The 72,089-nt window shown below is 40.0% G+C and overlaps 2 protein-coding genes and 3 long non-coding RNA genes across 7 annotated transcripts; 3 read left to right on the forward strand and 2 right to left on the reverse strand.

The window, feature by feature from the left end:
* Positions 1–17,216: 17,216 nt before the first annotated feature.
* On the reverse strand, positions 17,217–37,390 carry LOC124278158 (protein PF14_0175-like). Of its 2 annotated transcripts, none has more exons than XM_046713893.1 (4): positions 37,331–37,390; positions 34,462–34,530; positions 24,017–24,149; positions 17,217–20,974 (listed from the first exon to the last, which is right to left on the reverse strand). In XM_046713893.1, the coding sequence occupies exons 2-4, from the start codon at positions 34,516–34,518 to the stop codon at positions 17,604–17,606; spliced, it is 3,561 nt and encodes a 1,186-aa protein (XP_046569849.1). In that variant the 5' UTR covers positions 34,519–34,530; positions 37,331–37,390; the 3' UTR covers positions 17,217–17,603. The 2 variants fall into 2 exon arrangements, with proteins under 2 accessions (XP_046569849.1, XP_046569848.1); XM_046713892.1 differs by having other exon boundaries at positions 24,017–24,148; positions 34,458–34,530; positions 37,331–37,387.
* Positions 29,087–31,598, forward strand: LOC124278159. Of its 2 annotated transcripts, XR_006899007.1 has the most exons (3): positions 29,087–29,170; positions 31,091–31,183; positions 31,503–31,598. It is a non-coding gene; the product is annotated as an uncharacterized LOC124278159 (long non-coding RNA). The 2 variants fall into 2 exon arrangements; XR_006899006.1 differs by lacking the exon at positions 29,087–29,170 and having other exon boundaries at positions 31,011–31,183.
* Positions 37,391–38,315: 925 nt separating the features above from the next.
* Positions 38,316–44,341, reverse strand: LOC124278143. Its single transcript, XR_006898998.1, has 4 exons — positions 44,218–44,341; positions 41,477–41,599; positions 40,056–40,184; positions 38,316–38,529 (listed from the first exon to the last, which is right to left on the reverse strand). It is a non-coding gene; the product is annotated as an uncharacterized LOC124278143 (long non-coding RNA).
* LOC124278142 (latent-transforming growth factor beta-binding protein 1-like) lies at positions 43,521–47,421 on the forward strand. The gene is made up of 4 exons (XM_046713880.1): positions 43,521–43,625; positions 44,225–44,350; positions 46,392–46,520; positions 47,022–47,421. The coding sequence occupies exons 1-4, from the start codon at positions 43,553–43,555 to the stop codon at positions 47,099–47,101; spliced, it is 408 nt and encodes a 135-aa protein (XP_046569836.1). The 5' UTR covers positions 43,521–43,552; the 3' UTR covers positions 47,102–47,421.
* Positions 47,422–51,067: 3,646 nt separating this feature from the next.
* Positions 51,068–58,504, forward strand: LOC124278144. The gene is made up of 3 exons (XR_006898999.1): positions 51,068–51,155; positions 53,055–53,059; positions 58,494–58,504. It is a non-coding gene; the product is annotated as an uncharacterized LOC124278144 (long non-coding RNA).
* The last annotated feature ends 13,585 nt before the right edge of the window (positions 58,505–72,089 follow it).

Consider the following 72,089-nt stretch of genomic DNA (forward strand, 5'->3'; position numbering starts at 1 on the left):
CATTGTGAACACTGACCTGGAACCAACCACAGTTACACACAGTCTGCCACTGTGAACACTGACCTGGAACCAACCACAGTTACAGTTACACTCAGTCTGTCACTGTGAACACTGACCTGGAACCAACCACAGTTACACACAGTCTGCCATTGTGAACACTGACCTGGAACCAACCACAGTTACACACAGTCTGCCACTTGTGAGTTACACTGACCTGAACCAACCAACCACAGTTACACAGTCTGTCATTGTGAACACTGACCTAAAACCAACCACAGTTACACACAGTCTGTGTGAACACTGACCTCAAACCAAACACAGTTACACAGTCTGTCACTGTGAATACTGACCTGAACCAACCACACTGACCTGGAAACCAACCACAGTTACATACAGTCTGCCACTGTGAACACTGACCTCGAACCAACCACGGATACACCCAGTCTGCCACTGTGAACACTGACCTCAAACCAACCACAGTTACACACAGTCTGTCATTGTGAAGACTGACCTGGAACCAACCACAGTTACAACACAGTCTGCCATTGTGAACACTGACCTCGAACAAACCACAGTTTCACACAGTCTGCCATTGTGAACACTGACCTGGAACCAACCACAGTTACACACAGTCTGCCATTGTGAACACTGACCTCAAAACCAACCACAGTTACACACAGTCTGCCACTGTCAACACTGACCTGGAACCAACCACAGTTACACACAGTCTGTCACTGTGAACACTGACCTGGAACCAACCACAGTTACACACAGTCTGCCACTGTGAACACTGACCTGGAACCAACCACAGTTACACACAGTCTGCCACTGTGAACACTGACCTGGAAACCAACCACAGTTACACACAGTCTGCCATTGTGAACACTGACCTCAAACCAACCACAGTTACACACAGTCTGCCATTGTGAACACTGACCTGGAACCAACCAAACAGTTACAGTTACATACAGTCTGCCACTGTGAACACTGACCTGGAACCAACCACAGTTACACACAGTCTGCCATTGTGAACACTGACCTCAAACCAACCACAGTTACACACAGTCTGTCACTGTGAACACTGACCTCAAACCAACCATTACAACCACAGTTACATACAGTCTGCACACTGTGAATACTGACCTGGAACCAACCACAGTTACATACAGTCTGCCACTGTGAACACTGACCTCGAACCAACCACAGTTACACACAGTCTGCCACTGTGAACACTGACCTCAAACCAACCACAGTTACACACAGTCTGTCATTGTGAACACTGACCTGGAACCAACCACAGTTACGTACAGTCTGCCGTTGTGCAAACTGACCTGGAACCAACCACAGTTACACACAGTCTGCCATTGTGAACACTGACCTCAAACCAACCACAGTTACACACAGTCTATCACTGTCAACACTGACCTGGAACCAACCACAGTTACACACAGTCTGCCATTGTGAACACTGACCTGGAACCAACCACAGTTACACAGTCTGCCATTGTGAACACTGACCTGGAACCAACCACAGTTACACAGTCTGTGCCATGTGTGAACACTGACCTGCCAAAACCAACCACAGTTACACACAGTATGTCACTGTGAACACTGACCTCAAACCAAACACAGTTACATACAGTCTGCAACTGTGAATACTGACCTCAAACCAAACACAGTTACATACAGTCTGCCACTGTGAACACTGACATCGAACCAACCACGGATACAGTGTGCCACTGTGAACACTGACCTCAAACCAACCACAGTTACACACAGTCTGTCATTGTGAAGACTGACCTGGAACCAACCACAGTTACAAACAGTCTGCCATTGTGAACACTGACCTCGAACCAACCACAGTTACACACAGTCTGCCATTGTGAACACTGAACTGGAACCAACCACAGTTACACACATTCTGCCATTGAGAACACTGACCTCAAACCAACCACAGTTACACTCAGTCTGTCACTGTCAACACTGACCTGGAACCAACCACAGTTACACTCAGTCTGTCACTGTCAACACTGACCTGGAAGCAATCGCTTTACACACACTCTGCCACTGTGAACACTGACCTGGAACCAACCACAGTTACACACAGTCTGCCGTTGTGCAAACTGACCTGGAACGAACCACAGTTATACACAGTCTCCCATTGTGAACACTGACCTCAAACCAACCACAGTTACACACAGTCTGTCACTGTGAACACTGACCTCAAAAACCAACCACAGTTACATACTGTCTGCAACTGTGAATACTGACTGACCTGGAACCAACCACAGTTACATACAGTCTGCCACTGTGAACACTGACCTCGAACCAACCACGGATACACCCAGTCTGTCACTGTGAACAATGACCTAAAAACCAACCACAGTTACAAACAGTCTGTCACTGTGAACACTGACCTCAAACCAACCACAGTTAACCAACCAACACTTACACACAGTCTGCCATTGTGAACACTGCCCTCAAACCAACCACAGTTGTCAACACTGACCTGGAACCAACCACAGTTACACAGTCTGTTCAGTCTGTGTGTCAACACTGACCTGGAACCAACCACAGTTACACACAGTCTGCCATTGTGAACACTGACCTCTAACCAACAACAGTTACACACAGTCTGCCATTGTGAACACTGACCTCAAACCAACCACAGTTACACACAGTCTGCCACTGTGAACACTGACCTGGAACCAACCACAGTTACACACAGTCTGCCATTGTGAACACTGACCTCGAACCAACCACAGTTACACACCAGTCTGCCACTGTGAACACTGACCTCAAACCAACCACAGTTACACACAGTCTGAACCATTGTGAACACTGACCTGGAACCAACCACAGTTACAGTTACAGTCTGCCGTTGTGCAAAATGACCTGGAACGAACCACAGTTACACACAGTCTGCCATTGTGAACACTGACCTCAAACCAACAACAGTTACACTCAGTCTATCACTGTCAACACTGACCTGGAACCAACCACAGTTACACACAGTCTGCCATTGTGAACACTGACCTGGAACGAACCACAGTTACACACAGTCTGCCATTGTGAACACTGACCTGGAACCAACCACAGTTACACAGTCTGTCACTGTGAACAATGACCTACAAACCAACCACAGTTACAAACAGTCTGTCACTGTGAACACTGACCTCAAACCAAACACAGTTACACACAGTCTGCAACTGTGAATACTGACCTGGAACCAACCACAGTTACATACAGTCTGCCACTGTGAACACTGACCTCGAACCAACCACGGATACACCCAGTATGCCACTGTGAACACTGACCTCAAACCAACCACAGTTACACACAGTCTGTCATTGTGAAGACTGACCTGGAACCAACCACAGTTACAATCGGTCTGCCATTAAGAACACTGACCTCGAACAAACCACAGTTTCACACAGTCTGCCATTGTGAACACTGAACTGGAACCAACCACAGTTACACACATTCTGCCATTGAGAACACTGACCTCAAACCAACCACAGTTACACTCAGTCTGTCACTGTCAACACTGACCTGGAACCAACCACAGTTACACTCAGTCTGTCACTGTCAACACTGACCTGGAAGCAATCGCTTTTACACACAGTCTGCCACTGTGAACACTGACCTGGAACCAACCACAGTTACACACAGTCTGCCGTTGTGCAAACTGACCTGGAACGAACCACAGTTATACCCAGTCTCCCATTGTGAACACTGACCTCAAACCAACCACAGTTACACACAGTCTGTCACTGTGAACACTGACCTCAAAAACCAACCACAGTTACATACTGTCTGCAACTGTGAATACTGACCTCAAACCAACCACAGTTACACACAGTCTGCCACTGTGAACACTGACCTCGAACCAACCACGGATACACCCAGTCTGTCACTGTGAACAATGACCTAAAAACCAACCACAGTTACAAACAGTCTGTCACTGTGAACACTGACCTCAAACCAACCACAGTTACACACAGTCTGCCATTGTTAACACTGACCTGGAACCAACCATAGTTACATTCAGTCTGTCACTGTCAACACTGACCTGGAACCAACCACAGTTAGACACAGTCTGCCATTGTGAACACTGACCTCAAACCAACCACAGTTACACACAGTCTGTCACTGTGAACACTGACCTCAAACCAAACACAGTTACACACAGTCTGCAACTGTGAATACTGACCTGGAACCAACCACAGTTACATACAGTCTGCCACTGTGAACACTGACCTCGAACCAACCACGGATACACCCAGTGTGCCACTGTGAACACTGACCTCAAACCAACCACAGTTACACACAGTCTGTCATTGTGAAGACTGACCTGGAACCAACCACAGTTACGTACAGTCTGCCGTTGTGCAAAATGACCTGGAACGAACCACAGTTACACACAGTCTGCCATTGTGAACACTGACCTCAAACCAACAACAGTTACACTCAGTCTATCACTGTCAACACTGACCTGGAACCAACCACAGTTACACACAGTCTGCCATTGTGAACACTGACCTGGAACGAACCACAGTTACACACAGTCTGCCATTGTGAACACTGACCTGGAACCAACCACAGTTACACAGTCTGTCACTGTGAACAATGACCTAAAAACCAACCACAGTTACAAACAGTCTGTCACTGTGAACACTGACCTCAAACCAAACACAGTTACACACAGTCTGCCACTGTGAATACTGACCTGGAACCAACCACAGTTACATACAGTCTGCCACTGTGAACACTGACCTCGAACCAACCACGGATACACCCAGTGTGCCACTGTGAACACTGACCTCAAACCAACCACAGTTACACACAGTCTGTCATTGTGAAGACTGACCTGGAACCAACCACAGTTACAAACAGTCTGCCATTAAGAACACTGACCTCGAACAAACCACAGTTTCACACAGTCTGCCATTGTGAACACTGAACTGGAACCAACCACAGTTACACACATTCTGCCATTGTGAACACTGACCTCAAACCAACCACAGTTACACTCAGTCTGTCACTGTCAACACTGACCTGGAACCAACCACAGTTACACTCAGTCTGTCACTGTCAACACTGACCTGGAAGCAATCGCTTTTACACACAGTCTGCCACTGTGAACACTGACCTGGAACCAACCACAGTTACACACAGTCTGCCGTTGTGCAAACTGACCTGGAACGAACCACAGTTACACACAGTCTGCCATTGTGAACACTGACCTCAAACCAACCACAGTTACACACAGTCTGTCACTGTGAACACTGACCTCAAAACCAACCACAGTTACACACAGTCTGTCACTGTGAACACTGACCTCAAACCAACCACAGTTACACACAGTCTGCCACTGTGAACACTGACCTCGAACCAACCACAGTTACACACAGTCTGCCACTGTGAACACTGACCTGGAACCAACCACAGTTACAAACAGTCTGTCACTGTGAACACTGACCTCAAACCAACCACAGTTACACACAGTCTGCCATTGTGAACACTGACCTGGAACCAACCACAGTTACACACAGTCTGCCACTGTGAACACTGACCTGGAACCAACCACAGTTACACACAGTCTGCCATTGTGAACACTGACCTCAAACCAACCACAGTTACACACAGTCTGTCACTGTGAACACTGACCTCAAACCAAACACAGTTACATACAGTCTGCAACTGTGAATACTGACCTGGAACCAACCACAGTTACATACAGTCTGCCACTGTGAACACTGACCTCGAACCAACCACGGATACACCCAGTCTGCCACTGTGAACACTGACCTCAAACCAACCACAGTTACACACAGTCTGTCATTGTGAACACTGACCTGGAACCAACCACAGTTACACACAGTCTGCCATTGTGAACACTGACCTGGAACCAACCACAGTTACACACAGTCTGCCATTGTGAACACTGACCTGGAACCAACCACAGTTACACACAGTCTGCCATTGTGAACACTGACCTGGAACCAACCACAGTTACACACAGTCTGCCATTGTGAACACTGACCTGGAACCAACCACAGTTACACACAGTCTGTCATTGTGAACACTGACCTGGAACCAACCACAGTTACACACAGTCTGCCACTGTGAACACTGACCTGGAACCAACCACAGTTACACACAGTCTGCCACTGTGAACACTGACCTGGAACCAACCACAGTTACACACAGTCTGCCATTGTGAACACTGACCTCAAACCAACCACAGTTACACACAGTCTGCCATTGTGAACACTGACCTGGAACCAACCACAGTTACACACAGTCTGCCACTGTGAACACTGACCTGGAACCAACCACAGTTACACACAGTCTGTCTGCCATTGTGAACACTGACCTCAAACCAACCACAGTTACACACAGTCTGTCACTGTGAACACTGACCTCAAACCAACCACAGTTACACACAGTCTGTCACTGTGAACACTGACCTCAAACCAACCACAGTTACACACAGTCTGCCACTGTGAACACTGACCTGGAACGAACCACAGTTACACACAGTCTGCCATTGTGAACACTGACCTCAAACCAACCACAGTTACACACAGTCTGCCATTGTGAACACTGACCTGGAACCAACCACAGTTACACACAGTCTGCCATTGTGAACACTGACCTGGAACCAACCACAGTTACACACAGTCTGCCACTGTGAACACTGACCTGGAACGAACCACAGTTACACACAGTCTGCCATTGTGAACACTGACCTCAAACCAACCACAGTTACACACAGTCTGCCATTGTGAACACTGACCTGGAACCAACCACAGTTACACACAGTCTGCCATTGTGAACACTGACCTAGAACCAACCACAGTTACACAGTCTGTCATTGTGAACACTGACCTGGAACTAACCCCAGTTACACACAGTCTGCCACTGTGAACACTGACCTGGAACCAACCACAGTTACACACAATCTGCCATTGTGAACACTGAACTGGAACCAACCACAGTTACACACAGTCTTCCATTGTTAACAATGACCTCGAACCAACCACAGTTACACACAGTCTGCCATTGTGAACACTGACCTGGAACGAACCACAGTTACACACAGTCTGCCAGTGTGAACACTGACATCGAACCAACCACAGTTACACACAGTCTGCCACTGTGAACACTGACCTCGAACCAACCATAGTTACACACACAGTATGCCACTGTGAACTCTGAACACAGAACCAGCACTAACACCATTTACTCAAAGACATGGGCTCCATGCTGACTTTGCTGACTCAGTGTGGTGGTGAGAAGAAGAAAATTGCCTCCATTAGCTCTTTAGCATCGGAAATGTGTGGCTTTATGTCTTTTTCTGAATTCTTCTTCACAAGGCTCCGACGCTACTATTCGCCGCTATGACAACCATAATATAGGAATCCGTTAACTTAGTCAATCAATCAACTTAGCCAGGAATGCGTCACGCATGGCACAAATGTTTCTCTAATATTGCAAGAGAAAAGTTCTCAGGTACACGTGTGTAAAGACCAGAACTGTGTCAAATATCATGGAGAACTTGTTAGTATGGGAGTTTCATTGTGCGTGTGCATGTGCATGTGATTAGCTCCTAGTTTGCGATATTTTGATACAGTATTTTATGGAGAACTGATGTTTCACGGGCAACCTTCTCAAGTTTAAACGGAAGTACTTAACAGCACGTAACGTCTTACGTCCGGAGTGCAAACTTGTAAACCCGGGGGTTTCCAATGAGTTCTCCCATTGGCTACTCCTCAGCAGAGTAGATGTTATCTACCCATGAATGACAGGACTGTAACGGCTATGGGTGCCTGGCAAGAGCCTGGAAATGTCAAATGTTAACCCTTGGAATTTACTACTAGAATAAACATGTGCCTGATAGAAATTGTCCAACAACCCTTTCACAACGTATTTTGATGACTAAAGATAGATTCATTTGATTAATATATATGAAATTTCAAATTTTAGGTATTTTCGTAAAATAACATCTTCAGCATGCTTATGTCAGAATCAAATAAGCGTACACCCCTAACTCTGAATAACAGGTGGTCAGGGGAGGTGGTAGGGGGTTCATTTTCACTGCCTGCCTATGAAGAGAGTGAAATATGAAACCCTGAATGAAACTTGCTCCACAAGCAGATTTGTTCCTCTGGTCACCTGGAAATCTGGATTTCAAAAAGAGAAATGTATTTTCAAAATGTATGATTTGTAGACTGTCTGCATCAATACTTTTTGCAGTGTGTATTCATAACATGCGTAAAAATTAATAGTTCAAATGATAGTTTCTTAAAAACATTAATAAATAACAGACTGGGGTCTGTACTGTTCGCTTATCTAGACTTGCCTCTTCGAAGAATAGATTTACTTTTCAGCCATGGGCTCAGCATTCAGTACAGCCATGAAGCAAGGCTAGTATTCAGATTGCAAGTGTTTTTAAAACTTGTGTGATCTTTTTTGACGTGTATATATCAAGACTCATCACAGAAATAGTGACACTCCTTGTGAAACATTATTTTCTTGTACAGGTATTGTTTATTGTACTCTTTAAGATGTCACGCGGCCCGCAATGCGTCGTAAGTCGCAAGTCACGATGCGGAGGCCGTTGGTTCGAGAGATATACTACTCTTCTTGCAACAGGACACGGAGACATGACATATCATTAAAAGAAATACATAGTGTGTGTACTTAATGCGGGGTGTTATGAAACAATGGGAATCATTTTGAGTCAGTGAATGTGTCATTTGCATTATGTTTGTTTTATCAGAAGAAAGGGGTTAATTGTAGTTTGGTTTCAGAAAATTACTTATATTTACTGAAATGGACGTTGGTCTTTTTACTCTGGCAAGTTTTGCAGTTTTGAGTGACGCTGATTTTTTTCGAACAATTCCTGAAAATATATACAATAAGATTTTGACACATTCATTTTGACTTGCACTGATATTGTTCTAAACCAAAATTGCATGCGTTGAAACGATTAACTATATATCCAAATACTCACTCACACATCTAATAACTTCCTGAACGATTTCGAAAAAGTTTGTTTAATGGCATTAGACACTAGGAACAGTTTGCTTGTGTGTTAGATTTGTTTCTACAAGCACAAGTGTTAGGATCAATTATATTCACAGATATGAAAAGCTGACACAATACGACTACTGGACAATCATAAGAAAAATATCTGTTAGGATAATTTGTATGACAGGTTTTCGGTTAACTTTGATAACAGTAGTGGACCCAAAATGATATACTTATTCCTTTACCGATTAACACCTGACTCTACGGATAGTAGTATTAAAACTGTAACGCAACAACACCAACAACGTAAATGTCTGAGTTATACTAACATAAACATCTACCCTCTGTCTGGGGGTCTGCGGACATGTCTGGTTGAAGAAATTGTCAGTCATGAACATACCAGCTGCAAAGGAAAGCTCCATATGCCACAGATCCCATAGACATGTAGGCACTATGCAGATTTAGTATGTTATTTATGGGTTAGTGAAATTCATGGGACACATCATTGGCGTCGTTTCCTATTTTGATAGCCACAAATAGTTAAAACATTTCATTTTAAATATTCTCATAGTCCGGCTAACTATTGTTGTTTCATGGAACTGAAAGAGAGAGAGAGAGAGAGAGTAAAATGCTATGGTACAGAAATATTTGGTCAAGAAGACCACACAATGTATAATGTTTCTTTAAAGGACTCCAAATTGAAACTGAATCTAACTATAGATATATTGGTGCCCAATTATTTTTAGCGGCACTAGATAATAAAGCATTAATGTCAATCAACAATATCATCAACGATTTGGATATATGTCCACCCCTGGCATGTTATAAGTCACTCAATGATCACTCCTGTGATTGGAGAGATGCACGTGAAGTTCTACATTATTGTAGCCCACCAAACATACTAATAACACGACGGAACTAGGGGAATGTGGTAGAGATACAATCCAGTACAACTACATGTCCAATGCTATCGCATATTACTCCAGAGTTATTCTCATGGTTAAAGAGACTCCCGTGCTCACTGCATGCTTAAGTCCCTTGGTGACAAAACAACATGAGTATCACATATCAGAATGATGCTGTTTCAGTATGGTTTCCGTTTTGAGTCAAGGCATAAGTGACACCAAACATTTTCCTTTTCAGTTTAAACAGAGATTTTATTAATCAAACTTGGCACACCTCGCTGCTTACTGGGGGTGACTATTGATGGGGAAACAACTATTGCGATAGCGATAGTCTATTGAGACTAACTATTGCAATACTCCCTTGTTTCCTTGAATGATTTCATGCATGATTTGAACTTGTTCAGATTCCCCAGCAGCCCAGATTTGTGACAACCGTTCCATTCTCCCTAGTCTTGCTCTTTAATGTTGTTTGGATATGGACCACAAACTATCCTGTCTATAATGAGTTCATTTTTCAGTGTTCATTAATTACACACCTTACCTATCAATTTCATGTTGGTGAAAAACCTTTTCTGTAGTTTCTGCCAGAGAGAAGAAACATCTTATAATGTTATAATGAACACAAGTTAACAATGTAGTCTGTAATATGTAAAACTAGGCAAAACCATTACCTTTAAACTATTTACTCAGCATCAAAAGCATATGTACCATCCACCCAAAAAAGTAGGGGATATTGGATTTACAAGATTGATAAAATGCAAATGATGAAGCCAAGGAGGAAACTGATGATGAAGAGAAATTAAGGGAAAATGTGACAATTTATTCCAATGTGACAAAATGTTTCAACTGTATGGATATAGTTTACTTTTTCTCATATGCATTGGCATCGGCTAGGTATGCTCGCAAAATGGAATATCCCCTACTTTTTTTTAATCGTAATAGTTAGTTCAACACAGGTTTCGAAATGCAAATAGATAATAACATATAAACGTGTTATGTTAATGATAAACTGATGTTCTTGTAGTATACACGCCCATAGCCACACTTTCACTATGAGTGTTGTCGACATTATATTTTCTTGTCCGGCGCTTATTATTTACGGGACCTCGCGATACATTTTAATATTTAGAACACTGAAAGACACACCTACCTCTCTTACAATGAAATAGTTCTGTTTTATGTTTGCGGCGTTGCTTGGTGTTAATTATGATAACAATTATTCATTACACATAACACTGTTGACATATGCAGGAAAGTGTGTCGTGATGTTACCTTCAGGTTTTTGCCAGTAAAGATGTAGACGGCAATCAAACTGACAGAATATGACAAGTACTCCGTGTATCAGGAAACCAGGTCAAGATGGGCTACATATTTGGCCTTAAGAGCTTAACGTGCCCTCTCACAAAAGGAATATTATGCGTGAAGTCAGCGTCCATCTAGGTAAAATGGGGTTTTCTGGCCGTAAACATCACACTTGAATACTACTACCACTACTACTACTACTACTACTACTACTACTACTACTACTACTACTACTACTACTACTACTACTATTACTATTACTATTACTACTACTACCACTGCTGCTGCTGCTCCTTCTGCTATGAGTACTAATACAGGTTATATGACATGGGTATGACATTTGACCTCGACAAAAGCAATATTCTTCATTTGAATCGAAGCAGTTAATGAATGATGGTTGGGTCAAATTTCAAAGTGGAAGAGTTATTTATTCTTCATAAATATTATTATTTATAAAGAGGCAGCTTTCTTGGAATGCAAGTTGCTGTCAAACCGCAGAATGTCCAAATACAAGACAAACTTGGGGCCATTTATAAATTTCGCTTACAGAAAATCTGGCGCTCAGAGTTAAATGCCCCAAACAAGGTCAAAAACCAGTCCTTTCCTCTTCCTTTGGAGTAGCTGATTGGACAAAGCAAGACATCCAGTCTTGTCCGCCTGGCTACAAGGATCATGTCTGATAACAGAGCTCACAACCCCTGTTCCTCTCTTAATCGTTTATATATGCCAATCAATTCTGGAGGTCTAACGTGAACACTCTTCATGATATATATGTACATATGTATGTATCTTATGATCCTCTGGTGATGCATGTCAAGATTTGCGATGAAAGCAGGTGATTCCACAGCTATCAAAAGCGCGCCAAGGTTGTTGGACATAATATCAAAGTTAAGTTTGTTGATGGCGATGCCTTGCTTAGGAGTAAAGCATGTGAAGTCATTCACCAAATTTTCCCACAGTCGGCCAGAGAGGCTTTTTGGGAAGCCAGTGCATCGTGTATATAGTCAGTCGTCATGATCAAAAAGTGATTCTTAAAGGAATTGTTAACATGACATGTGAAGTATGCACTGAATTCACTGAGACTGACCAATATGCCCAGACTGATATGGCACCTAGTTAGGTTGCCACTCATCTCTGTATCATCCAGCAGTACTGAACCATCAACAAAGTCAACATTGACGTTGAGATTGGGTCCAGTATCCTCACATCTTTGCTGCATTTATCTGTTTAAATCTATTATATATGTTGTTTTAGTCACGATATGGCTGAAATATTGCCAAAGTGACTTTACATTTTAACTCACTCACTCACTCACTGTTTAAATCTATTAAAATCTAACATAATAATAACGCCAATGGGGCATCCATGCAAATAGCTTATATACAGACTATGTGTATGTGCAGAAATACAACTCCACTGCGACCATTTGTTTCATTTTGTTTGTTTCTTACACACATATGCAGTCTCTAAATAATCAAATCTGGTTCAGGGAATCCATTGACCGGGATCAGTCTACACAACTGGTATATAGTGGCATCGGCCAAGTCAGCGAGACTGACCGCCGATCCCAATCCTGTCAGTTACCTCTGACAACAAGCATGGAGAGGAAGAACTGAAAAAACTGAAATGTTAATTTTAATTTTTAACTGTTTCATGAATGTCCTTTATACACACACGTACGCACCCATACCTTCACATGACGATACTGCTAGCGGTTTGTAGTGCAGAGCTCTCAGCCTTGAAGTAACCGCGTCTTCCAATAGTCCAGTACGTGTATATGTATCAGGTTATTTGTCAAGTCAGCTGAACACACTTGTCAAGTCAGCTCGTTCACCACCGTATTGTTAGAAATGTAATCGTATGTCTCCAAAACGTTGTTCTAATCGTTTTTAGTTAATCTGTGTGTAATAAAGACTTTACAAGCACACTGATGTCTGTCAGTAAACGGCCGGCAGTGGCACTCCATGCATCAAGAATATATTTTACTCGAGTAAGTTGTCACATTTTACTACCGCTTCGATTTACTGAATGTCGATGGCCAGAACGGGTGCAGGAGGTACATCATATTGGTTCAGATCACACTATTGAGAACACGATTGCGCACATTTGGGGACGCTGCATTAGTCATATTCCAACGTTTTGATAACAGCAAGTTACAGGTAGAACACTGACCATGCAAACCAATGATCAATATCTTTGTTATCCTTGGGTTGAGGCACGATGACACTCAGCCAGGTCGCACACACTCGTCCTCGACAGTCGGCTACTATCTTGTGTTCCCTGGTATCTCCTGAGGACCGCGTCGAGAGGGTCGGGGTCTCCAATGTTCAGAATCTTCTTAGAACCATTCATGCAGGGTAGGAATCAGCGTGTACCCAATTTTTTCAGACATGATGTATGTGTCAGTAATACTGATAAATCAATATCTTATACTTCTATCTGAATAATAGTAACAGTTATCCAAGTAGTTTCTCCATTTATCGGATGCATAAGGTTGTTCTGACTTGCTCGATTGACAAGTGAGACGTCATGTCCGCTTACAAAGTATAAGCCAAATATAAGCCACTGTTTGCTTGAAGAAGAGACTACAAAGTAACGTGGTAGGCCTCAGTGACGTGGTTCATTGCTTTGTTACACATTCCATTTTCTGGGATCAATGCTTATCATATCAATCACCAAATTGTCTGGTCCAGTTTCGAATATTTACGCTGACATTTCGCCGAGACCGGCAACACAACGCAAACACACGAACGTACTCTGGCACGCATATATATACACGTATAGTCTGGAAAGTCTAATGAATGGCACATGAACAAATTGTAGCGTGTGAGACCTGATCAACATTGGTTTGGGTCAAAATGCCGTTAGTGTGGTTGACGTTTACCGTAGAATGTTCTGACATCATATATCAGTGTTCCACCTGACGAATATGTGAAACGTGTGGCATCTGAATGTGTGGGAAGCGTCCGACAAATACACACACCTATCCAATGTGTGAGTTCTTTCACACTCACTGTGATATGTTAAAGGGCATGTAAAGCATGCCTTTGACGATTGTCAGTATGTTGAAATCAAAAAGCAAGCATGCGAGGATGTACTTTATGAAACGAATGCTTGAATGAGAGAATATTTAATTATGTAATAAGTTTCGCGCATATAACGTCAAGACATATCACAACGCGCTTCACACATTGTCACTGTGAGGGGAATCGAATACAGATCGTAAGCGTGGCGTATTAAAAAGATGACCTAAGGTTGAGCCACACCATATCTTCCATGTGTTGGTTGTGTTGTGTTGTGTTGTGTTGTGTTGTGTAAGGAAATGGGTAGTTGTTGTGCATCGATGTGATAACGTCGCGCAGAATGATCACTCGTACATACTGACAAAAAATAATTCGACATGGTACATGTTTTAGATCTGTTGTCTCTATCCAAACCTCTTCTACAAAGGTTGCAAGATCAAAATACTAAGAATGGCATTATAGGCATTTGGGCATGTGATACCATAAATGAAACGGCAAACACCATATTATAATAACAAGAAATACCTGCTACAGTGTCTATTGAACGGTTCCGTCCGAAAGGGAACGGATAGCATAAGCAACTGTTTATGAATCAGTATCAAGTAGGTGTTCAGGGTGTTGAGAAAGGTTGAGGACCCGTCACAAATCCTTATACATTCAGATGAAGTGTTCATCTGAATACACCTTAGACAACATGTTACAAATACAAAATGGATAGCAGGAGATATCATATTTGTCACCTTCTGAAATGTCCTCCACATCGCCAGCTTTCCATTGATTTAATAAGCCTTGAATGTAATGATTCTGACCAAACGAACTTGGCCCTAATTGACACGATTGTACTTAAACAACTGTGAAATATGGGCACAAAAGACTGGAGCTGTTGGCATATTGCCCGACATGAAGAGAAAACTGACCATTGTTTTAAGGCAAAGGCACAAACTATATTGTACTTATATATGTTCAAATAAGGCCATCAAGTTAAAAAAATAATATTTTGATCTTTCATCACGGGAGACAGATATGGTAAATTGTAATAATAACTGCGACAAATAATAATAAACTGTAATAACTGCGGTAAATTGTATTAACAAAATCTCTCAATACGTCATATTCCATAAAAATTCGAAGCCCAATGTTTTCTCAACTTTAACATGTGAAGAGTAGCAATAAGAGTAATTTCTTTCATTACATTCTAAAAGGCAGGTGCTACATGTTTTTGTTGTTTTGGGTTTTTATAAAACGAGCCGAAATGTCTAGGGAATTTTACTGTGAGGTGATCACATTTCCGACAAAACTACTGGCGTACATATACATGAAAAGGTAAAATAATAGTTCAACGACATTTGGTGACAAAAAACAAACAAACAAACAAAACAAAGAACAATGTTTGTTACAGATGTCTTTATTTAAGGTCAATTTGCATAATTGGGTTAATTTTCTTTCAACAAACATGTCGTAATTGTTCTGTATACAATGTATATCGTACGATGATGTGTTGTAAACATTTATTTCATAATGAATGGACGGGTAAACAAACCAATGGTTTGTCGTAACGCCGCTCCACTACAAAGACAAACTGTATTATCTATGTACCAAATACAGACTTCATAAGTCTGTCTGTCTGTCTGTCTGTCTGTCTGTCTGTCTATCTATCCGTTCCACTTTTCATCTTTTAGTCTTTTATAGGTATTTTTTGTATGAATAATTGATATTTTGAGACTTACATAGGTTTGTCTTGAATTTATTCTTAATTAATCTTGTAGTGGTTTCCCCACTTTGAGATCATTTCTAACTCACAATTTAGAGATGCTGCTACATTAATAGGGCCATCAATTATTACGAATAATAACATACAAAGCAATATATAGTATGAACAAGATCATTTATGTATGCGAGACGTAGATGTTCATTATATTGATCACTGGATTATCTGGTCCAGACTCGATTAACTACAGAACGCCACCATATAGCTGGAATAATGCTGAATGCGGCACAATTGGGATCCGATGACATGTGTCAACCACGTTGACCACCTGATCCCGTTAGTCGCCTCTTACGACAAGCATGGGTTACAGAAGACTCTAGATTCTAACCCGGATAAACATGTGCCAACATTTTAACCAGCTAAATTGACGTAATGAAGTAGGGTAGTTTAACAATGTCGACATGTGCAAATAATATACAATTCTGTTTGCTGTTGAATATTGTTTGTGTCCATTAAAATTTCGATAATGCAGAAGTTTGCTTTGCTGTTAATAGTAGGATAATCGCCAATCATAGTAGAATGTCACAGAAAGTGTATAGATGCTGTGGTGATATAGCTCATCACAAGGACTGTATCTATGTAGTGAACAAAGATATCATATAGCCTATAATTCAGTTTGGTTAGTGTAGTGAGTGCATGGTCTCTAACATGCTATACAAACCCTATGTGAGTGATCAATTTAATAATGATTTACGTTTACTTTTTCTGATAATTGCACTTTATGAATCTGTTTACCGCACAGAGCATGTCGATATGAATGTTGAACGAACAAAACTATTCCTTTTTTCTGTCTTTTAATAGGAGGGTAATTGGAACTAACCAGGATGAAGATGAACAATCATTGATTGAATCGGCAAAAATGAGATTTGTTGCAGTTTTATTGTAAAGCATGTTTCAATGTTTTCGGAGTTTTTGACTTCCCAAAAGGCATATTGGCTTATCTTAACTTCATGTATACGTCCTTGTACACTAGCAAGTTAAAAGTATTTACTACATTTTACCGAGTTTTTGCAATTTATGCAATTTTTATCTTCATAATTATGTTGAGTTCTTCGACTACTTTGTGACCCTCTTACTATTTTACGTGGTAGCAGGCATCACTCAGGAAGAGGTTTCATCTTTTGATCAGACAAACCTTTGAAACCCACACAAATACACAACAAATACAAAATGACACTTCTTCATAGACATTATTTTATATAAAAAACAAGTATACATGAGAAGTGCATCTATACAACAAGGCTGCATCAAGCTCGTGTCTCACTAGTAGCAAGCGGACCTAGTGCCCCTTGTCATCCGTAATATGAACAGGATACAGGACATAGAATGTCGCAAGTCACCGATTTTGTCGCGAGTTAAGACTTCCTGTCATCACAAATGACCAGTCCGTGCTGGGTTGCACGGTTGCTGACAAAACCATTTCGTTCACAGTTTATTTCGTCACGTGATGTGTATCCGTATTACTTTACTTTGCGCCGAGTACAGGCACAAGTATCAATCAGACAGTTGTTTCGCGAGAAACATTAAGGTAACAGTGTCACTTTGAGGAGAGGTATCCGCGCCTAAATTATATGGTCAGTTGGTTCAATTCCATTCTGTCCATTGGTGTGAGATTCGGTTCATTCATAATAACATTTCTGATGAATGCATCTCGCTGAAAATCTGGAGCATCCATCATATCGGCCATATTGAGATTTTCTCTCCAAGACAACCTGTTGTCTGGGGTCCATCCAGATATCACCATTGGTGCACCGATGGGCTGTCCATGAAGCATGGGAGGTTGGTGAGGAGATGGGAGGTTGAGTGGGGGCTGGTGGAGAGGTGGGAGGCTCAGTTGAGGGTGGTTCAGAGGCTGGCTCGCTGGTTGGGAATTCATTGGCTGAGGGTACATTGTCGCCTGGTTCCTGGGATCAGTGTTCATAGGTAGTGAGTTCATTTGTACATAGTTCATCTGTTGTGAGTTCACAGGATTTTGGTTAACACTTTGTAAGTTCATTTGTTGATGGTTCATGGAATGTGAGTTCATGGAATTTTGGGTTTTTGGGTACGAGTGCATTGAGGACTGGTGGTTAGGTAGTAAGTTCATGTGTGGTGGATTTATAGATTGTGAATTAATGGTTTGTTTGTTCCCTGAATGAGAGTTCAGGAAATCTTGGTTTATTGGAAATGAAGTCATTGGTGAATTCATGTTAGGTAGAAAATTCATATGTCTTGGATTCATTGATTGAGAAATAATGGTTTGTTGGTTCGCTGATTGTGAACTTACAGAATTTTGGTTTATTGGAAATGAGTTCATTGGTATGTTGTTGTTAGTCTGTGAATTCATATTTAGTTTGTTAACCGATAGTGAGTTGTGGGATTGTTGGTTCCCTGATTGTGCGTTCATGGCATTTTGATTTCTTGGATATGTGTTTATTGGGGGTTGGTTGTTAGGTAGTAAATTTACATGTGGTGGATTCATAGATTGTGAATTAATGGGTTGTTGGTTAGCTGATTGTGGGCTGATGGGATTTTGATTCATTGGAAATGAGACCATTGGTAAATTGTTGTTAGGTAGTAAATTCATATGTGTTGGATTCATAGATTGTGAATTTATGGGTTGCTGGTTCCCAGATTGTACGTTCAAAGAGTTGTGCTGTATTGAAAATGAGCGCACTGTTGATTGGTTTTTAGGTTGTGAGTTCATATTGGGTTGATTCACGGGTAGTGAGTTTATCTGTGGTTGGTGAAATGATTGGGAATTACTGGATGGTTGATTAATCTGATATACGTTTGTTGCTGATTTGTGACCAAGTTGTGAATTCATTGGTGAAAGGTCAACAGGTTGTGAGTTCGTTTGTTGTTGATTCATAGGTTGTGGGTTTATCTGTGGTTGATTGAACGGTTGTGAATTACTGGATGGTTGATTACTCTGATAAACATTCATTGATTCTTTGCCACTAAGTTGTGAATTCATTGGTGAAAGGTCAACAGGTTGTGAGTTCGTTTGCTGTTGATTCATAGGTTGTGGGTTTATCTGTGGTTGATTGAACGGTTGTGAATTACTGGATGGTTGATTACTCTGATAAACATTCATTGATTCTTTGCCACTAAGTTGTGAATTCATTGGTGAAAGGTCAGCAGGTTGTGAGTTCGTTTGTTGTTGATTCACGGGTAGTGAGTTTATCTGTGGTTGGTGAAATGATTGTGAATTACTGGATGGTTGATTAATCTGATATACGTTCGTTGCTGATTTGTGACCAAGTTGTGAATTCATTGGTGAAAGGTCAACAGGTTGTGAGTTCGTTTGTTGTTGATTCACGGGTAGTGAGTTTATCTGTGGTTGGTGAAATGATTGTGAATTACTGGATGGTTGATTAATCTGATATACGTTCGTTGCTGATTTGTGACTAAGTTTTGAATTCATTGGTGAAAGGTCAACAGGTTGTGAGTTCGTTTGTTGTTGATTCACAGATAGTGAGTTTATCTGTGGTTGACTAAATGATTGTGAATTACTGGATGGTTGATTACTCTGATAAACATTCATTGATTCTTTGCCACTAAGTTGTGAATTCATTGGTGAAAGGTCAACAGGTTGTGAGTTCGTTTGTTGTTGATTCACGGGTAGTGAGTTTATCTGTGGTTGGTGAAATGGTTGTGAATTACTGGATGGTCGATTAATCTGATATACGTTCGTTGCTGATTTGTGACCAAGTTGTGAATTCATTTGTGAAAGGTCAACAGGTTGTGAGTTCGTTTGTTGTTGATTCACGGGTAGTGAGTTTATCTGTGGTTGGTGAAATGATTGTGAATTACTGGATGGTTGATTAGTCTGATATACGTTCGTTGCTGATTTGTGACCAAGTTGTGAATTCATTGGTGAAAGGTCAACAGGTTGTGAGTTCGTTTGTTGTTGCTGATTCACAGGTTGTGTGTTTATCCGTGGTTGGTGAAATGATGGTTGATTAACCAGATGTTCGTTCAATGACGTTTTGTCAATGACTTGTGAATTCAATGGGGATGGGTCCATAGTTTGTGAGTTCGTTGGTGGTTGATTCACAGGTAGTGTGTTTATCTGTGGTTGATTAAACTGTTGGGTGGATGGTTGGTTAATTTGATATACATTCGCTGGGGTTTTGTCAATGGGTTGTGCGTTCATATCTGGTTGGTTAACATATTGTGCAGTGATGAGTTTTTGGTTTGTGGATTGGGGGTTTACATGTGATTGGATACGAGTTTGTGTTTCTGTAGACGATTGTGACTGTTTCTTTGTGTATGTGTTCACGGGTGCACGGGTCATAGGTTGTGAATTTAGTCCTTGTTGTTTCATAAGATACGGGGACACGCGTAGAGGTTCCGACTTTGAATCTCCTAGTGTAGTCCTAAAAAGGTGTTGATGGAATGCAGTGTGCATTGGATCACCTTGAGGATTTTGATTACGTGTCTGATAACTCGGCTGACCAGAGGTTTGAGGCACTGGTCTGACATTAGCTGTTTGTTCTACTTTACGCAACGGATTCGAGTCATGTGTAGTTGATGCATGCCCATGGCTTTGGGCTATGAATTTAGATAGGGCAGTCATCATGTTCATTGATTTTCTTGATTCTGCTGAAATATGGCTATGTGAACTGACTGTATCAGTACGAGGGACATTCCTACCAGCTATGTTCATTGTAGGGTTTGTTTCAATGGTATGCCATGTGCCGGGTGCACTATTACTAGCGTGTTGATTATATGAGTTGGGGGTCCCAGGTGCTACTTGACCCCCTTGATACCCCTGTCCTCCACCTCCTTGAGTTCCTTGAACGCCTTGATTCACCTCAATTACGTGACCTACTTGAGCGTTTTGACTCCCTCCACCGTGCATTGTCTGACTGTTACGGCCTCCGTAGCCTCCTTGACTTGCCCTACTTGCATGACCACTCACACGTGGTACAACTACTTTTGGGGAAGTTCCGTCTGAAAAGATAAAAATGGAGGTGAGATGTAGGTACGTTTTGTTTACAGACAGCTGCATCATTTATCTCACAAGTGACTTTCATTACTAGTGGATTGTACACCTCAGCCAGACCATCATTAAGATATTCATTACACTGTGGGAGAGCTGGTGTCATCTCAGCCATCTATTCCAGTGAACTGACCTCCCGTGGGGTAATTTATAGGAATTTTAGTGAACTTTCCATTCCATTAAACATCAGGTCCAATCATATACTATATAGTATAATAAATAAATAGGAATATTCAATAATAAGGCGCAGGCTCGATGACCTGGTCGACTCATGTCATCGTATCCCAATTGCGTAGATCGATGCTGATGTTGATCACTGGATTGTCTGGTCCAGACTCGATTATTTACAGACCGCCGCCATATAGTTGGAATATTGCTCAGTGCGGTGTTAAACAACCAACCAACCAACCAGGAGCCACAACTGTTGACATTTTGTATCTCTAATGAGATAAATAGTGCAACAGCGTAACAGAGACACCTGACTGAGATTTGCATTAGTCGTTGAACGTTAGATGACCATAGATTGTGTTTGATCACGTGTTTTTTTGCAATGATGTCAAAGCGGCACTTGTGCTCGTTTCCAACTGAAATCACATGAATCCTATGATTCACCACAATATTTGTAGTATTAAATGCAGATGATACAGTGTTATTAGCCACAAGTGCTAATTATCTACAGCTGATGGTATACTCATTTCATTCCTATTGTATACATTCGATAATGAAATATGTTGATGATTAGAAGAACAATTAAAAAATGGTCGTAGTGTTCTGAAAAGTTGATTCCTGCAAATACCTTGGTCGAGCCATTCCATAAACGAAGCAAAAATGGACAGAAGCAATGAATGCTATGTTATACCAAGGACGGAAATGAAGGTGATCACTTGAACACAGATGGACCTTTTGGAGAGTAGGATTATTGTCAGTCCTACTTCATAATTGTGTGTTCATAGAAAGCTCCAGTTAAAGGCACCACAAGGAGGATATTAACAAGGACGTCAAGTCACGATCGTAGATTATTATTGCCTTTTGTACTCTCCATCACATGGCGCATTTCACCACCGTAGATCAGCCAGGGGCGATGTTTGACAACGACATAATTTTAAGCCATGTGATTGACAGATTAATGCTTCGTTGTTGTGGCCAGTACACCAATTAGATTAGCTTCATGCACGATGCAATCGGTCAGGTGTTCTCTGTAATATTGTTTTTGTATGTATCAACATATTACTATCTTGATAAATGGAAGAAAATGATAAATGGCCAATATATAACAAAAACAATCTGTAGTCTATGAAATAAAACATGGCACAAAAACTGAGTGCTATGGTCGTATGATGTTAACAAGGGCGGTCATTGTCAAGGTTCTGGCATACAATCCTGCAGAAATCACATAAATGAATAACCGAGCACAATGTCACTAACTGGCGTAACTTCCGCCAAGTGCAATAACATCCCTGACACTCCTCCTCATTGAATGTATCAGACGTTGAATTGGACTCGGAGGTATTGCGTTCCATTCTTGATGGAATTGAAATCTGGACTCAGGACTACGGCCGAAGGTAGTGTTGTTACCGCCTCTTGAAGTAAGAAATCACAAACGGCATGTGCACGATGTGGCTAAGCATTGTTGTCCATGCAGACTGGCCATGTGTTCAGAGGATGGTCATCGAGATGTGGTACAACCCTGTCTAGGATGTCAGTGATGTACCGTCGCCCAGTCAGATTTTGTCTGATCGTCACAAGGTGAAGTTTACAGTTATGCGAGAGGTGCCCCCTCACAATCAATGCCCCCCGCCAAATGATACTTGCTCCAAGATATTTCGTCGTACATGTGTAGTGTTTCTGCGGTGCGAAACACGTGCTTGGCCATCTGTCATGAACAAAGAATTCAAATTTCCGACCAGTGAAATCTTCCTCGTGCCCTCCAGTTCCAGTGACGGCGAGCTTGACACTAAGATCCTCGTGCTGCGTTGCTCCGTTGCTCCAGGGAAGTCGGACGTATGCTGGGTCGTCTGGCTCTATTCCCGAGTTGGTATCGGTCTGTTTGACAAACGACAATGTGGAAGCCACTTGACATGAATGAAGGGCTGTATCCTGCTTCGGAGTTGTCACTCACGGAGTTGTCACTTGACTTGAACGCCGATGTCTTCTGATAGTCATGACAGCCAGCATCTCTTGCAATAGCCCTTAATAACATGCCAGCATTCAATATACCAATAAACCGCCTCCGTGGTGTAGTGGTTAGAGCGTCCGCCCGGAGAGCGGAAGGTCGCAGGTTCGATCCCCGACCGCGTCATACCAAAAGACGTTAAAATATGGTACTTGTTGGTCCCTGCCTGGCGCTCGGCATTAATGGGTACAACAAGGACTGGTCGGCTCGGAGTCAGTATAATGTGTCTGAGTGGGCTATTCATGCTTCACTGCGGCATGGTATCTCAGTGGGCTAGCACTATAAACCCAGCTTCAGTCTGGGCTAGTACAAGCAGCCGCACATACACATGCACACGCATGCACGTCGTCATATGAGCGAAATATTCTCAAGCACGACGTAAAACCCAATTTCACCTCACCTCACCGTATACCAATAACTTGCCATCTTCGAGTAGTTGTCCGTTGAGGAGGTCTTTTATTTGCTTATCAACAAGGAAATTCTTTTTCCAATTTATTATTGCGTTGTAAGAACAGTTCACTGAAATATGCTGATACTTGATATATCACCGGTACACGTATTGCACGTGATTCTTGCTTGTACATGCATATCTAAAACCAATATATGGCACGCCCGCAGGGTACAAAAAATCATTCACACAAACTTAATAATGGTATGAATTTAAGCGGCTCAATGGCGGTTAACTCATGTGTTGCGATACTTTTGTCTGTGTGTATATATACACATGGTACTACTAGGTACAGACACATACACACAGACACACACAGACTCACGCACACACACACACAGACATATGTATATAACTCTATGAAACACTTACGGTCACAGGTGCACTTCGACTGATGATATACTGTTCCGGGGGCACATTTCCTTGTCATCAATTTTCCATGGACTTTCTCAAAATACATGTTTGGCCTTTGCAGGTTCGGTGACAGGTTTGGACAGATCTGACCTGAAACATGACAAGTAACACTCATGATCATGATACTGGCAGTTGGTGTACACGGCTGAGGCAACTGTTTACCCCAGTGGTATATCTGATTAAGTCGTGTGGTTATGATGTATGGGAAGGGTAACTGAACAAATATCCACATCTATTCTGGAAAACCAAAGTCGATAGGTCTAAACATGTCTACACCAAACCTACACGTTTCGCTCTTACAGCTGCTGGGAAGTATCTGAAAAAACAGAAACACCAGGCCCTGATTTCTCGAAACAAACTTAAGGTTTTACTCAAATTTCAAACTGAGTTTGACAATTTGAAACAACTGAATTTTTAACTCAACTGCATTTTTAAAATAAAAAAGCCCAAACAACTTAAGTATTCTATCCAGTAAAATCAAATTGCCTAATATGTTTGAGTTTAATGTCGATTTCAGTTCTTTCTGGGAAATGCATTTTCCTGCCTTTTCTCAAATTTGAGTAAAAACTCTAACTTAAGTCAAAACTCAGACTTAAGTTTGTTTCGAGAAATCGGGGCCTGATGGTTGGATACCGGAAAACACCCTATACTGTTTTTATATTACAATAGTTCTGACTATATTAGGTATGTGTCATATGTTCTGTATTGCTTGTTTTCTCACTTATTGAGTGTCAGTGTGATAATCTCTAATGTTTTGGTGATAAAGTAGCTTTTCTTCAAGTATTTAAAATGTACAATTAAATAGGTATTTTCTGTCATGGAATAGCTCATTGAGAAAAGGTTCAAGGTTTGGGATTACACAGAGAATTAGTCCAAAATTATTTCTCTTTAATCTCCACCCAATTCCACCCTAAGCAACTGTAACATATCAGACTTGGAGCCGACTTATTGTAACTAAGGGTAAATGGAGGCAGGTGGTTATGAGTAGCTATCACTATACATGTATCTTAATATGTCATAGAAGATGAATTTCAGTGTGTCATAATCTGTTGCTATTATGGGAAGCATTGTGAATACTACTAACCGAAAATTAATGGTCAGTATTCAGATCAGAATACGTTTCAAGTGTTATTTAAAAAGCAAAGTTTTGCTGAAAATTTGCAAAAGCTAAGCTAAAAGACTGAAAAGTAAACGTAGGTTTACCATGCTGTATGAACGTTTGGTGTGTACATAGGCCACTTGACATGTTGACAAAAGCCCAGGTAAATATCTAACACGTTGAAACCAAATGAAACCACTTCCAAATTATCAAATCGTTATTAACGTCAAAACCTCTGCTGCTGGAATACAGAATAAACTATTGTAGGATATAAACGTATTACACATACTGACGAAGTAATGCCATTTTACACATATGACACATATTCCTCGGTCCGATAGTTGAAATCAGTCACTCCCTGGTCATAGTGTACCTAGCAAAGCACATGGCATTTCATTCTGTACGATATCATGAGTTGACTACCACGCTTTGTATTTCCATAATAGATCTCTCTCTCTGACTTCAATCGGTCACACCCACCCAGGGTGGTGTTTTCTCCTCTTATAGAAAGAAGAATACACACGAACAGTTGTCGTATGTAGATAAACGATTATGTACCACGTTCATTAATATCAAGTAGTATCAATTATAGCATATGAAATACAGAATCTAGTTACCAATAAGCTAGTCAACAGTTTAACGTCACATGATGTTACGTTACCATACGGAATGTGAACTGACGGAATCACAACATATGTCATTTTAAGCAAGTTCTTTTCAAGGAAAATAAGTCTTGGGACTTCACCAATTCATACTCACAAAATATGTCCATGTGTCGTTATCGAGGTGGACCCGATTTCATTAACGTCTTTGTAAGACAATGCATGTAAATGCCACTCATTTATTAAATATCCATCATGACAAAATATCTTCTCTTATCATAACATCTCTGCTATATGGTGAGTTCATTATACAATTCCGACTGTAATATAATATAAACTAGCGATTTTACATGGTGTTTGCTAAACCTGACCCAAAACCCCCATATACATAAAAAGGCAACTCAAGAATTCCTAAGAACAAAGTAAGAGTTATATGTCAAATTTGGAATTGTGTCACTCAAAACGTGTCGTTCATAAACTTCTAAAAGCTTCGATGAGGTCTTGAATGCTCTGAAGCTGATGAAACAATATTTTAGCAAGAGACTTATGGTGGTCTCTGAAACCGTGAAATACAACATACGCTCGACTGAATCTAAGGCCTAATATGGAGAGTTGAACTCATCCCTCTTGTCATTCAGGTTTGTGGCCTTGTTTTATCTCTCAGAATATCCATGCCTCTATGCATCAACATTTAACACGGAGTAGGAGGTTTAACAAGTCTCCTTCATTTCTGGTGGGACAAAGTCATTGAAACTGATTGATGTACCCTAACAAATTCTCATTTTTTTACTTTGCCAATGCCAAAGGGAATTTCAATTTCCAAATACAAAAACACAGATAAGCCATTGGTGGAGCCTTCGGCTTTATATTCCACAAAACATTGCAGAGAACATTCAATCATGCAAATGCAAAACACTTGGTTCGACACGGAAACCATACTGATATATTGTTTTGTGTTACCCATATGTTCACGAAGCACGTGGAGAAACATGTGTTTCTCTTTGTGACAGATTCGTGTAAATCCGTCTATCTGAAGCACAAAAGCCAGAGAAGGTATTTTATGAACTTAGTATTTATCAAAGTAATAGTTTTTCTCTTGTCAGACACGCATTACTGCAATTAATCGCTAACATGTCAAATACATTTCCCCTGACAGTGTTAACAATAGGCTGGAGACAGTGATGAATGTATGACGAATGTATTGTGTAAATCCATCAGATTGTGAGATGCAGATCTTCCTTTGTGTTGATGCACTACTTCCTGATATGTGTCATGTCAATTAGTATTATGTCATATTTCAAGGAAAATAGAAAAGTTGAAGTTATATGTGCTGGACATACAATTCGAGTTTCTGTTGTTGTACGCTCTAACGACTAGATACTCGGACACATAATGTTGATAGATTGATTAAGACCTACACAGCGCTTCCAACCCCAAGAGTGAGAGAAAAACATGGGATGCCGGGGTCCAAGGGCTGCCCTCAACCACCGGGTCTCGAAGCCCCCTGAAGAAAAAGCATAACTGTAAATTCTGTTCCCAGTTTGGCGTGAAAATTTATCAGTTTTGCGATGAAAGTAATAAACGCGTGAGTATGTATGAGAGTTGGCAGGTATGTCTATATGGAAGCAGATATTGAAACAAGCGGAACTCCACCAGTATTTTGGGGGGAATATAAACCGTTAAACATGACTGGTGACTTTACTTATGATACATGCACATGTCACAGAGGATGTAACCACGTTACAGGTTAATCCTTGCGTAATGCCCTTCTTTATCCTACCCAACTCTTCCGTCAAAGGTTGCAACACATTAAAGTCTTGGGTATTTACAAAATTAAAAAACCCAGTTAACACAAAACATTTTCGAAACATTTTCATAAGGTTTCAAAATAGTTTTTCAAAAACATTTTCGTCAAAATGTTTTTGGAATGTTATAAAAATGTTTCACAACAAATCATAATGTTATTGAAATGTTTTTGGAATGTTATTAAAAAACGTCATGCTATAACATGAGTGAAACTATTTCATAACATGCCATTGAAACATTTTTAAAACGTTGCAGAAATGTTGTGCACGAACATGTTTGATGAAATATTGTCATCACGTTTTAAAAACATTGTGCACACATTTATGCCATATCATACAAATAATGTCTAAATCTCTCAAAAATACTGAAAATGTTTTTGAAATGTTTTCAAAATGTTGTTCAAAAACGTCATGCTATAACGTGTTTGAAACTATTTCACAACATATAAGTGAGATGTTTTTAAAACGCTACAGGAATGTTATGCAAGAACATGTTTAATGAAATATTGTCATCACGTTTTAAAAACATTGTGCACACATTTATGCCATATCATACAAATAATGTCTAAGTCTCTCAAAAATACTGAAAATGTTTTTGAAATGTTTTCAAAATGTTGTTCAAAAACGTCATGCTATAACGTGTTTGAAACTATTTCACAACATATAAGTGAGATGTTTTTAAAACGCTACAGGAATGTTATGCAAGAACATGTTTAATGAAATATTGTCATCACGTTTTAAAAACATTGTGCACACATTTATGCCATATCATACAAACAGTGTGCGAAATAGCCACTGGCCCGGTAGCCCATGGCTAGTTAAAATCCAGTCGGGCCAGTAAATCTCCACAGTCACTAGCCCGACTGGCAAGTGAATTTTCATGGGATCATTTTGTAAATATATCACTCTCTCCGACTTGTTAATTTATAATACACTTTTAAATCATGCAAGATTATGGCCTGATGAAAATGTTCATCATATTATCAGCTTAATAATGAAAGCCGTGCCATATCATACAAATAATTTGTAAATCTCTCAAGAATACTGAAAATGTTTTTGAAATGTTTTCAAAATGTTGTTCAGAAACGTCATGCTGTAACATGGGTGAAACTATTTTATAACATATGATTGAAATGTTTTTAAAACATTGCAGAAATGTTGTGCAAGAACATGTTTAATGAAATATTGTCATCACGTTTTAAAACACTGTTTATGTTGTAACGCTGGTGTGACATAAACAGTACATACACTGCAATCACAAACCATATCTCACTCAGCCACGTTCTAATGTATGACTTGTCATTAAAGTGCCTTAAACGTTCCTGAAATGTTTTAGCCGGATCTGTCATCACATTTAAAATGTGTTTTTTTATTATGACTTGTTCTTAAAATGTTTTTAAAATGATATCACACCTACACGTTTTGATAACATTTTTAAAATGTTGCGACTCAATGCCTTATTGTTACTGCGGGGAATGACGTCACCCTTCACGTCATAATTTTGCACCCGCCATCTTAGTGGAAGTTTATTCAGGACCCTACGACCTTGTCATTCGACTCATGGTGCAAAAACTGGAACTGGATCATCGTCGTGACCTCGGTTGCGGTGAGTTAATTTTACAGTCACTATTTTCATGTTTATGTACATTTTGATATTCACTCGATTAAAATACTGTGTTACTCAAAAGTAGCGATGTTTTGAGAAACGTGATTCAGTGTTATTAGGCTTCCAACAGAGAATCCCGGTGACAGGGTTTTTTCGACGATGTAAGACAAAAACGTAATTTTATTTTACTAACCTTGAGTGAAAAGGGATATATTCATTTATTTCACACAAAAAATATCAAGCGTTTCCTACAAAAGTAGCGTTGGTGATATCATATCGGCGAAACTGTTGCTGATCTCCACATCTGGGATTTGTATACTTTTCGCTCCGCCATGCAAGTGGCGTTCACGTGGCTTCCTGTTTATATCTGGTATGTTGCTTGTCACCAGCAGACGACAGATCTTACAGATTTTTTGCTAAATTTGTTATATAGGCAATTGATTTGCATCTGAAGTGGTATTAACGATCTCGGATAAATAATATTGATAGTTTTTGCATCCGCCCTACCAGTGAAACTGTTTATGCACTCCGATCGCGCACGTAATCCCCCGATATAGCGCGAGCAATGTAATCGTCGAAATCACCACAACATCGAATTCAGCTCGCTTTGGATATATATTATATCGTTGTGAAGAATGTCTAAGAGAGTTTGCACCTAATTAATTTTATGTTACATAAAAGGATAATTAGGCTATCAAGAGCGAGCAATATGTGTTCAAGCAGAGTTCAGTAAGGCGGTTAATGCCGCTATTACGTTCGGTTTTCGATCGTAAACGTATGCACAAGCCAGTGGCCCTTATCGTTGTTAATTTTTTTCCATGTTATTTCTGAAAGATATTTTTTTAATTTAACATTGCAGCTAATTTTCATTTTTTTAAACTATGACAATTTTGCTCGTTTAAGTCGTTGGAAAGTTGCATCGATTTTATACCACGAAAATGGGGAATCGAAATAATTTCGAAATTAGTTTCTGATCCACATGACTGTGGGATAGTTACTGGCTGTCATAGTGTGTGTATGTTATAAAAACTATTTCTTAAAAGAAATGACAGACGCATTCTTGTTAATTAACACTGACTAAACTAATTGTTAAATGACCATCTGCTGGGTTGTCGGATTGTTGTTTGTCCACTATTACCGCATGTTTTCAAGTGCTATACTGAAGCAGAGACGATATAATAAATAATATTTAGTGTGTTTAATAAATAATATTTATTATATGGTCTCTTATTAAAGGTACTGTGTTTACACTGTGTATTCTTAAATTTTCCCCAGACAAATTAATTAATCGGTTTTGGATAGATGTATTTCCCTTCTAGACAAGAGCCAGAAATAAACGTGTGGCCCACGCTATAACGGGGCGTTGGCGATGACTAGTCCTCGGCTATGAGTTGGCACTGTATGGCCACTTGCTATACCACAGTGTATGGCCACAGTCTATCACAATATATTGTCAGTGAGGTGATCAATGATTGGTGATGATTTACATAAAAATATTGATCTAATTGCTTTTGCAGGAAGAAGATATAAACAATGTCGAGGTATGACACCAAGATATAAGTGACATCGTTTGAAACCGTGTTGATTAGGGTTTTTCATTATTTTTCATGATACAGTATTCCATAGTGAAAATGGCGTGGTCTCAGTTTAGTAAATGTTGGACCAAATAAAGTTGTTACAATTCTTGGTGAAATGATGTTTCGGTGAAACCGAAAACATCGTGATCGAAAACTGAAGAATCTGGTTACAATGTTCGCAACGAAATCGTACTGCAGCTGCAACTGTTCCGCGAGTAAGGCTTGAATCATGTAGCTAGTTACAAAAGATGTGTAGACTAACTAGATCTACTTTATATGCTTTATGGAAAACGGTTTAATTTATAACTTGTGATAATGCGGAACATTGTTATTTTCATTGCAGAAAGGGCGAAAATGAGACAAGCATTCCAGGATATACAAACACATGATGGATTTATGGAGGAATACATCAAATAATCCAGGAGCTGTGAATTATGTAAGTGCAGCTGTTAAATACCATTGTCTATAAACATGTTGATATATTTTGGGCTTTTTATTGCAAGATTTGATTTGTACCTGTACCCAGCCTCTGACCAGTAAGTGAGATTCTGTGCTTGCTACATCTTTGGTATTCAGCATGATTCTGGACATTACCATATCAATCATTACATTCCAATAGTGTGTCCATGTCCACCAAACACGTGTCTGTACAAACGTGGTAGAAGACTTAGTCTCCTGGTTAGTGTCACTTGGCTTGAGTAAATATCACATTTCAAGTACCTGCTTAAGATTATTGAAAGTTTTGTATATTTCAGAAATATGGATGACTGCAAAAGCAAAGAAGAAGATAATGAAACAAACTGAAAAAGTGTACACGTTTCCTGAATTATTAATAAAATTGTTCATTACAAGTCTGCCATTCTTTTATCTGTTTTGGTGTCCTTGTAAAGATTAACTATCTATGTCCATAGGGACCTGTGTCGCTTAGAAACAGCGTTAGAAAGACATATAGGTGTATAGACCCAACCCTATTATATAGTAAAAGGGTTGAGTCTAGACATCTATATGTCTTTCCAACGCTGTTTCTAAGTGAGACACGCCCCTATGTATATGTCTAACTATTTGCCACGGACATATTCTGTACATTGTTAACTGTTAGTGTTCTACGTTTTGTTCCAGTGGTTTACGTTTTAAACAAAACACCACCTAATTGTTATCAGGGCTATTCTATATGTTTGAAAAGTTAAAACTATATGTCTAAAGGAAATGTTAATAAAACGTTTCCAGAACCATACAAAATCACATCTATAAAACGTTTTCAGAAAACTTTTATGGATAATATTCACTAAATGTTGGAGAAAACATTGCTGAAACGTTTCTGGAACCATACAAAATCACGTGAATAAAACATTTTTTTAAAACATTTCCAAAACATCTCGAAAAAACATTTCAGGAAAACATTTCTTATAGTTAAACGTTTTTTGAAAAAAAAACATTTCTGGAACCATACAAAATCACGTGAAAACATTTCCAAAACACTCGAAAAACATTTCAGGAAAACATAAAACCTTATAGGTAAACGTTTTTGAAAATGTTTCTAAAACATTTCTGGAACCATACAAAATCACGTGAATAAAACATTTTTTAAAACATTTTCAAAACATCTCGAAAAAACATTTCAGGAAAACATTTTAAAAACCTTATAGTTAAACGTTTTTGAAAATGTTTCTAAAACATTTCTGGAACCATACAAAATCACGTGAATAAAACATTTTTTAAAACATTTCCAAAACATCTCGAAAAAACATTTCAGGAAAACATTTTAAAAACCTCAAAGTTAAACGTTTTTGAAAATGTTTCTAAAACATTTCTGGAACCATACAAAATCACGTGAATAAAACATTTTAAAAAATGTTTCTGGAACATTTGACGAAATGTTTGGGGATATTTTTAAAACATTTTCGTGTTAGCTGGGAAGTCGCATTCATTCGTAAATACAAAACAAGTAAAGATGTTAAAAAGGATTTTTGTTTTGTTTTGTAAAAACACTTAAAAGTGTGACAATAATATTAAGTGGCACAATTCAACAAATTTTCGGCCAATAGGAGAAAACGTTTCTCTATTACAAGGGGGTGTTTCCCTGTGACGATTACCCTGGCAAGCTAACGTTTATAATTAAAATATAAAAGTGAAACATTTTACGTGTACTCCTTGCCCTTACCCTCGACACTGGAGACAAGTCATGCAGGAATTCTGGCTGTTTCCCGATACATTTCACTGATTAATGCATATACTAAAATATTGCTGTGACAGCACATTTGTGTTTCTTGTTGTAGTTCCCATTTACAAAAGATACGTTCTTACATAGTTGAATCTAGCAAAGCCGAATATCTATGTGGAAAGTGTGGTTGTGCAAAGGAGCCTTGACATTCCCCAATGTGATTCATTTAAATTGTGTTCAGATGATACCGGGCGAGAATATGCACAAAAATTAGGGGAAATAACACACACGGGAAAGGGTTGGGTGAGGGTTCAATCCACCAAAGAAACACATCTATGATGATGCTTCTGTCACGAGTTGCAACAGATATTGCTCTTCAAATCATAAACGCTACATAAGCGCAACACACACACACACACACACACACACACACTCTCTCTCTCTCTCTCTCTCTCTCTCTCTCACACACACACACACACACACAGTGAGTGAGTGTGGTTTTACGCCACTTTGGCAATATTCCAGCAATATCACGGCGGAGGACACCAGAAATGGGCTTCACACATTGTACCCATGTGGGGAGTGGAACTCGGGTCGCCGGCGTCACTAAGAGAGAGAGAGAGAACGCACAGAAAGAGAGGCACACAAACAGACAGACACACACACGCATACGGAGACATATGTACATTGTTCCAATGATTTATTTCCTCATACAGAGATTTCAGTTGAATTACACAATAAATGCCACAATTTGATAAAATATATACGCGAAAGTACAGGATGCGTGCAAAAACATAATTATACTAAGAAGGAAAGAGGACGAGGAGGTATAAATAGTAGAAATAGCTCGATAGGTCCCGACAATCGAGGATGGCATCCAACACATACTTGCATCAAGATATATGGCATAGGAAACAATAGTTCCGCCATTGCCTTGTGATTAACAGACATGCCACTTTAAGCGCGGTGGAGTATGATTATTGAAAGGGGTTATATATAGTTGTTGACGAAAACGGACGGAAAGTTATATATCAACTGTTACATTACATGACATATACTTAATGTAGGTGATGACCGCTAGTAGAACACACATGTTATTGCCCTGTTTATATATTATACGACTCATCTTGTTACAGGTTTTCGTTTATGTAACTTAACTGCACTGGGCCTAGCAGATGGGTTAACCAGGGTATAAACAGTGCTTAATATATGTCTATGAAAACAATGCTAGGTTTGAGGTAAAATGTCCAAATATAGAGGATGCATAACGTGGTCAATTTGCTTCATTTGAATAAATACGCCAGGCCGCTGTATATTTCTAAATCTACAGAACAGCGGAAATGCTTAGTGATAGGTGTTCACCCTGTCTATGTCTTTTCATAACGATAATGTCAGACATCTCGTCATATGACTTTTAACAAACTTCACACTGATGAATTGCTGTCACCATAAATACGTTAGTCACGTACAAAGCAATGTGACCATAAGAACCGTTTCATATCATTCAGCAAATGTCCCTACTCACACGAATTGAACCAGCGGTACTCACCAGCAGCGACGGTGAACAGAAACACCGACAGGCATGTTCCTATAAGACCTGGCTGCGCCATTGCTCCTCTCACCTGTTAGAACATTTTAAATATACATCATTAGATTCACCCACATCGACCTTTGTTACATTTCTGTGATTTATCAGTGTGTCGGTAAAGCAGCATTTCATGCTGTTGTTGTTTGTAATATTGGTCTGTGGACAGGAACAATCAGTTTGAGTGTCAGTAGTTTTGAGTGTTTGCCTCTTGGCTTTGACCACAGTCAGAATTGTTCTAGCTATATCATGTCTAGCTGCTAAAGTTCGAATCTGATATAGAGAAACCAAGTTGTGTCTGTCATGAGCAACTCCGCCGTGTCGGTCCAACCAATGCAAAGCACTTGCTTCTGAAAACAAGGTTAGTCAAAATCTATTGTAAACCGGCTCCTCACACAGTAACATACGTGTATATTCCTTTAATACAATGCTGTTCTGACGCAAAGCCAGGAGTTCGGCTATACTTTTTAAGACTTGTTTGGGATATTTTCATTCTTACATGGATTTATGTGCTGGTCACCAAATTGAAAGAGACCGTGCGATGACATACGTGTGTTCACTATGTACTGAAATTAATGTGACAGAAAAGCTTTGTTTAAGTATTCCAGTGTGACAGCTTATACGATATAAATGTATGGTGTTCATTTATATGTAAAGTTGTATAGCTGATGACTTAAATGGGGTAGATGATGTAGTCCTTGTTTAATTTACAACCTTTGACATCTCGCTTAAATCTTTGACTATGTTGTCAGTTTGTGTAAATGCTGCACGAATTTGTGATTGTCATTTACGCAAACGGATGTGGTTTTGATGAGCTCATAGACAAAGGAAGTCGTCTCGGTGACAGGTGCGATAAGATAATTACAGAGTCAGAGAACATAACATCAGTCCGAGTTCTCGACATATCCCGTTCCAGACTGCCCAAAGAAACGTAGTCAAAGTGAAGAAATTAAGAACGACAAGGAAGTGTCGTCTCCTGTCATCCTGTAAACTCAGAAATGTTTTCTCTGTGTAAAAATAACCTGTCACAAGGTCCTATAAATACGAGACGTCATCCCCTTTTTTTCCTTGTGTAAGTATGCAGGATACATTGTTCATGTCACAATGCCCATTAAATAAGTACGTGATCACTGTTTTCTCCTTGTCTAAACGTGTGCATAAATCTGCCCTCATGTGCTCATGTTTAAGTCCTTCTGCAAATGTGCAAACATCTACATATGTCCTTCCACAATATGGTAAAAATACGTACGTGATCATGTTTTCTCCTTGTGTGAATGTGCAGATACATGAAAATGCCTTGTGCCAATGTCCTTTACATAATGGCGCTATAGCGTTTTCTCCTTGTGTTAATGTACCAAAGTCCTCTATTTTATTGCGGGATCATGATTTATCCTTGTGTAAATGTACCAAAGTCCTTTATTTAATTGCGGGATCATGTTTTCTGCTTGAATGTACCAAAGTCCTATATAATGGCGTTATGATGTTCCCTCTTTGTTTGATTGTGCCAATGTCCATTATGCAATGGCTGGATGATATTTTCTCTTTGTGTAAGTGTGCTAATGTCCTTTATGTAATAGCGGGATAAGATTTTCTCCTTGTGTGAATACGCATATCCGATATGTCCTGTCATAATGTCTTATTAATGAGTAAGTGATCACTGTTTTCAAAGCAGGTTCCGTGAGTCATGATTGATGAGTGACATACATCACATGATCAAGCGTGTACATGGTCAGGAAGAGAGGGTTAAACTGTCCCAACTGTGATGATCCAGACCATATAATTGCAATACGCAACAACTGTGACTCTAGCATGTGACAGTGATGCATGGACAAATACATCAAACATCCTTTGTTGTTTCATCTGATTGCGATGAGGAACCAACGCCTCTCTTTTGAATGCTTGTAATAAGTACTCACAAGAAGCAGCTAATACGGTGACATGTCTCCTTAATAACAAATATTTTTTCTTAGAAATAATGGAAGAAATTGAATTCAACGAGGCAACTAAGTCAAGACAAAGTTCTAAAATGTTCCCAGACATTATTGTATGTACCAGAAATGACATTTATGTTTTAAGACAACATACTAGTTAGTGTCGGTACGGGACATAAACCATCTCCACTTTTTTATCTTGACAAAACATGAAAAACATTTTTACATTTGAAAAAATGTTTGACAGACAGATCAATCAGAACTTTTTACTTTTTACACTATGTCTTTTCATTGTGTGAGTCTCGAGTGTAATGTCCTCAGTCTCTGGTACACGTCTACCAAGCTAATCTGTGATCTTTTCAAAGCTTGTCACAGGCTGTTTACACTTTCACGGGTTCTTTATCTATCGCGTGTTGGTTTTGAGATCATGAGTTACATGGAATGACGAGTACTTGACAAGGACATACGGTACCGTGAACTTCGTCATGGGCAATAGTTTTATGTTTCTTAATATTGAATATTTCATTCCAATTTCTCAAGATGAGTGTTTCATCTTCTACCATTCTATCATGAGTAGGAGGTAGCCGACGTAAACTAAATCATACGAAGCGGGTTCGAGTCCCGTAGGAGACACATTTTTTTCTGGGTAATATCGGAAAAAAATCTTAATCTTTCAAAACATTAAATAGTTTCGTCATGAGTACATTAATAGAAATTTGGATTCACAGAATGTAAACGTGAGGATCGTGCGAAAAATCGAATGACGTAAAGAAATGTTTTAACAATAGGGAATGTAATGGAGCATTAAAATGTTGATATTTTTAACTTTGATGCCTAAATATCATGGAATCATATACTTGATCACATATATGTTTAAGATAATGAAACAAACTCGCTCATTCTTACCACTCTGTGATGCTGATGCTCCCCTCACCAACAAGTCCAGGAACTAACGAATGTTCTCGCCAGCCCCTGCCTTTATCGCTTCAGGGGTAACCATTGCAGACTGACGTCACACCTCGACTTGTCAATCTTATTGTTTCCTACATTTTATGGCATGTACATGAGAGGATCTTATCAGTGCTTTTTTATTTGGTTAACATTTTATAGAAGTAAGCCCTAGAAAGTTTTAGAAAAAAATATATTGGCTTTGATTTCCAGTGCATGATATTCTAGTACGAGGCATCAATCAGCGCAGTTAAACCATGACGACGACGTCGTGTTGTTGTTACAATCGTGTCTAATCTTGAAATTCAAAGGGATATGTGAACATCCATTTTAACAAGTACTACTGGCTCAATGAAAGGTCAGTTTGCATACAAAAGACTATGTTATCCGTCATTGAAATATTCTGTCCCGATTGACATTCCACTCCCACGATAGCACGTGCACTGTTTCCTTTTCATCATGTTTTTAGTTAGATATACTAGCATAATTTTACTTTGCTTAATATAAGCAAACTAGCGCGGATGAATTGTACACATCCAATGAAAGCTGTTTATTGTGAACCAATCGAACTCGATAATTCGCCCAGGGCAGTAATACGTTATGGCCGCTACGAGACTATGGGGAGTCATTGGATATGTGTATCTATGGTGAACGCTACCTGCAAACCAACGGGTCACGTAGATTTGTGAGGCGATAAAACACTAGCATGATAAATTGTGATAAGTAGGTTCTCTGTTTCGTTGTAATCACGACTTTGCGCTGGAATACCTCTCTTGGACTGTTTAGTTTGTTGCACGTTTTTTTTGTTGAAAATAACAAAAATGCCATTGTGTAGAGTGATACTTTATAAAAGTAATTGAAATATATTCCCTGCACATACACACCTGGTTCCGATGCAACCGGTTTGGAGCCGATTTCCAGGGGAAAAAAAAAACATGATGAATTCTCTCCTGGATTTGTTGAAACAGAACTGAAACTCATTTCTGCTTGGGTTTTATTATTTTGATAGATGTGTGGCATGATTCACGTGCCCAACAGTGGATATTATCAGCTTCAGTTCACCAATTCATTAAATGAAAGGTATTGCAAAAGAGTCGTGAGAGAGCTGGGCTGTTGCTGTTGTCCCTGTTGTTGTTGTCGTTGTTGTTTTGTTGGATCTGAAACAAATTGTAACACAAACTGTATAATCATTGCATCTATAATTAAACACTGCGGCCCATACAGTGCTAGTCATCACGTAATAGAAAAAGGCTGAGTGACAGTAATGTATTCAAATAGAGTAGCGTTGAAAGATGAAACGGCGAGGATCAGCAGAATCCTACCGTTCCTGCCTAAGTACTGTCAGCAGCTGCCGGGTCATGGGATACCAAGGATGTGAGTAGTTCACAGAAACCGCTCTTATGTCCATGTGATTCCAAGGTATGGGCAGCATGTAGTAGGGGTGCAATGTCATTCAGACAAGTTGGTGCCAATCAGTAAGGAGATTAACATGCGGTGAGGTGAAATGAGATTTAATGGTGCACTAAAACACTGTATGGCACAGTGTCAGTGTGAGTGTGCGCGCTCGTGTGTGTACGTGTGTGCGTGGTTGCATTCACTAGTCCGAACGCTAGTACACTCGGTTTCCAGGCCGCAACTAAATATCAATACCCAACTACCTGACTCGTACCAGCCCTAAGTTTATCCCTTTGATATCGTGCGAAAGATTTTGGAAGGACGCTGTGACAGAATGCACCAACGACCCTGCGCAGTTTTATTCATTAAGGAGTGTGTTAACATGAGATAAATGATATTTACTCACAATAAAAGGTCCTGGTACAAGGTAATTTATTTAGGCACGTTCAGACTCTTACTTAGATTGTATAATTGATCTTAGTTGACAGAGTGACTTCCAGATTTCTATAAATATATTTCAAAGTAAGTGTGTCATATGTTATCTACAATACAATATTATAAGTTCGAACAGCAGTATTTCCAACCAACAACAGAAACAACAACCTCAATGAACAGCCAACCAGTTACTCAGTATGTTGCCTCCTGTCACGAAATAATAACTTGTATCACCACCAGGATGTTTTCATTATGCATGGTCGGTATAATCCACTTATGTTATTAGTTGTACTTTCATTCAGTATTTGAAGATATTTTCAGCACTGTAGGAGGTGCTGGTAATGTTTGTTATCAATCACATGCTGTTGTCAATGTTAATCTTCTGTGTGAGAAATACGCATCATGTCGGAAAGCGCACGTAAACTCTCCAAATCATGATCATAGATTTGTTTGTTGTTCAACGACGCGTTCAGCAATATTCCAGCTGTAAATAATCGGGTCTGGGCCAGACAATCCTGTTATCAACAGCATGAGCAGCGATCGACGCATTTGGGATACGTTGACAGGTGTCAGCCAAGTCAGCCAGGTTGACCACCCGATCAGAAAGGATAGGTTGCTGAAGACCAATTCTAACCGTGATCTTCATCGGTTGTAGTCATTATAGCTCGATAAGGGTGTACGGGTGTAAATAAGAAGTTATTATCCATAAAATTGTATGCTTCGTTAATCGGTGCCAGATACACAATAACTATTCTTTTGTACGGACAGCATTTCTTCGGGATGACAAGTCGTGATTTTATGGAGGAGGAATGCTCACTTCTGCCCAAATGATACATATATTAAATACACTTACAGTCGCAGACTGTGTTGTTGAAACGAGGGACGTATCCAGGGTAACACTGACAGCTGAAGCTGCCCGGCTGATTGACACAACGGCCTTGGTTACAGATGGTCCCGTAGGCAATCTTGCACTCGTCAAAATCTGTAAAGGGTTATTAATTTGCCAGCATTTCACAATATTTCATTTATGAATGTTATGTCATTGTAAATTAACTGTGTCCATTGGTCAGCTGACCCATATCTGAATGCCTTGGTTCTGATGAATGTATTTAACTGGAAGGTGTCGTTAAATTACATCACATCTATACATTGCGACATATCACACAGATACATTTCAGCTAGTGCAGCGTAGTTAACTCAAAAGCGTGAACACGAAGGTGAGTCAGTCGATAGTTACAGGACATAAACACATGAATACCACCTCAACGCTTTAAATAATATACATTTATAGACTAGTGATGAGGTCAATACCTGTTTTTATGGACCCGCGAAAAGCAATATTGACCGAGGACGAAATCAATATGACGGAGTCAATATGGCTTTTGGTCGGACCTGGGTGGGAGTTAATATGCTTTTATGTCGACGGTCACGTGACTGCCTCTAGACCAATCAGGTAGCCGGAAAAATATGCTTACATAATGATATGTTATTACTCTCCCGTTGAAGATACTTCAGTTTATAGCTAAAACACATGGAATTATCATGAAACGGCCCTCCTATTATCAGAAATTTGCGGGCCGCTGCAAATGATATTTGACCGCTCAACCTTAACGACGGGCCACTATCAGTTCTGTTGTCAAGTGACGTCATAGTGGGTGCGTCGGTTCATTCGACATTGGCTTTGGACTGGCAGATATTCTGGGTCAAACAAGTCAAAGCAACACGAATTCCCGCTTTAAACAGCGGTAATATTGGCTTTCTTGCTGGTGCGAACCTTAACGATTGCACTATTAACGTTGTTGTTGGACCAAAACCGAACACTGACATAGTTTGACATGTTGCAGGCTATGGTCTTGTCAAAGGCCAAGGTCGAATATCGTCACTTATTGTTGTGACGTCACTTGATTTGTTCGATGACGTAATTGCATTCGGGCAGTCAACCCCGTCAGAAGTTGGTTTTGAGTAAGCTTACAGTCAAATTCCTTCATTGTTTCCTTTTTCTTTTCAACACAAATTCCATGTATTTTAGCAATAATAACGGTAATGCTATTCTTCCATTAACTGGTTTACAGATATGACGTGACAATGCTGATACTTCTGTCACAATGGTATTAGGCCTTGCTTGACTCACGCTGTAGCCAGTTTCTGTCGATTTATGTTGGAGAGTAATAAACAGAATAGTAAACTCGCTTCCGTGAAATATCAAATCATGAACTCGTTTAATACAAATGGTATTACAAGGAAGGTCGTTTAGTATTCCTCTATAAATCTCACCTTCACAGATATTTGCATCCAGTGTGGAATATGTAAATCCAGGGTTACACAGACACACCGGAGTGGCGAGAAAGGGGGGTCCCAGACACACGCCGTTCTGGCAGCCCGTAACTGTACACAGAGCTGAAATATAAAGACGGTAGCAGTGATTGTTGAAGAAGCAAATGAAGACAGATACAAGTGTACAGATACATACCTTGACCTTGGATATACTGAACTATTCCAAAGAAGCCTAAAGTACACAGCACATTAGCTACAGGAGATTTCATAGTAGCTTCCACAAAAGTAACGATACGTGCGTTTTAGCAAGGGCTGTTTCCGCACACGTCTAGTGGATAACAGCCGCTTATATACGTGACGTGTTATTTCTTATTGCCATTGTTGAAATCTATCGAATGACCGACATGTGACCACGCATGACCTCTCATAGACATACGTGGATAACGTCCTATTGTTTGTGTGCGTTTATATACAGTTTATGCGTACACTACCACAGCTCCATCGTTAAATGTGATATAATGCATGCATAAAAGTTATAATGAAGAGTGAGAAAATCTAGAATGCTAGAATGCTAGAATGAATGAAAGAATGAATGAATGAATGAGATACACCCGAAGATCATGCTAAGGATAAAAACTGTATAAAACACATTATGTACAAGACGTATTGAAGCTGTAAGTAACATGCCATTTGTCATCGTTTGTTTGAGGAACAGTTAAGTGTACACCAAAGAGGATCCTATGTTCCAGATAAAGAAGCAAAATAACATTATATATTCAAATATAATATAGTCAATAGCATCAGAAGAGTCAGGTAAATCCGCCCCAAGTAAAACTAACAACATCCCATCATCATCCAACGTTTCTAGTTTTACATAAACATCAACTTATAGCTTATCAACTAAAGAGGAGGAAAACATAATTTCTTTCAGACAAAATATTCACAATGAAGTATATAACAGTCATAAACGTATACATTATTTATAGTCTTTGGGCATATTTTCCCTGGAACGTATCTTAATACATAGCAGTAAAGGGTTTGCAATGTATGGAAAGAGACAATATATTCATTTAAGACATTATGAATTATAAAGCTTCGAGAGAGGCTCTTCTCTCTGTCTCTCTCTCTCCTCCTCTCTCTGACTCCCTGTCTCTTGCTCGCTCTGTCTGTCTGCCTGTCTGTCTTATTTTCTTCTTCTACAGCTGTAGATTATTTATTTCCATGAGGTTTTTTTTTTTTTTTGGGGAGGGGAGAGAAAAGGTCCACTGTATTATTTAACAAATTTACGCAATTATATTTTAGCAGCACATAACGAGATGAGAACATGTGCTCAGGTACTGTGTATTGTTACTGAAATAGTCATCTGCCAGTATGTGTAAAGTATAGACTTGACACAGTCATACACATTCATGTACAATCTGAACGGTTGGAATACACAAACGCTGTACACATATTAAATATATTTATGTGCGAACGAAACGGTTTTAATTCGCCAGAGACATATGAATTCTCATACACTGACAGATTGGCACAACACTAGTAGGAATTTTCAAGTTGCAATGAACCTTGTTTTCTACTCGTCAGTATCGCATTAAATAACGTAAAACGTAAAGTAAAAACTATCGAATTTGTTATCAAGTGCCGGATGATAATATTAGAGGGATATTTGTCAGAATCTGTTCACATTTTAATTAAAGGATTAGAAAATCCATTCAGTTTATGTGTTATGTGCAAGAGTAAAATCACATTTTTGACTGTCCAGCGAGAAATGGCAGTTGCTACCTACCAACTTTTTAATGAACGCTTTTCCCTTTCAAAATGTTACAATATCTAAACGTATATATAGAATATATATCTCGGTGACGACTGACGTCCGGCACTCCGAAGGGTATGAAGGAGTATCTGACAGTCTTTTGTTGTTTAGCCGTTTGCCCCGTCCGATCAGTCAAAGTACTTTTGACCTTTCCTTTTATCTTTCCTTTGTTTATTGATACTTTTTGGATAACCCACACAAGAAACAACAGCCACATTATGAGTATAAATACGCCATGCTGTCCAGCACAATAGCTACACATCATGACTCCTATCAACCGCGTCATCCTCGCTGCCGCCATCGTCGCTGTGTCCGTTCACTACATCAAAGCTCAAGGTATGGTGATATGTAGCATTGTATCTTTCAAACTGAGAGTTGGATATATAAATGCTCACACTATATATACTATTCACACTTTGCTAAGTATCAAACAATTGATTCAACTGAAAACTATGATGTGGGGTCTAGTTTGGTTTAAATATCTAAGATTATTGTAAGCATGGATCCTAGGTTTCAGTATGTTGCTGGATCTAGTGGATCCCATACCTGCTATATACTGGTGCTGTGTACTTGGATACAATTTCAAAGTATAAATCTATGTTTAAGTAAAGTTGGGATTTTTTGTGATCCTTAGCAAAGTGTGAGTAGTATATATAAATGATTCTACAGTTCCATATATAACATTGGGAAGAGAGGTTGTGTCAACAAGCACGGGTTAGGGGGTTCTGTGCTGACAAGCATAATCATGGTAATCATATACTTGTGGTTTTTCAGACAACGAGACCAGACATATTAGTGTACAGTTATAATGGTTTAAATACACATATACATATATAATTATACTTTCTGAAACTGCACAGGAACATATAGGTTTCTCTTCCACTTTCATTTGTTCAAATGTAGGCTTTGTGCTGTATTTCCTACTGACCTTTCAGCCGTCTCCTGCGCTGTCAGCGGGTGTTGGAATGGCGTGTGTCTTGAGCCACCATTAGTCCCAGTAGCAACATGTCAGTGTCAGGAAGGATTTGAGAAGACATTCCAAGATCTCAACGTTTGTGTCGGTAAGAATATTTATATTCACAAATATATAGAGCACTAATAGCTTCAGGGCAATGAAACGCCGGAAACAAGCAGTTATATTCATGACATAACATAGCCCATGAAATATTTGGACTCAATCATCATGTACATGTCTTCGCTTCTATACTTCTGTAAATGTGACCCAATCATTGATATTTCCATCGCACTCTGGATCGATCAGTTATATTCCAATGCACGTTCATATCGCCTCACGAAAAGTGTCAAACTTAAAACAAAAATGTAACAGTTACTGTGCTCAAATCCCAAATTATAATATTGCGCCTGCTATTTTACACTAGCACTCTAAAGTATAAAGGTATCAATTCCGAGTAATGTAGTATGAGAGTACTTGATTTTATGAAAGCATGCCGTAAACACCAGAAAATAATCACGCTCGTATATCTGGGGAACAGATTCAAATGAATCTTAAAGGAGTGAGTCATGAGTGCTTAACGTGACATTAGCAATATTTCAGCCATATCGTGACGAAGGATGTGAAAAGGAAACTAGGGGTGAAAATGTTATGAATGAGTCACTGACATTGACAGTGATTGCTGAAGGGGACTTTTCCGCGAAAAGGGTGAGCCAATCCTGCTCTACCGTATCACCCGAAACCCACACAAGTATTATTCAAAACGTTTTCCATATAAGATCATGGTAAGGAATAGGCCATTAAATTGCAAAACGATGTTAAATTCCTGTTAGTTGTTAGCTTAGTTGTAAGGAAATGCTTTTTCTTTTCATGACATGAAAGCTGAATATAACGTACAGGCTTCAAAGTATATAAGCAACTTTGTAGAAATTTGTAGAAATGTAGACGGCACAATTTGGAGTTGAAAATACGAGGGGCGTCCCAAAAGTAGTCGGTCTCACCTAGAAAATTATACGAATGCAGCTGTTTTTATACTTTATTTTTCAACATGTTATCTGTCAACCTCGAACAGAATTGCTTTTGCCATGTTCCAGCCTCACGATCCCCATTTTGTTTGACTCTTTATCTTGATACCCCCAAAAACGTAAAATCTGCAATAAATGCATCACAAACTTCAGGAAACAAAATATGCAAGAAACATTTTGTGTGTTTGAGATAGGCAGAAGTCTTCTAGAACCAAACGTAGATATTAAAGTGCATAAAAATGCAATATGAAACTACAATCGCTTGTTAAAGTGACTTCCCCCCTTCACATTTACTGAAAGAGCTTGTTTTGGAGACACTACCCAACCCCTTGTGATGACTAATATCTCGTTAACCACATTACCAACATATGTGAAATTTTGGATATGGCTTTGCTAATGATTCCTTCAAATAAAATGGAACTTTTCTTACATTGGACATCGAGAATATAGTTAGGCCGACTACTTTTGGGACGCAACTCTTAAATGCTCGACATGAACCTTGTCTGATGTCTCAACGTGTGGCACAAGGCAGAATGATATATCTTGATGTCATTTTTAGGAATAGGCATATTGTCACATATATGTGTATGTTGTCATAAATACCTACAGGGTATCCAAGATATTTTATGGATTAAACTTCTTTTTTAATTTCTCTCACAACGTTTCGAGACCATTCCAGGTCCCTTCATCAGGTGAACTCACTGTTTTCGTGAAGCTCCTTAAGGGTCTTCTTATGCTCACGCTCAAGTTTTGCAGTGGGGTCTTTTGTGACGATGAGATAGGTTGAGGTATCAGAAAGGCTGTTGTTTATGAGCTGTTCGAAGTCTTGTGTATCCATGATAACAGCTGCTTTACCTTTATCGGCTTCAGTGATGGTGATAGCTTTATCCTGTCTGAGTTCAGCAATTGCTTGTCGTTCTTGCACAGAGAGGTTGACCTGATGAAGGGACCTGGAATGGTCTCGAAACGTTGTGAGAGAAATTAAAAAGAAGTTTAATCCATAAAATATCTTGGACATCACTGTACAACTTCTAAATGCCACTGAAAGACACCTACAGGGTAGTTTCACTTGACTTTACATTGAGTTTAGCCTGTTGTCATAATCACGTCCATGCTTGTACTCAGATAGGGATGAGTGCAGAATAGCTACGGGGACAATCTGTGGTCCTGGAAGGTGTATCAATACACCTGGTCTCTTCAAGTGTGAGTGCACCCCTCCCTTTGTTCCTGTCTACAATGACACGTGGTGTGCTCGTAAGTAGGACTGAATGATTGCATATTTTCGGGAACATAGACAACACGCAAATGAATAAGAACAATTAAGTCCAAGTGTCGTTATATTCAAACCAGCTCAAGATCGCAACAAATTAGTGTAATATGCGGTGTATGCACCTGAGGGCAGTGTTTCGAATTTGCAACCACCGTTTTAGTTTTTCTGACCATATTTTCTAAACATCCCCCTTTAGGGGGTACAGTTGCTACAATCAATACACAGTTGAATTGTGCACATTCTCACAAGAACAAAGTCAATGGTTTTACTTGTATGTGTCCCAGGTTTACATTATCCCACAGTTAAAGAGTCACGTATCACTTTCAACATTTTCAGAAGTATTAAGTTCAACTTAAAATGGAAACGTTTGTCCACATTTCAAGCATGATATGGTGAGAAGCCAGTCTAGTGATTACATTTCTAGAATCAGGAATCTGTTGTCGCACACATACAACATGCATCAATTTGTAACGTTCTTGTTCCAGCTCCACCTCCACAGACCAACCAGAACACCTACCAGAACTTGGTACGATACGCCGCCTTAGATGAACTTGTTAACAAGTAATCCTCCAACAGACAGACATGTTTCACATGTAACAAGATGTTACCTTTTAACAAGAAATCCTCCAACAGACAGACATATTTCAAACAAGTACAATATATTAAATAAACTACGTAATCTGATTACAAATGCAATGTATAGATTACAGAAAAAAAATCAGTTAAAAAACAATATTAATAAATAAACAGATATGAAGGACAAATATGACGCAACCTTTCATAGTATTTACTTCAAATATCCATACGTGTTTTCAGAACGCGAAATATGCTGTGATGTATGTTTATGTTGTTTTCGGCCATGTAATAAACCCTGTTCATATACGACCATGCTACATGTCAAGATACTACGTCATGCTCATACAGCTGTTCTAGGCGCCAAGTTAAAGTCCCGATGTAGGGGTTGGGTTCGTTTTATTCAGATGGTTAAGTAGTAGTGAGATATGAGTCAAGATATGCAGTATCTACCCTGGAGAACATATCGCGGTCTAGAGGAAATGACCATGCATCCATCTATCTTTGACCCATATCAACGATCCTTGGATTTCGATCCATGTATTTTTACATATACGGTTTACATGTTAGACGTTTGCAAATTGATAATAATGAGAGTGAATCTCTGATTACCTTGCTCTGGCTGACTACATGTCATCCGAATCGTGAATCACTGATTTACTTTCCCTGGATGAATACATGCCATCGGACCAGTGAGTCACCGATTTACTTGCCCTAGCTAACACATACCATCAGACCCGTGAGTCACTGATTTATTTCATCTGACTACATGCCATCGGACCCGTGAAGCACTGATTTACTTGCTCCGGCTCAATACATGTCATCGGACCCGTGAGTCACTGATTTACTTGCTCCGGCTGAATACATGTTATCAGACCCGTGAATCACTGATTTACTTGCACCGGATGAATACATTCCATCAGACCCGTGAGGCACTGATTTACTTGCTCCGGCTGAATACATTTCATCGGACCCGTGAGTCACTGATTTACATGCCCTGGCTGAATACATGCCATCAGACCCGTGAGTCACTGATTTACTTGATCTGACTACATGTCATCGGATCCGTGAGTCACTGATTTACTTGCTCCGGCTTAATACATGTCATCGGACCCGTGAGTCACTGATTTACGTGCCCTGGCTGAATACATGCCATCAGACCCGTGAGGCACTGATTTACTTCATCTGACTACATGTCATCGGTTCCGTGAGTCACTGATTTACTTGCCCTGGCTGAATACATGCCATCAGACCCGTGAGTCACTGATTTACTTGATCTGACTACATGCCATCGGACCCGTGAATCACTGATTTACTTCATCTGACTACATGTCATCGGATCCGTGAGTCCCTGATTTACTTGCTCCGGCTGAATACATGCCATGGGACCCGTGAGTCACTGATTTACTTGAATTGACTAAATGCCATCAGACCAGTGAATCACTGATTTACTTGCCCTGGCTGAATACATTTCATTGGACCCGTGAGTCACTGAATTACATGCTCTGGCTGAATACACGCCATCGGACCCGTGAATGACTGATTTACTTGCCCTGGCTGAATACACGCCATCAGACCCGTGAGTCACTGAATTACATGCTCTGGCTGACTACATGCCATCGGATCCCTGAGTCACTGATATACTTGATCTGACTACATGCCATCGGACCCGTGAATCACTGATTTACTTCATACATGTGAAGATAAGCGTTGTATACAAGACTCATGCTTCTATTACAATTATATGCTGCTTCTAGTACAACTACACACTGCTATATTCACGTGCTTCCATTACAACTATACACTGCCACCAGCACGTTTTCTAGTACAACTACATACTGCAACAACCACGTGTTTCTAGTACAACTATATACTGTTACTACCACGTGATTCTAGTACAACTATATACTGCTACTACCACCTGTTTCTAGTACGAATACAAACAGCTACTACCACGTGACTGTAGTACAACTGTATTCTGTTACTTCCACGTTGTTCTTGTAAAAATACATAATGATACTACCACGTGATTGTAGTACAACTACATACTGCTACTACCACGTGTTTCTAGTACAACTATATACTGTTACTACCACGTGATTCTAGTACAACTATATACTGTTACTACCACCTGTTTCTAGTATGAATACAAACAGCTACTACCACGTGACTGTCGTACAACTGGATTCTGTTACTTCCACGTTGTTCTTGTACAACTACATAATGATACTACCACGTGATTGTAGTACAACTACATACTGCTACTACCACGTGTTTCTAGTACAACTATATACTGTTACTACCACGTGATTCTAGTACAACTATATACTGTTACTACCACCTGTTTCTAGTATGAATACAAACAGCTACTACCACGTGACTGTAGTACAACTGGATTCTGTTACTACCACGTGATTCTAGTACAACTACATAATGCTACTACCACGTGACTGTAGTACAACTGTATTCTGTTACTTCCAAGTTGTTCTAGTACAACTACATAAAGCTACTACCACGTGACTGTAGTACAACCGTATTCTGTTACTTCCACGTTGTTCTAGTACAACTACATAATGCTACTACCACGTGATTCTAGTACAACTACATAATGCTACTACCACGTGTTTCTAGTACAACTATATTCTGTTACTACCACGTGATTCTAGTACAACTATATACTGCTACTACCACGTGTTTCTAGTACAACTACATACTGCTACTAACACGTGTTTCTAGTACAACTACATACTGCTACTACCACGTGACTGTAGCACAACTGTATACTGTTACTTTCACGTTGTTCTAGTACAACTACATACAGCTACTCCCACGTGATTATAGTACAACTGTATTCTGTTACTTCAACGTTGTTCTAGCACAACTACATACAGCTACTCCCACGTGATTATAGTACAACTGTATTCTGTTACTTCCACGTTGTTCTAGTACAACCACATACTGCTACTACCACGTGACTGTAGTACAACTGTATTCTGTTAATTTCACGTTGTTCTAGTACAACTACATACTGTTACTACAGCGTGACTGTAGTGCAACTGTATAATGTTACTTCCACGTGTTTCTAGTACAACTACATACTGAAACTACCACGTGAGTCTAGAACAACTACATACTGATACTACCACGTGAGTCTAGAACAACTACATACTGATACCACCACGTGAGTCTAGAACAACTACATACTGATACTACCACGTGTTTCTATTACAAATACATTCAGCTACTACCACGTGACTGTAGTACAGCTGTATTCTGTTAATACCACATGATTCTAGTACAACTATATACTGATACTACCACGTGTTTCTATTACAAATACATTCAGCTACTACCACGTGACTGTATTACAGCTGTATTCTGTTACTACCACGTGATTTTAGTACAACTACATAAAGCTACTACCACGTGACTGTAGTACAACTGTATTCTGTTACTTCCACGTTGTTCTAGTACAACTACATAATGCTACTACCACGTGATTGTAGTACAACTGTATAATGTTACTTCCACGTTGTTCTAGTACAACTACATACTGCTACTACCACGTGATTGTAGTACAACTGTATAATGTTACTTCCACGTTGTTCTAGTACAACTACATAAAGCTACTACCACGTGATTGTAGTACAACTGTATAATGTTACTTCCACGTTGTTCTAGTACAACTACATAATGCTACTACCACGTGATTGTAGTACAACTGTATAATGTTACTTCCACGTTGTTCTAGTACAACTACATAAAGCTACTACCACGTGATTGTAGTACAACTGTATAATGTTACTTCCACGTTGTTCTAGTACAACTACCTACTGCTACTACCACGTGACTGTAGTACAACTATATATTGTTACTTCCACGTTCTTCTAACACAACTACATACAGCTACTACCACGTGCTTTATGAGCACTACTTTATGAGGCTAGTGTCAATTAGGTGATAGCTGTACTGTGTTTGACGAATTTGGGACGTATACTGGTGGTTATATAGCCGCAAATTTAGTTATATGGGCGACGCGTAAGCGTGTACAACTACACGAAAAACAGCGTAAAGCGAGTTGAATAAGAATTAGTCCAGTTATCCCCATTCTAATTCAACTCGTTTTACGCTGTTTTTCGTGAAAAAAAATCACTATTTAATCCAGGCCAAAGTTCCTCTAGGTCAAAGTTAATCATATCACTCCTTGAACTTACACCATCGCCAGAAAAAGTAGTTCCCTTTTCAAAGTTCATCACGTTTGTTATGTGCACACTGACTAAATCTGACAATGATGAACAAATCATAGTGGTATAGATAAAATGGACGGAATTATGGTGAAACCGCTCTCTAGCTATCAGAAATGAGCGGCCAGCTGATTCCTCAACTACGGGCCATTATCAGTTCTGTTGTCAAATGACGTCACAGCAGGTGACGTCACGCTCCATAATGACGTCATAAATCTGGTTTCGTGATCGTACAGTGTTGGGTCAACAGCCCCTTGCGAGTAAGTTGTTTGAACTTAAAATTAAATTTATGATACTGTTTTGTCTTTCTTAAACACAAAGTCTACCCATTTTAGCTGGATTGGGGAGTCAATTGACCTAGTGCTTCTGCAAATGACAATGCTCTGAAACACAGCGTTTCCCCAATAGTTTAGGGATACATTCAAAGGTTTTGGAGAATCGGCTTTCAAATTGCGACCGTATATGCTGATTATATGGTCGGAAATTTATAGCATTGACCAATCAGAACTCGTGTTACATACTAAGTTGAATTAGAATAATGCCTTCAGCTACTTGCATATCTAAAACATATGGTGTATTAGTACAGAAAACGGTGCGTTACAACTGAAAACCCTCACCACCAATAGTTTCCCCCAACCACACATTTCTGGTAAAGTACTTATGTAGAAATATCGAAATTAAATGCTACGATTAATGGCCAGAGCAGATCCACAAATACATACCTTATCATGGAAGCACTCCAAACATTATTGAGGACAATACAGCCCCGTCAGTCACAAGTATGGGGTGAGAATGTGTAAATACAACACCCATAAGTCCTGTGACAGAAAAGGGCCCTCGGCGATCCACCCCCTCCGTCTAGCACCCCAGAGGGTGATTGCACGGTCGCTGTGGGGGCGTCACGCCTCGGACCGAGGGTTGCGGCTAGGTCACGGGTGGCAGTTTAGGAGGCATGAAAGCCTTCTACTTGCGAAGTATAACATTGTTAAATAATTAAATTACACAACAATAAAAATGTTGATATCGATATCTCTGCTGATCATTATGACCAATGTCTGATAAACAATATCTACAGGCATCAGACAATCAACATCGGCACCAAATCTGCAATAATTAAATGTTAATACAAATTTGCTTTAAACTGTCATTTGATTTCAAATGCCGATAGTCACTGCATATGCGTACATGTATATTCCATAAACAAGCACCGATATATGACGTAATCACGGCCAAGTACTTGATCCACACTGACAGGTATCTACCTCTCACAGGAAACACTGTAGGAACACTCATCTGATGACATTACAGCCCCGTCAGTCACAAGTATGGGGTGAGAATGTGTAAATACAACACCCACAAGTCCTGTGACAGAAGGGGCCCTCGGCGATCCACCCCCTCCGTCTAGCACCCCAGAGGGTGATTGCACGGTCGCTGTGGGGGCGTCACGCCTCGGACCGAGGGTTGTGGCTAGGTCACGGGTGGCAGTTTAGGAGGCATGAAAGCCTTCTACTTGCGAAGTAAGCATCTGTGTCGTTTTGAAACAATCATTTTCGAAGTAGGCCTGTGAGTATCGCCCCGAAATGATCGCTACCGGGTTGAAATCCCGACAACAATCTATCTCGGTTTGGGATAGCAAAACTGAAGATATACGACTTACCTACCTGCTTATATATACTCCGACAAAAACAGCACCGTCAGCAGTGATTGTGCGACTGTCGAACTGACTTTAGGTGCGTTTCTAACAACAACAACAACACTGTCGTCACTGCTGCATGCATATCAAAGCGAGGTAACTCCACCCTTGGCGCGGTTAACCGCCAGCTCATTGAGCTGGAACTTGACAACTGACACGAAGCTGAATAGACATTTGTCAGGTCTTCTTGGTCTTTGTAGCCGACATGAGAGAGATAATGTGTCCGAGGAATTCTTTTATTATTTGATCGGCGACCTTAGACGAGTCAGAATCAAGTCTCTATACTGTGTTTAAATACACTAGCTTTTTTTAGCAAGATTTTCTGGGTTACAAGTTAACGCAGAAAAAACAGGCTGATATGGACACTTCCACATTGATATTTTCTGCCAATCTTTATGGTTTAATGATAACATGAAGCTAGATGGAAAGTTCATTTATTATGAAAACATGCCAAAAAGGGAATACATTTTGTTTGTGATATTTTAGATTTGAATGGAAATTTCTTACAAACAACTTACATTGAAAAAAAATATGGAATTGTCAAAATATATCTTCTGCACCTTGAAGGCATAAAAAGTGCTGTTTTAGCATATTGTAGATCTCAAAATGTAACTGGTATGGCAGGGGGAATCCAGAGGTGTGTGGGGTGGGGTGGGGGTGGGGTGCGGGGACATCATGATTAATGTGGACCCCGCCTTCTCCAAAATCCTGGATCCGCCCCTGTATAGATAAGATCTGCTATTAGGTACAATATCCAGTAATACATGTCAACATATCTTGGATTTGTGGGGGGAAAAACAAAGGATTAAATCTTTTTACAATTCACTTTTAAACAACGTCAAACCAGACCTAATGGCCAAAATAAATGGGTGGATAATCTTAATAAACATTATAATAAACAATATTGGTCAAATACTTATTTAATGGCAAATAGATGCAGAGAAAGTGTACAGTTAGGGTGGTTTTATTTCAAGATTACACACAGTATTGTAATGACCAAACACAAGTCATGTTTGATGAAATATAATGACTCCGCGTTATGCTATTTCTGCGAATCCATTCCTGAAACAATTTTATATTTATTATGGGAATGTCCTTATAGTGTGAATGTATGGAAGGAAGTACCCAATTGGATAGATGTATTGTCTGATTTTCCCATGAACATATCATCTTTGCTTTTAAAGATAATAAATAATCCACATATGTAGTAATTTTACTAGTGAAATATACATTGTATAAAATTAGCCAAAGCACATAAAGCCAAATTTTAATGTGTTCCAAAGAGAAATACTTCAAATGCAAAATTCTATGCCTTTTGGTCTTCCTTCCATACACACTTTTCAAAAGTTGTTAATCCTTATGTATATTACAACTCAACTTTCAAAATACATAAGAATATTTGTGTCACATATCAATTTCTGATGTATATGACAATTGTATTATTACATGTATTTGAACATGAATATTTGTATCACATATCAACATCTGACTGTATGATGCTCATTGTATTATGATATGTACTGTGCATATTACCCAGAAACATTTGAATTACTTATGTATACCTGTACCACGTATCAGCTTAGAAATGTATGATGATTGTATGATGTACACATACTTTGGGAAATAAAAATACATTAAAAAAATTCATAATTGTTTATTTTACTATAAATATGAGGCAAAATTCTATTGTAATGTAATAAGAAACGCCGAAGAACTGTCTTTGGTTTTGTCTCCCAATAATGAAAATATTAATATTATATTTGATAAGCTTCTTTTTGGTTTAATGCGTTTAATATTCTTTAGGATTAACTATACTTTGATTGAGGATTTCGGCAACATGCCTTAAAGTAGCCAAAGTTGGCACCTACATCCATACTGAGCGGTTAACCGCAAGGATGTATATAATTATGTATATGATTACCCGTCTGGGGATACATTCAGGAAAGGTGTCTAGCATTTCGTTATTGCAACTATTGTGTGGTTGTGTTATAACAAATTATATCCCCGCAAGCTTATACAAACCTATGCTTCATAAACTACAGGTAAAAATCACTAATAGGGAAATTTACCTGCTGGGTAAGGGGTGAGCAGACACACGCATTTAATTTAATTCACTTCAGCTGAAGCTGGGGAAACATGTAGAAACCGTTTATTGACTGTTATGAATAGCTGCATATATAGATGCAGTTTTCAGCATACAAACCACTAAGTACGAAGTCACGTTGGTAGTAAAAGTGTGTAACTGAGCAAAATACTACTATACAAGTTCCAGTACGTGACCCAGCACAAGCTAGTGTACCAGACAAATATTCCGTTTGTTATTCATTCGTATTGATGTTATCATTCTGTAGAGGTTAACCGCGACGCTGTTGCGTTTCAGTTACCTCCCTTTGACCAGATAGCTAGCGTGTCAGGTGTAGGGTGTTGCACAATCACTGCTGACGGTACTGTTTTGTCGGAGTATATAAGGAGGCAGGTAAGTCGATATCTTCAGTTTTGCTATCCCAAACCGAGATAGATTGTTGTCGGGATTTCAACCCGGAAGCGATCATTTCGGGGCGATACTCATACGCCTACTTCGAAAATGATTGTTTCAAAACGACACAGATGCTTACTTCGCAAGTAGAAGGCTTTCATGCCTCCTAAACTGCCACCCGTGACCTAGCCACAACCCTCGGTCCGAGGCGTGACGCCCCCACAGCGACCGTGCAATCACCCTCTGGGGTGCTAGACGGGGGGGTGGATCGCCGAGGGCCCCTTCTGTCACAGGACTTGTGGGTGTTGTATTTACACATTCTCACCCCATACTTGTGACTGACGGGGCTGTAATGTCATCAGATGAGTGTTCCTACAGTGTTTCCCGTGAGATGTAGATACCTGTCAGTGTTGATCAAGTACTTGGTAGCATATAACGTGATTACGTCATATATCGGTGCTTGTTTATGGAATATACATGTACGCATATGCAGTGACTATCGTCTTTTGAAAGCATATGACAGTTCAAAGCAAATTTGTATTAACATTTAATTATTGCAGATTTGGTGGCGATGTTAATTGTCAGATGCCTGTAGATATTGTATATTAGACATTGGTCATAATGATTTATAATGTTTCAACATTTTTATTGTTGTATAATTTAATCATTTAACAATGTTGTAATTTTACTCTTTTGTAGACTAAGTACATACGGTTGCGTTTTAACAATAATGAGATGCCAAAGGTGTATTTATAACAAATGTAAGCAGTGGTGTGGAAGTAGTGTTTCAGTTCAAGGCAATCTGGCATCTCCTAGAACAACTATACACTGATCATGCAGGAGGTATTGATCATGAGACTATGTACGGGCAAGCGCATGCCTCTCACATTACATTACATCAAGACAAGCGGCTGTATGAAGATCTCAGTTACATCATGGATATGCACCGGAGACCTTTGTTGGAAGCTTGACTGTTGTTATCCCCCGCCGCGCGTTTAGCGCGAAGCGGGGGATATAGTATTAGGCTCCGTCCGTCCGTCCGTACGTACATACGTCCGACCTTCACATAATTTTCAAGGTCATGGCGACACTTTGAAGATTTCAGCATGTAAAACTGCATGTTAAGCTATCTAAAGAACCGTTCACTGGATTGTCTTCATATTTGACACCAAGCTTTATCTGGGGTGCAGGGCCCAGTCAATTTTGGTGTTCTTCACTTACATTTCAAGGTCACAGAGACACTTTGAAGATTTCACCATATTAACCTGCAGGTTATGCTTGTCAGCGAGATACCTAAAGAACCATTCACTGGAGTTTCTTCATAGTTGACACCAAGCTTCATCCAGGGAAGGCGCAGGGCCCAGTCGATTTTGGTGACCTTCACTTAATTTTCAAGGTCACAGCGACACTTTGAAGATTTCAGCATGTTAACCTGAATTGTCAGCAAGATATTTCAAGAACGGTTCACTGGATTTTCTTCAGACTTTCAAGACTTCCCTTAAATGTTTTTCAATAAGCAATTTCTTTAGTACTATTTTTGCATATTTCATACACTATGACATTCATGTTCAGGTCAAAGTCAGTCTTGAAAATATGTGTGTGTTTGAACACATAAAGAGCAAGATATCAAGAGAGGTTGATGTTGAGGTCATGTTTTTGTTGACATTTAACTTAAACTTTCATTACTTTATAAGTTTGATTTGATAATTGGCGGCGGGGGATTATGTCACCTTAGTGACAATGCTTGTTGATAGTTGATATTGATATCAGTGACTTTGTTGCTATTAAATCTCCTATTTTATCCGGCAAAGACATTTGGGTTGCCACTCTATTGTGTACTGGCGTGGTAGTTTCTCCGTAGTTATTAGCTTGAATCTGTAAGTCCAGCTAACGTTATAATACAACTGTCAACTGAAAGATTGCTTTGTTTATATTTTTTTTCATTGCATTTTGCTGCGTACAGATTTCAAGGTTAACGTAATGCTTCTCTATGTAAACGGAGCGAGTATGGCTTTACATCGCTTTTAGCTTCAGACATTGTACCCATGTGGGGAATCGAACTGGACTGGCCTTTAGTTTACCCTGGGGTATAATCTGGTGGGGGGCTATTCTGGGCTGCTACACCGGGTCTCCAGAGCGACGAGCGAACGTTTTTAACCACTAGGCTACCCTACCGCCCGTTTTGTACTCGGACTAGTAACAGTTTTGTTTTAGTGTTGTCTTGATTACACGTTCACCACTTCATTCACAGCGCCGTGTGTTGATCGGGTGAAGGGTTCGTGTCCTCGGGGTCTTCCCACTTACCCAACTCCTATTGTTTCAGTAGAAGAAATCACTGGGGCGTGATAATCCCCTTTAATCCCTTATTTTGATCCCTGTGAAATAGTATCCGGGACCCAATGTGATAAAATATCAACTACTTTTGACTCAATGTTTGTCTATATTTATTAATTATATAAAAGTTGTATAACTGGATAACTGTATATATATATATATATATATATATAGTTATCCAGTTATACAACTTTATACAGCATCAACATCATATTACATATTACATCAATATTTCACAGCACCCATTTCACACTTAATATCCAGTTAAATGTGATACTGAGTCAATGTATAACATTACAGTTCTGGCACCGGTTGTTAATTCTCCCTTGTACCTTTCCAAGACATGGTTCAGTGAATCATATCTTCTCTTCGTACATGAAGGTCTGGTACCGTTTCTTATCTGTAGAATACATGCCTCTACCCAGGCTTACTCCTTCTTAAAAATGTCAATGGCCTTATAAATGTTGGGGTGACTTTAGGCAAATACATCACTCACTTTACGATGCCACCCCTCTACATGATTTGTTGTCCTGGACCGTCCGTCTGAAATGGTTCCACATTTCACGGCCATGATCACCCTCCACCAAGTATGTAGTTAGATAGCCCTTGAAGAGATCGATGTTGTCTCCAAGGGGAGCATCTTCTAACTGACATCTTCATGATCTTGTGTAGGGACGAGAGGGAGGACGATCGCACGGCGAACTAGTCGACCAACTTCTGGGTTGTCACAGTAGGCGGTATAGACTAATGCTTAGTCTCTGAATATATACAATTTTGATAGTAACAAACAAGCCCATTTCAATTGGAAAGGAGCCCTAGGGAGACCTGAGGAAATCTAGACATGCTTTATTTAGGGCTTTAGCACTGCAGGGAGAGCTTGGCAGTAGGGAAAATAATGTGGTTCAGGGACTGTGAGACAGAATATAGGCGGTAGTAAATCCATGCTTTAGGGTGCTCTTCCATATAGCTTGGCTATAATGAAAACAACCCAGCCCTTAAGGTTCGTTGCCGGGAATGTCAGCTGGATGGCGTTCTGGGCTGCTATCTCAAAATCGGTGAAGATTGGTGTTGATGGCTGGTGCAGAATCTCGTACACAGGCGAAGAAGCGTTCGTAAGTTGACTGTTTCTTGTTGGGGAGGACACCATACACAAGGGGACATATTTTGTTCTCAATAAAACATGTATTGTGTATATCTGGGTGAAGATGGATGGACACTTGTTGAAGGTAAAATCACAATAGTTGATGGAAGCTCGGGACAGGAGGCGCAAGTTCTCAGGAGTTGCAAAGATGAAGATCTTGTCTTGGTGGCCATCTGCAGCAAGGAGGAAGTTATCGCCTGTCGTGGATTGGGTGTAGACCTCTGGTAAATCTACAAGAGATCGGTGTCGTGGAAGAGGTGGGATGTCCTTGACTCTGCTGCATTAAAGGACGGACTTCATACTGTTGAAGGTTGGGACTAGTGACAGGACCAGTGGCACTGGACACAAGATCTGTGAGATAAATAAGCAACATTAGAAATACAGAAAATTAAACCAATTATATGGTAAAGATACAAACTAGATAATGTGTTCATTCTAAAGATAAGCATGTTTTGATCATAAACTGAATTTAAAAAAAAGATCTATTACCTGATACACCTTCCAGGTAAATAGCTGAAATCGGTTTGGACTGCTGACGAACCATGTCTTTGAGGGGTGCAAGGAAAGTCTCAACTGCTCTCTGGGTCTCGTCTGGCTGGTGGCTGTGTACATCCTTGTAAGATCTCACAAGGTCATCTTTAGTGTTAAATGTTGACCGACAGTCTTTCTCACTACATTTCCAATGGATGTAAGTATGTCGTCTGGTCTTGATACTAAAACTCTGTTTACCTCTGTAGACCAAGTACTGACCGCCGCGTCCAATGGGAATGAAACGAGTGCTTACTTGAACATTACCATAGTGCAATGGAGAAACAAGGAAATCTCCATACTTTAGAATATGGAATAGCTCACTCAATTAAAATTCAATTTGTAACAAATAATATGAATATAGTTCACTTAGTGTATCTTGTGAAACCGGCGGTCATGAGATTGCCCTAATTGGCCATGATTGGAGTGCTGGGTGAACTTATGGAACAGCCAAAGCAGGGGTAACAAATTCACCCTGCACAATAAATGACCCGTAACTGTTAATCTCTTTTAATCCCCCAGCAAGTTGTGTAACATTCGTTCTGAAAAGGAAAATATTTGACAAGGAAACCAGGAGAAGTAAGCGCATCTATAACCAGGACAACCTCCAAGAACTGGATCGCCTGTGTTAGGAAAATACAAACGAATTTTCGAAAAACTCGGTAAAATTGGAGTCGGCTGCAACTGGATTCAGTCTATACCGGCGGAGGTCAGACTACCTCCCTATCAGCCAATAAAGAGACTGTTCTGAATACATGGAGAGCGAAGTATAGCAGTCTGCTGAACGTCGACAGCACAGGGTCCGAACCCGACCCATACGATCACGTGAGATCAGAACATGGACAAGACACCAACGAGGCTGACATAAACAAAGGGATTACATACGAAGAAGTATATGCAGCGATAAGAAGTGCTAACAAGAGCAAATCCCCGGGGTGTGACAACATACCTTCAGATATTCTCAGAAATACAAATGTGTCCATTTTCTGCATAAACTTTGTAAGATGTGTTTCCTAAAGGAGTAATGCCAAGTGAGTGGATGAAAGGAAGTATTAAGCCTATTCCAAACTCATCAAGTGCTGATAGGTACGACTCACTGTCCTACAGAGGAATATCTCTCACCAACTCCAGGTATAAGCTATATTGTTCCGTTTTAAATAGAAGGCTTTACAAATACGCCGAGAACAACGATATCATAGCAGACGAACAAAACGGTTTTAGGAAAGGAAGATCGACTTTTGAACATCTCTCATCAATAGCATCAATTATCGAAACAAGGAAGATCGACTATTGAACATCTCTCATCAATAACATCAATCATCGAAACAAGGAAGATCGACTATTGAACATCTCTCATCAATAACATCAATCATCGAAACAAGGAAGATCGACTATTGAACATCTCTCATCAATAACATCAATCATCGAAACAAGGAAGATCGAGTATTGAACATCTGCTCTCTCCACTGTTGTTTAATGTATACAGAAATGACCTAATTGTCAATCTAAATGGACTGGATATGGGTGTGACTTTGAATGATGAGAAAATATGTATTTTAGCCTATGCGGATGACCTTGTGCTTTTAGCAGAAAGTGAAGCGGATCTTCAAGTTCTCCTCGACTGCCTACAAAATTGGTGTGACGTCAACAAAATGACTGTGAATAATGACAAGTCGAAGGTTCTCCACTGTAGAACTGTGTCAATCCCGAGGACAACTTTTATATTTAAATGTGGAAATGTGACTCTTGACACTGCGGACAGTTATTGCTACCTCGGACTTCTCATCACAGAACATTTAGACTATACCTGCATGGAGAAAGCAGTTGCCAGCTCTGCAACCCGGGCACTTGGACTGCTTATATCCAAATTCAAGCCGCTTGGAGGCATGAGTATTAATACATATACTAAAATGTACAACTCTATGGTTTGGTCAACCATTGCATATGGATCCGCTATATGGGAGAAGTAAGACGCTAACTGCAATAAAAACTGTACAAAATAGGGCCATGAAGTTTCTTATGGGACTTAAGAAAACCGCACCGAGCGCGGCCGTTGAGGGTGACATGGGCTGGGCACCTGCATGTGTGAAGACCTTGGGGAGTGTGATGAGAGTGTACACCAGAACCAACAGTCTACACAGAGATCGGCTCACCTACAAAATCTTCCAGTGGACGAGATCACTAGCACTGAAGAACAAGATTAACAGGATTAAAAGAGTTTGCCTTAAACTTACATCTCTAAACTTGCATGAATTATTTGATGTCAACAATGGACTTCACACCAAGCAAGTAGTACACAGGGTCCAAGATGCGATATTTGAACAACACATAAAAGGATGGAAGAGGACGATAATCTGTACTCACAGCCAGTCTGGCAGGGGAGGTAACAAACTGAGACGATATGCTACTTTCAAGACGGGATATGGGAGTGAACAATACATCAGCAAGACGATGACCAGAAAACAAAGAAGGGCTCTCTCTATGTTCAGATGTGGCGGAGCCCCCTTACACGTAGAGACAGGCCGTTTAAACAATGTCCCTCTAGAGGAAAGAGTGTGTTTTTACTGTAACATCGTTATAGAGGATGAGATGCACGTGCTTTTTAACTGTCCCTTATATACAAATACCACTAGAAACATGCTATGTTTATGTTCAGTTTTAAAAGACGATTTTAATTTTATGTCACCTGTTGATCAGTTTGCTTTTATAGTGTCAAACCCAGATATTTAAAAATCTAGTGCCAAAACATGCATGGATGTCTTAGAGGAGAGGAGATCTCTTTTATATCACAAGTAATGTTGACTTTTTGTTACATTATAGTGAGTATGTTTTAACTATTGTATGTATTTTTATTCTTATAGTCAATCGTAATCCCATAAGGGATAGCTCAGCAAAGGTATAGTTTATACGTGTAAATATTTTATATATGTTATACTTGTATGAGGTGAGACTTAAATAAAGCATCTGTCTGTCTGTCTGTCGGTCGGTCGGTAAGTGGGAATGAGCCGTGTCCTCTGTCGGGGGTAAAACCCTGTAATAACACTTCATGTCCTTGCAGCAATACCAAGAGCAAGGACACCGTGTAACAAACATGTTAGATGTCGTTAATTACTGTGTTGCTCTATTTAGTGTCGTATTAGCCGACACTGGGGTAAGAGGCACAAAACATATACAATCTGGCAACGGAGATATTCCAGGTGGCAGTTACATACAGAGAAACCTTGAGTTCCTTGTATTTTGTTGATGAAAATGTTGTAAAGAAGTAACGTTTAGACATTTCAATCATCGTCACTTGGTATCCTGAAGAAAATATATCCCGGGTCCCAAGACAATTGTTCGGCGACTTGAAGTAGCCACATTGGCATTTAGCCGTTTGTATTTCTCAAATGAAGAATTTCAGTTTCAGTAAGATTTACATAGACTTGAAACACAGCAGTACAACTATGAGAGGCAGGGCGAAAAACACAGCAGTACAACTATGAGAGACAAGGCGAAAGACACAGCAGTACAACTATGAGAGGCAGGGCGAAAAACACAGCAGTACAACTATGAGAGGCAGGGCGAAAGACACAGCAGTACAACTATGAGAGGCAGGGCGAAAGACACAACCAGGGCAAAGCGGCGAAGTCAGGCTGACAAGTAGTCAGCAGATGAGCTGCATTGGCTGTTCGTCCTTGTCCCTGGCTGGCCTTTTGCTGATCTGTCCGCGCTCTTCCCGCTGTCTGACGGCGCCTCCTTGCTTGTAGGTGAACGACTTGGCTGGCCACATCATTTGAGAGGACGTGAAGTGCATACGTCGCCAAATAATATACGGGAGAATGAGTGAGCACTTTCCCGCCCCTTTTAGCAATATTCAATATTACGGCAGTTGACATCAACATCTAGCTTCACGCAGTGAACCCATTATGGCAATCAGAGTGACAAGTACAACACTAGGCTACAACACTGCTATTCCTTTGATTATCCACATAACATACCTTATCCATTTTACAAGTTTGAATGTATGAATGATATCGACAGTACGGACGGGAGAGCATGAACAGTGGTCATGCATTAGTAACAACAACATGAAATATGTCGAAGATTCAGTCATGCAAGGAGTGTTGTTATCAATTAAGTGACTGTGTGTCACATGACTGGATGATTAGTGTTTCGAGTAACCTTCATTCTATCGGTTGTTCCTACATACTCTGAGACCAGATAAGTCATTCACTGTGTTCTCCAAAGAGAAGATCGATACATTTTGCGGGTAAGATAAAATCATGTTTGTAACTTTTTTCCTACAGTTGTATTATGTATCACGATGCATTTATGTTTGCATAAAACCATCGGCTTTGAGCAAAAGAAAATAGTCCCATGCATTGGCCAAACGTTTTGATGATCACTTGGCCGTGATCTGAATGCGAAGAGGTCACGATCGATGGGCCTGATAGTTTTGAAGGTAGTCTATATACGTTCTTCAAAAAATGAAACGCATAAGTCATTTTAGAAGAATTTATTGCGTTAGTTTAAAAGCAATGATGGTAAGAAGGTGAAAATGCACGCGTCTGTAGACAAAGAGTTCGCCAACACAACAGCAGTCTGTATTGTGGTGTTTCTGGTTCTGACACAAACAATCCCAAATTGTATGTCTCTAATATTTACGAGCTACATAAATAAACATCGATAAACATGAGAAATAGCAAAAGCTTGAGAGGTAGACGTGTGCTGTATGTTAAGTAGCTTTGTAATGCTGGAACGATTACGGCCAAATTTGAACAGTCAGCCAGACTAATCAGTCGACTCATGCTTGAGTAGTTCTATACTAATCGGTGTGCAACAGAACGTGTTAACACATTGGGAGAAGATAAGTTCATTAATTATGAAGGGGTTTGCTTGTGTTGGACTAGGCTGCATGTTTTCTTAAATGGGTAAAGGGTTTTCAAATACGTAAGGGATTTTTGCAATGAACGTACACGGTGATCGAGTTCATCCCATAGGTGTTCTATCGGGTTCAGATCTGGTGATGGGGAAGGCCATGGCAAGACACTGACTTGGCAAGGTAGCGGACCGTGACGCGTGCTGTATGTGAAGTGACCTTGTCATGCTGGAACAACTCCCTTTGTCGGTCCATAATCGGAAGCATGTGACGCACAAGGATTTCGCTGATGTACCGATTTGCTGTCAGATTCATGTGAACCAACATTGTTTTGGCCGCAGCTACATGAGTCCAACATTCTCAAAATCACCTATTTTATATGTTTCTTTTTTTGAAGAGTGTATATGTGCTATTGAGCGAGTATTGCTCCAAGTGTCTATGTACGTCTGAATGTTGTAGGTGTTTCGCAGTGGAATGACGACTTATCAATTCATCTTTTTATAAACCATACTTGCGTATTTACATATTAAACTCGCAAAATTGAAGAAAACACCTCACGAAAGTATTTGTATCTCCCAAACGAAAGTTGTTGCGGTTATGACTGAAGTACAACTTCCTAAATTACAAATAATGATGTCATGACGACAAGGATGAACATGGTCTGTGCTATGATAAAGCTAAACTCTAACGAGCATTCAAAACGGGGGCTTGAGCTCTACTTGCGTTCGACTCGTCAAATGATCAAGTAGCCTGTTATGTTATGCATGTTAAGCTCGAGCACGTTCATATTCAATGCACAAGGCGTAATGCGTTCGCCTGCACACTTCATTGCCTGAGGACAATTGCATACATTTTCATTCACTGAACACATACAAAGAACGACTTTTGTAAACCAACGGTTTAACATGTTAATTCAATTATTGAGTGCTGTAATATTTAACGTCAGCCAAATCGTGACGAGAACAAATTTGGCGTTTATAACGAATATGTATATATTGTAAAACCTGTCGTCAAAGGACGGTAGAACAACTAGACTATCACAGTTAGAATTAAAACTAGCATGTAAAGTTAAAACTAATAGCAATATTTGGATAATGCATAATATAAAAAACAGGCTATAGATCGCCAACAACTGAATGTAAGTCACCATACTTGGGTCCATGGGGACTTACAATACTTTTGCTACCTGCATGGAGCCTAGCTGGATTTACACCATGCGTTCAGCTGCTGGCGATTGTGCGAGTTTTTGTCATTATTAAAAACAACAAGAGTACTGCGATTAAACATTTGGTAGAACTAAATTTACCTCGAATGTTTTGGGACTTACGTATCCTCTCAGGAGGACAATCATTTTACAAAACGTTAACCCCCTTTGAGGATACGGCTCCTAACGATCTCAGTTTCTAATTTAAACCACCAATACTAAAATACACCCATTTACAAAACATACAACTCAAAATTTATCCATCAATTCAATTCCTTTTAAAAACCCAATTATTAAATGATAATTAATATCATAAAGAGATCCTTTATTGTTTTGACATTGTAATCGAAAAATCAATACAGTCAAGCAGGACTTATATCTGGCCCAGGCCGACTCTTTAGCCTGCCTTCTACTGAGAGCGAGGGGAGTGATGAGTCATGGCTTGCGCATGCGTACTAACTAAGGCTGGCATCATCATTCAAAGATGGCGGCCACATTAGCAACCCTCCCCACCTCAAGCTTAACTCGCACTATTTCTCCTCTCTAACACTGTATGTGTTAACATAATTGGTGTTATCCTAACACTTAACTTTGTGGCAAACCATAAATGAAGATTAATGACTGTCTGTAGAAATCTTGACAAGGGAGGTTACAATAAACAAACCCAGTCTGGAATCCCGTAAAACTGAAAAATGTTCTTAATTAACGTGTCACAATTATCTTATCTGGGTTTTCTGGGGGTAACTGTTTACATTATCTGAAAGCCCAAACTTTCCTCTGTCAGATGAAATTAACAGAGTTTATTCAAGCAGGGTCTGTTTTTACATGAATCTGTCGCAAACATAGGTTTCATTCATACAGTGTATCGGAGAGTGTAAGGTTCTTGTTGATGATTCTAGTAGTATTGCCGTGAAAGTTTGAAGCTGTATTTTGTGTATTCTAAATGGAGCAAGTTTAAGTGTTATTTTCGTTGGAATTTGTATTCAAATGGAGAGAATATGTGAAGATCTCTTTAAAGACTGGAGTTACTGTGCCGGATATGTGCTGGGAGACTTACACCATTTGGTAAAAAGAGTACGGCTAGGCCATGTAAGAAGTTCACTGACAGACTGTATGATGTCTATGGTATTGATGTGTTATCTGACAATAGTTTCCACCCAAAGTGTTTCTGTGCGACCTGTTACAACAGGACATTCACTCACAAACAAAGGAAAATGCAGGATACTATCAAAGGAGATATATTTGATAATGTTTGGGAGGTTAAGCAATGTGACAATGTCTGTTGGGTATGTGTACAATTTAAAACCCAAAGTAAAGGGGGAAGGCCAAAAAAAATACAGATTGAAAAGGGCAAATGAAGATGAAACATCGATTCTAGGATTAGAAATCATGGAACATGGTGCATGTGAGGGTTCAAGTTCAGTGGCGACACAGCATACTACACCACCCCGTCTCATGAAGGAATTTAAATAGGCTCAAACGTCACCATTCCAGTTTCAGGACAATCCACGTGAACAGTCCTTAAGTGAATGTTTAAATAAACCAGTTATGCAACCACTTTCGAAATTTGAAGAAAAACTACAAACCCATTTAGTTCGGAGAAAGCTAAATACAAGCAGTAATCAGAGAACTCTAGAATGTAAAACAAAAGGACAGCCCTTGTGTTTTCAGCGTGTAAAGAAAGCACGGAAAGTGTCTTCGAAGGCCAAAAGCCCTTTGAAAAGAAGGCGCTCTCAGGAACTTTCAAACTTAAGATAAATTTCAACTGGTGAAAAAGACCACACAATCCGGTTTTCATCCGAGTTGAAAAGCGTTCCCATGACAAAACGTGAAACCATTTGCCAAAAAGCAGGCATTAGAAGAAAACTGAGAGCTTCCTCCAGATATGGGCTTGCAATCAAGGCTTACTTGGGACTTTCCTGGACGCAATATCGAAAACAAAAGAAATTAATGTCAAAACTTGGAGTAAAATTTGAAAACGAAACATTTGAGAGAAAAGAACAGTCTCAAATTTTAATTTCCACATTGACTCGAAATTGATTGAAATGGAAACAACCAATGATGATGGTGAACGGGCAAAATCAGATGTCCCGATGGCATACGTGAAAGATCTGCCGACATTCGTTACAGAACTTCTCAATAATTACCTTGAATCTGGTCAACTAACATGGCACTGCAAACATATTCCAGAGGATGAATTTGGTTGAAAATTGGTTGAAAATTGGTGGCGACCACGGCGGTTGTTCATTCAAACTCAGTTTACAAATAGCAACTCTTTCTCGACCAAATTCAAAACACAATACTGTCATTTTCAACATTTTTGAGGCAAAGGACACCAGAAAAAAATCTAGAAATAGCACTTTTAACATACTGTGAGCAAATCAAACAAGTTAATGGACAGACTTTGCATGGAAAACGCATTAAAATCTTTCTCTTTGGTGATTATGATTTCTTATCCAATGTCTACGGCATTTCTGGTGCAGCGGCCAAATTTCCATGCCTGTGGTGTCATCCTTCAAAATTACAGATACAGAAGGACCCCGAAAGTCGGGAATATGTGGAAGGTAGACCACTTAAAACGCTGAAAAGAGATCACAAAAAGTTTGCAGAAAAGGGACAGGGTAAAATTGGAAATGCCGGGACATACCACAATGCCATCCACCAGCCTCTGTTCCCAGTGCATGTCAAGAGAGTGGGAGTAGTTAAAAAACATCATGTCATGCTGAAACGGGAATGTCATGAGCTCGATATGCTCATCGGAGGACATGCTCTCATGACTGATGAAGAAAGTCCAGAGACTGAATTTAGAGAGTATGTTTTGGGAAGTCGGGAAATACAAAAACTAGAAGAGAAGGAGAAAAAATTAACTAACCTTTTAGAAGAAATCGAAGACAATACACCTCCCGCCCATTTGGAACAACAGGAAAAGAAATTAGAAGACACATTAAAGAAACTAAGAAAGGAAATATCAAGAAAGACTCAAGAAAACAAACTTAAGGAAAGAAAAGGGCCAGTGTAACGGTAACATGCCATTCCTGCGGGAATATCTACTCCAGTGAGAGTAACTAGTGTTATGTGTTTTTATGTACACGCCCTTTTTCCTTAATTATTCATGTCTTCACAACTTTCTCCCATAACATTAGGTATCTTCTGAAAGATCATGTTCTCACCTTTCTTAGTGAGTAATCTGTTTTGTTATATCTATAATTTTGGAAACATACCTTCACTACAAAGTATACCAACCTACTCCCTGTAGCTCAATTTCATCAGTTAAATCCCTATATCTCATACTAAGTTCATATTATGATTATAATACCCAGGCAGGCTGATAGGGAAGTTTCTCAGCTTGCCATCCACGTATGGATTTATAACTTAACCATCACTTTAGTTAGTAATGTCGTATGTTTTCGGAATTGAAAAAAGCACAATTCCTTGGGACTGGCGGGTCTGAGAGGGTTGTCCAGTTAATTGTTTCCTCCGACGTCCGCCCATTCCCCTTATCTAGACAATGGTAAAGCCCATCAGGGCCGAACATCGCCACTGCTCTAAGGAATGTTGGGGAGGACCTCGGGAAGACATGGGTAAATATGGTACACCTCCTTCATATGCTCTATGGGGTTGCTTTGAATAAGCCAACTGTCAGGATTTATATTGACTAGACTTCCAGAGAGTATGTCTACGTCTATTCCTTCTTTTTTAAGCCTTATGAAGAATTATATCTAGTTCCTTGACTTATCCCCGGTCCGTGCTTCCCTAGTCCATAATCTATTTTTGTGTTTGATCCACCCCGTTCCACTATTTGTAATTGTCTGGCAGTGACCATTGTGTCTTGTACTTTCTATGATTGAAGATAACAATATAATGTCATTCTCACCCAACCTGTGTTTGTTCATCTTTGACTCCTAGTATATTAGTTTGTGAAAACATCCTTTTGGACACTAGTGTGGAAGTTTGGTTTGCCTAAAGCTACGTTTCTGTCTGCTATTTTTATGTTACGGTACGGGAACTAAGTCAGCAGTATACCAGTATACTGCGAGGGGTCAGGCCGCCGTAACATAAATTGGGGCTATGTGCAGACCTGAGACAGGTGCACAAGTTGGTGGTAGATGACGCCTTTCCCAGGCCACGCATCGACGATTGCATTGACAGGATTGGAGCAGCCCAGTTCTTGACCAAGATCGACCTCTTGAAGGGATACTACGGCATTCCCCTGACCGAGCGAGCAAGGACGATTCTAGCATACTGTACTCCGACAGGTCTCTACCAATACAAACGACTACCCTTCGGCCTGAAAACAGCCCCGGCAGCTTTTCAGCGCCTAATGAACTGCGTCTTAGGAGATATGGAGGACCTGCATGTCTTCCTCGATGATGGAGTACTGGGCAACATGGCGTGGGAGGAACATCTAAACCTCTTACGGGCTGTGTTTGAACGGCTGAAGGAGGCAAACCTGACAGTTAACCTCTCAAAGTGCGAGTTCGGGAAGGCTCAAGTTCAGTTCCTGGGACACATGGTCGGACTCGGCAGCGTTGCTCCAGTGGAAGCCAAGACCACAGGGATCCACAGCCTTCCCACCCCGACCTGCAAGAAGGAAGTCCGACGATTCCTGGGAATGGCCGGTTACTACCGCCGGTTCTGCCCGAACTTCGCTGCCGTGGCCTCATCACTCACCAATCTGTTGAAGAACGTCACCCGCTTCTGCTGGAACATGGAATGCGAAGATTCTTTCCAACAGATTAAGAAGATGCTGTGCTCCTCCCCAATCTTGGCAGGCCCCGATTTTAAAAAGCCATTCAAGCTAGCAGTCGATGCCAGTGGAATAGGATGTGGTGCAGTCCTGTTCCAGGAGGATACCCATGGGTAGATCACCCCGTGAGTTACTACTCAAAGAAGTTCAACCGACACGAGGTGAATTATTCAACAGTGGAGAAGGAGGCCTTGGGGCTCATTTCAGCCCTCAAACACTACGAGGTCTACCACAAGTCACATACAGACCCAGTGGTAGTGTTTACAGACCATAATCCGCTGATTTTCATCCACCGAATGAAATCCTCCGACCAGAAGATCCTCCGTTGGAGTCTCCTCGTGCAGGACTTCAACCTATCCATCCAACACATTCCCGGAAGTGAGAATGTGATTGCAGACGCTTTGTCACGTGCACCTGTATAAATAAGGACATTCGGAAACCGTATGCCAATGCCTTGTAGCAATAATTTTGTTAACAACTTGTGATTGTCTCAAAAATTTGCAATTCATTGTATTGCAAATTTCTTTGTTTTTGGGTGGGGTCGTGTAACGGTAACATGCCATTCCTGCGGGAATATCTACTCCAGTGAGAGTAACTAGTGTTATGTGTTTTTATGTACACGCCCTTTTTCCTTAATTATTCATGTCTTCACAACTTTCTCCCATAACATTAGGTATCATCTGAAAGATCATGTTCTCACCTTTCTTAGTGAGTAATCTGTTTTGTTATATCTATAATTTTGGTAACATACCTTCACTACAAAGTATACCAACCTACTCCCTGTAGCTCAATTTCATCAGTTAAATCCCTATATCTCATACTAAGTTCATATTATGATTATAATACCCAGGCAGGCTGATAGGGAAGTTTCTCAGCTTGCCATCCACGTATGGATTTATAACTTAACCATCACTTTAGTTAGTAATGTCGTATGTTTTCGGAATTGAAAAAGCACAATTCCTTGGGACTGGCGGGTCTGAGAGGGTTGTCCAGTTAATTGTTTCCTCCGACGTCCGCCCATTCCCCTTATCTAGACCATGGTAAAGCCCATCACCGAGAACAGTTGTGTTCAAAACCACTTGCGATTGCAATTCCCTTCCTTGTCACTTATCTACGTCTTGATAACCTTATCGTCTTTAAACGAGTCAGCGATCTTCCCCTCCATCTCCTGGGTTGCCACTGGATATTTGCTTGGCCTCTGTGGCCTATGGTGAAATCCACCTGCAGCAGGTCACCCGCTCGAGCGGTCAATCAACGTTTCCTAAATCTCCTCCAAAATCGCCCACCATCTCCATGGCTACCCCTCGCAAGTCAACTCTACTAAATAACTCTACTAAATAACCTAGCTTCTACTACAGCCTTGGGTGGCAAACGTCCTAGACAATCTCCAGAGGACCTTCAAACACAATCCAACATGCAAAAACGACAAGGTTCTAACCAAACACAACCAAACAATAACCAACAGTTAATACTTCTCGCATTCAATACAGGTCCCACACCTCTCACCTCCCTGTACACAAAAAACAGATTTGGGCTTATACTAAAACAATCTAATCTCAAATTCAAATTCCTAAACAACTGCGGCAGGGCTTTCAAAATAAACTTTCAGCATCAAGACGACCTCAAAATGGCAATGAAAAATACATCAATAGATGGCCTCAACCTATCTTGGCAAACACCCCGTTGGCTATCCGAAACAAAAGGGGTCATTTACACTGACCCAGCAGAGTCTGACCATGACCTTCAGATATATGT

This window comes from Haliotis rubra, unplaced genomic scaffold (assembly GCF_003918875.1).
Source record: "Haliotis rubra isolate DU_JTF1 unplaced genomic scaffold, ASM391887v1 Scf232, whole genome shotgun sequence".
In the NCBI taxonomy this organism is placed as follows: Eukaryota; Metazoa; Mollusca; class Gastropoda; order Lepetellida; family Haliotidae; genus Haliotis; species Haliotis rubra.

Coding starts and splice junctions, on each gene's coding strand:
- LOC124278158 (XM_046713892.1), bottom strand. CDS start 34,518: ATGGCGCAGCCAGGTCTTATAGGAACATGCCTGTCGGTGTTTCTGTTC. Junction 24,149..34,457: donor TCTGTTCACCGTCGCTGCTG/GTGAGTACCGCT, acceptor GTCATGTTTCAG/GTCAGATCTGTCCAAACCTG. Junction 20,975..24,016: donor GTCGAAGTGCACCTGTGACC/GTAAGTGTTTCA, acceptor TTATCTTTTCAG/ACGGAACTTCCCCAAAAGTA.
- LOC124278142 (XM_046713880.1), top strand. CDS start 43,553: ATGACTCCTATCAACCGCGTCATCCTCGCTGCCGCCATCGTCGCTGTG. Junction 44,351..46,391: donor AGATCTCAACGTTTGTGTCG/GTAAGAATATTT, acceptor GCTTGTACTCAG/ATAGGGATGAGTGCAGAATA. Junction 46,521..47,021: donor CAATGACACGTGGTGTGCTC/GTAAGTAGGACT, acceptor TTCTTGTTCCAG/CTCCACCTCCACAGACCAAC.